This window comes from Micromys minutus (genome assembly GCF_963924665.1).
Source record: "Micromys minutus genome assembly, chromosome: 19".
NCBI lineage: Eukaryota > Metazoa > Chordata > Mammalia > Rodentia > Muridae > Micromys > Micromys minutus.
In genome coordinates this window covers 40457967-40529336 of record NC_137954.1, presented here as the reverse complement: position 1 = coordinate 40529336, position 71370 = coordinate 40457967, and the positions used below count along the sequence as shown (strand labels likewise).

General features: G+C 45.3%; 3 protein-coding genes across 3 annotated transcripts; all 3 read left to right on the top strand.

Annotated features, from left to right (window-relative positions):
* Nucleotides 1-3470: 3470 nt before the first annotated feature.
* On the top strand, nt 3471-4406 carry LOC308433255 (olfactory receptor 6B2-like; the record flags this gene model as incomplete). Its single annotated transcript, XM_080933261.1, has 1 exon — nt 3471-4406. The coding sequence occupies one exon, from the start codon at nt 3471-3473 to the stop codon at nt 4404-4406; it is 936 nt and encodes a 311-aa protein (XP_080789387.1).
* Nucleotides 4407-11256: 6850 nt separating this feature from the next.
* LOC308433389 (olfactory receptor 6B2-like) lies at nt 11257-12195 on the top strand (the record flags this gene model as incomplete). Its single annotated transcript, XM_080933424.1, has 1 exon — nt 11257-12195. One exon carries the CDS (start codon nt 11257-11259, stop codon nt 12193-12195), a length of 939 nt encoding a protein of 312 aa, XP_080789550.1.
* A 7088-nt stretch (nt 12196-19283) lies between these two features.
* Nucleotides 19284-55851, top strand: NDUFA10 (NADH:ubiquinone oxidoreductase subunit A10). The gene is made up of 10 exons (XM_080932752.1): nt 19284-19425; nt 21864-22032; nt 22759-22974; nt 25531-25617; nt 28426-28547; nt 30860-30939; nt 31972-32026; nt 33752-33837; nt 41311-41419; nt 55431-55851. Exons 1-10 carry the CDS (start codon nt 19351-19353, stop codon nt 55497-55499), a joined length of 1068 nt encoding a protein of 355 aa, XP_080788878.1. The 5' UTR covers nt 19284-19350; the 3' UTR covers nt 55500-55851.
* Nucleotides 55852-71370: the final 15519 nt, after the last annotated feature.

The window sequence follows — 71370 nt, the reverse complement described above, 5'->3', positions numbered from 1 at the left end:
CCTGCTTAGGTAATCTCAACTCTCAACTCCTGATGCCTTCGGAAAGCAGCCCAGAGATGTGTCTATTGGTTAAATATAGATCCCACCAGGTTCACAGTCATGGTTTACTGTAAGACTGGGATTTGAGGAATGAGCAATATAAACAGTATACCATTGCTGTAATTAGTTATAAATCACCCAACATACATCCTTGTCATATCTCTGAAATCTATAAATGGAAACTCATTTGGGAAAAAAGGCTGTTTTGTTTGTAATTAGTTAAAGAACCCATGTCACAAATTCATTGGTAATTATCAGGGCAGCTTCCAATGCATCAAGGGTCCTTGCAAGACAGATATGAGCAGTTTTGGCACACAAAGAGAAAGATGACAAGGCTACCATGATCCAAAGCTGGGAGAGGAAGGAAGAGACTAATAATCCAGAAGTATGTGGGGACTGAAGGAAGTGAGGGGACGAGGGATGAAAATGTGGAAAGAACAATCCATAGGGAAAAGCTTGACGAAAACCCTCCATAGAAGCCTCAAGATACAAGAGTGGAGACAAATGAGGGGTTGAGAGAGCTGAGGTATAGGCAATGAGAGTGGAAGACTTTGTGGGTCCATCAGATGGCCCCCAGCCAGTGACTTCCTGGGGATCTGGACATGAGTCAAGATCTGCCAAATTCTCCAGTGCCTCAATGCGTTATGGCTGCCGAGGGATCAGGAGAGCCATGTCTGTGTTTGCCTCCTCTCCTCTTCTCCCATCTTGCTACTGCACACAGGCCTGGGTTCCTGCTGCAGACTAGCCTGACTCTCAACACAGGCACTTGTATAACTGTTGAGCCCAGGGATCCGCCCTACACTGTTCTGCCAGTGGTGGGTGTAGCTGCCTGCCAACCAGGCAAGTGGAATGGAAGCCAAGACACTCCACAAGTTGACAGGCATTGTCAGTAGCAGGGCTAGCCTGCCCCAGAGGCCCAGCTCCAGCTCATTATCAGTATGGGCAGCTTCATCATCTACAAGGGGTAATTGGGCCCTAGAGACATAGGACTCTGGCTAAAAAAGCCATAGCTGTTCCTTCCTACATTCGAGGAGCCCACATCCCAAGAATCTGTCTGAGGCACATCTGTTCACTGTGGTCAGTCTGGGAGTCACCAGCCAGGAAGAGGCTCCCTCCTTCTTCTCAAATCAAGAAGTGAGGCTGCCAGAGACCCAGGTAGGACTAGTGTCACCTTCTCACATCAGACTCACAACTGATTCTAGTGTATGTTGTATAAAATGCATCATAGAAGAGCTATGTGTCCAGCATGGCTGAAACCCCATCCATCATACATGTTCACATTGAGGCTGGGGCAGGATCACCTCCAGAGCTGTGGTACCCAGCAATAAGGCTCATGGTGCTACAGCAAAGGGTCTTTCATTCATAAGTGCTATACAGAATGGTCTGCAGGCTCTGCAGTGAATGTTTATTGATGAATCCTGTGTGGTGTTAGCATCAATGGGTGCTGTGTTAAGAACTGTGTTGAGTGCATAGTTGGAGGTCCATGCTGAATGCATAGTTCGGGTTACTGTGCTATGTCCTACCATTTAGAAGCACAAAGCCTTAATCGGCAACCTATTACACTGAGCAGATCAGAATACATAGGCTTCCCACCAAGGCTAGATCCTTGTCGAACTGGTTCTACCAGATATGAAAGTAGCCTCTGAGCACATGACTATAGGCTGACAGCGATCAGGACCCAATCAGGACCCTCTCGGAGACTCCCAGCAAACCCCTATTCTGGAGACATCTTCCTTTCCACTCTTTGTTTCTTTCATTGACCTGGGCTTGAACTCTGGCCAAGCAACGGCATTCTGTCTGAGGCATATGGCAGACCTGGCTTGTTATGAGAGAGTTGCTGGCTCCTCCTCAGAACTCCTGTGGCCTCTCAGTCTCCACAACAACCATGAAATCCAGTATGAAAATACAATCGTCTGAGTCCCGACCACGCCTCTGCTAAACATCACTGAGGACCAAGTCTGGGGCTTCACACATGGGCATGTACTCCCTCACAATCAGAGGGACCTGGAGTCCAAAGTCTAGTGTGGATCTAGGGCAGGAAAGGACTAAACAAAAGTGGGTACAGCTGTGAGCGGGGTGCCTGGACTCAGCCCTCTCTCTGATAGTCATTAGCCTTGAGAAAGATGAACAAAGGACACACAGACTCTGGAAGTCCATAATGATTCTAAAAGAGAAAGTTTGTTTGAAAGTGCACACAACCATGACCAAGAACCTAGTGAAGTGAGAGTTCAACTCTGAAAGGCTCAACTTGCAGATTAGGATTTTATCCATGCCATCACTCCATTATCAATTATCACTCCCACAGTAATGGGCAGCAGCATCCTAACAGGAAGCAGTCTGTGTTTATGTGCAGTCCTGGATGGGGCATGAGACACAGCACCCCTAGGCAGTCCCAGTCTATAGGAGAGTCCTGATGGCCCTCCTTCTCTGAATATCTTATGTGTGTTTCAAAGCCCAATGTGGGCACTGAGCAGGGAAGAAACACAGCCATACCCTAGACTGTCCAGGATCAGAAGTTTCGATCCCAGTGGAGTGGCCATTACTGAGCTGACTTAGAGAAGGTCCTAGAAGGGATCATTCATCTAATGTGAGGCCAACCTTCTCCACCATGACTTCAGGTATTTCCCTAGACCCCTCTGGCCTCCATTTCTACATGTTCAAAAGTAAGCTAGCTTTCCAGCTACCACATTAATCTGAGGCTAAGGAAGGCAGTAATGCTATCATCAACAAATGGAATGTGTGGGTTCCTTCTTGTGTGTGTGTGTGTGTGTGTGTGTGTGTGTGTGTGTGTGTGTGTGTGTGTATGTGTGTGTTCAAGTTAATGAGGGTGTGGAATAAGGAAGGAAATGACACCAGTGAGATCTTTGGAGATCTCACTCAATCCCAATAACCCCTAGACCATTGCTCTCATGCATTCTGAAAGGGGGAAAGAATGATCCTAGCTATACTCACCCTTGAAGGCCATGGACTCAGCAACACTCCCACTTCCAGAGTGGAGTCATAGACTACCATTTTTAACCCCTTAAGGACTGAGGTAAAACTCCTTCTACACTCCCTTCTGGATCCAGGGTATGGGGTATGGAATCCAGGTATGGTCTATAGGGTAAGATAGAAGGCATAAAACCCTATACACCCAGCACCTCAGGATGGGACCACATGGGCAAAAACCCTACATCTTGAACACCTATATTCAGCAGTTCCTGTCCTCTATTTCCCCTCTTCAGTGGGCACACAAACACACGTGCACAGGTCTTCCCAGTTTAAGACCTGGCAGGATAAATTCCTGTTCTTGTTGCTTACAGGAAGCAGAAGTTCTGTCTGTCTGTCTGTCTGTCTGTCTGTCAGCTGAGGTTACTAGCTGGCGCCCTGTTCACCCATCAGCTGATGCTGACCCTTCCTACTGGCCTCTTGATCTTTGCAGGTGCAGAAGGATGAAGGGGGAGAACATCACCAAGGTCAGCACGTTCATCCTGCTGGGCTTCCCCACAGCCCCTGAGCTGCAGTACCTGCTCTTCCTCCTCTTCCTGCTCGCCTACCTCTTCGTGCTGGTGGAGAACCTGGCCATCATCCTCACAGTGTGGAGCAGCGCCTCCCTCCACAGACCCATGTACTACTTCCTGGGCTCCTTGTCTTTCCTAGAGATCTGGTATGTGTCAGACATCATTCCCAAAATGCTGGACGGCTTCCTTCTGCAGAGGAAACACATCTCTTTTGCTGGATGCATGACTCAGCTCTATTTTTTCATCTCTCTGGTGTGTACAGAGTGTGTACTCCTGGCTTCCATGGCCTATGACCGCTATGTGGCCATCTGCCACCCCCTGCGCTATCAAGTTATCATGACCACGGGGCTGTGTGTCCAGCTTGTGGCCTTCTCTTTTGCAAGTGCCTTCACAGTTTCGGTGATCAAGGTCTACTTTATCTCCAATGCCACCTTCTGTGGCTCCAATGTCTTGAACCACTTCTTCTGTGACATCTCCCCCATCCTCAAGCTGGCTTGCACGGACTTCTCTACTGCGGAGCTGGTTGACTTCATCCTGGCCTTCATCATCCTGGTGTTCCCACTCTTGGCCACCATTCTCTCCTATGGCCACATCACCCTGGCTGTGCTGCGGATCCCTTCAGCCACAGGCCGGTGGAGAGCCTTCTCCACCTGTGCCTCCCATCTCACTGTGGTCACCTTCTTCTATGTGGCCATGCTTTTTATTTATGTGCGACCTCAGGCCATTGATACCCGGAGCTCCAATAAGCTCATCTCTGCTGTGTACACTGTCCTCACACCAATCTTAAACCCCTTGATTTATTGCCTAAGGAACAAAGAGTTTAAAGATGCTGTGAGAAGGACCCTGGGATTGGGTCACACTGTATAGTATAATTCTATGTGTTCATAATCTAATTTGTGGTGGAAAAGGTCTCTTGTGTAGCACCTAATGATCTTTAAAAAAATTTTTTAATAAAATTTAGCACTATTAAGAGACAGGTACTATAATGAGTCTCCATAAAAATATGTTTTCTGAAATATTTGTACAAAATATGTTTTCTGACATATCATGGAAAACGTGTTTTCTGACATATTTAAAGAAAATATATGTAGGCTCAGATACCTATCTCCTAGGCAGTTCTTAGTCACACCCTTGGCTCCTAAGTACCACTATGTTGGTTTCTAGTGTGAGGGAGTAACCTGGGGGTTTTGAAGGCTTTTTGAATGTTATTTTGAAGTAGTTACACTTCCTTGTTCTTCTTTGGCTCAGCATTATGTGTTTGGGCCTCCCTGTCTTTACATGTAGCAAGGATTCATGTGTTGTTGCTCAGTAGAGTTCACATATGAATCAGCATGCAGTTCTGTGTTTTGTCATTGGCTGACAGTATCATGGATACTGTCTAGGAAGTATAATGCTCCTATATGAAATCCAGGTAGTATTTTTTTAATGACATCCATGGACCTGGAAACTACACAGAACTGTACCTGGGCTAAAATCAGAAGCCTGATGAAACATAAGGGATGTGTGTGTGACCAGGCTTAGCCGATACTTCAAAGCTATTTTCCAAACTGTAGGGACTAGTTTTACTCCTATTAGCAGTATAACAGAACATCAATGGCCTGTATTCTGTCCAAAAGCAAGTATTGTTCATGTGCTTCAATTCAGTCTTTCTTCTAGAGTCCAAATCTATGTTTTCCAAAAGTCCTGTTGTTCTCGTTCCTCTTTCTTTCTTTCTTTCTTTCTTTCTTTCTTTCTTTCTTTCTTTCTTACTTACTTACTTTTTTTGTTGCTGTGATAAAAATACTTTGAGGGAGAAAGGGTTTATTTAGCTCATAATCCCAGGTTCCTGTTCATCATTGCTAGAAAGTCAACATGGCTGGAATATGAAGCAGCTGGCCACACCCACTGTCAGAAGACTCCCTTCCAAGGTCATTCAACATGGTGTCAAGTTGACAATTGAACTACCCTGATGAGCTACATTCATGAAGGGTGTCAGTTCATAATATATATCCATTGACAGATGAACAAATGAGGCGTGTTGTCTTCCCAGAAGGACAGTTTCACACACCTAACACTGCTTAGGAGCTATGCTAATATGCTGGGAGTACTCACTTCACAGTTGTCTTGTACTGGGATGACTTCTCCATCCCCAAGCTTCACAAGCTGGACCTTTAACAAGAAAGCTTCAGAGCTCAGAGGTGATCAGCCATTAAGCCCTCTGTAAGGCCATGCTCACACATCCTTTCAGATGCCAACTTTGTTTCCATCAAAGCTGCAGCACAAGTGCTGCTGATTAAGTAGATGGCTCTTTCATAGGAGGTTTGGACCACAGTGTGGGGAGCACCAGGGTTACTACCTGCCTTGATGTTGACCAACACCTGGAGACAAAGGAGTGGAGTTTGCCACTTGGGATTGTTTTGAGGACAGTCCCACTGTAACTGAGAAGTTCTTCATTTCCCTTATGTGTGTACAGAGTGTGTACTCCACAACTGTGAGTGTGTATGTATGGACATTGGCTGTTTTTTCATTATCAATATGGTGAATGTAACACAGGAAGCTCCAGGGCTTAGGCTGGCTCAAATCCTAAAACACTTTCTTTTTCTATAAGCTTGCTTGGAACTAGAGCATCTGGTCTGCCCTGAGCCCCTTTCTGAGTCTTTAGCATAGGATGCACTAGGGATTGCATGGCTGAGGACTGTCTGATACAGTGTCTTACAAAGCAACACCATTCTTTAGAATGGTATTGAAGAAGAACTTCCACTTTGAACCCTACATTTGCTAAACTGATGGCTTCACCATTAGCATCAGTAAGAGGCAGGGTCCCCTTGGCAGCTGTGTCTCAGATGAAGTCTTCATAGAGACTTTCCACTCCTGAGTTTCTTTATGTATGAGAAATTTTGCACAACCTTTGAAACATAAGTACATAAAATAACTGTGTAAACCAAGTATTTATTAATATAAAACATGCACAAATGTCCCCCAATTGTTAAAGATAAAGGCAGAATTGCATATTTAACCACATGGATCTGCTTGCTTATTTTTACACAAAGAATGCAATCTTGGCTGAATACTTGACACTCAAGGGCACAGAGAATCTTCAACTGCTTCAGCTGATAAATATCTTGATTTTATAATTGTCAGTGCTGAGGATGCGGCTTCAAATAAACATGCAGCACACAATGGCAGAAGCATATTTAGGACCGTGCCAGAAATTGTTGGGGATTCCTGGTCTCAGGGAAAAATCCACTCAACACTTTTTTCATGACACTCAAGTCAGTGACTCAAACATTAGTTTTATAAATTAAACATTCTAAGGTACCAGTCAGATTACTTAATGATGAGGAATGACAATGGGCACACATGGAAAAGCTTTGATTTTCATAATTAAAACATTATACTTATATCAAGCAGAAGGGTGTGCCCTTAGGGTGAAAATGCTGCAGTTCATGACACGTGGGAGTCTGGACTCTGAGCCAGGATGCTTCAGGCAGACTTCTTAGGTGTTGTGTGGCATGAGGGCGTACACAGTACATGGTGTTTATGTTGTGTTCAGGAACACTACAGTGAGGTGGCATGATGCAACGCAGGTGAGGGCTGTCAGCCACCCTGCACTCATTAGGGATTTGTCAAATGTGTTCAGAAACCATTGAGTATTGCTCAGTCTTTCATGATCCCAATGCTCAGCTGCACAAGTTTGTCTCAGATAGAACTTACGAGTGGATGGGAGAATTCGGATGGAAGTAGGCTAGCTACTGAGAAACACTGGGTGTAGTTGTAGAGATTAGCAGCTGGATGTCCAGGATGGTGGAGAGACAAAGAAAGGCTGCATGGGTTCCTCTGGCTTGAGGGCTAAAGGGCAGGGGCAACATCAGAGGCAGCCTGCCCCAGAGGCTTTGATCCAGCTCATTACCAGTATGGGCCACTCCATCAGCTGCAAGGGGCTAATTGGGCCCTGGAGACACTGGGCTCAAGCTAAAAAGCCATAACTGTTCTTTCCCTCACTTGAGGAGCCCATGTCCTGATGATAGCCTGTCTAAGGCTCATCTGGTCACTGTGTATAATCTCAGAGTCGCTAGCCAGGAAGAGGCCCCTCCTCATTCCTAAAGTCTGTCCAAGTGAAGCTGCCAGAGACCCAGGTAGGATGAATACTTCTCAAGCCCGGATGAACTCACGGGGTAATTTTAGAGCATGTCATATAATGTGCATCATAGAAGAGCTATGTATGTAGCATGACTGAAGCCCCGTCATGCATGTCCACACTGAGGCTGGGCCCTGAGGATTCACTTCCACAGCTGCAACACCCAGCATGAAGGCTCATGATGTTACGGCAAAGGGTTGTTTGTAGCATCTGTTGGTGCAGTGCAGAGTGGTCATCTGTGGGCACTGCAACATTGATGGGCACTGCAAGAATATGCACCCCTGAGTACTGTGCTGAAGGTGTATGGGTGAGTCAGGTGCTTGGTCTGATAAGAACAAGGTCAGGACTTGTTTGCTAAGTGTGTATTGATGAGTCCTGTGTTGGGTAAGCATGGATAGGAACCCTGTTGCATACAGGTCTGTGAGAACTGTACTGAGTGTACAATGCCTAGGACCAAATGTTGAGATTGCAATGCCAAGGCCATTACTGTGTTAGCTTAAAGCGGTGTGGGCTGGATGACATCGTGGAGGTCGTTGTAAGTGCTGCTAAGGTCGATGCTCAGCCTTGATCCACACTAGTGTTTTATGGTAGGAACCTGCTACCTTGGGACAGTCCTCAGCTGTCAGAAGTTTGGGTTCTTATACTACACTCACCCTCGATGGCAGGAATACCTAGCCCAAGTGCAACTCTGTCCTGTGCCATGTCTTTGCTAGATGTTTCTTTCCTATCCCTTCCTGTGAATTTCAAGCTTGCTGAGCCAACCTTAGACAGCCATGGAGCTCTCCAATAAGGGCTCCCAGTACTCCTCCCCCAGCAGAGCTCCTAGGCAAGGGAAGCCACAGACCCTCTCTTATACTTCCATCACTGCAATGGGCTGGGTAGGCTCAGTAGCTGGGCTCATCTGTCTTTTCTTTTCCTTTCTTTTTGCTATCAGTGTCCAAGACTATTGCCACTGAAGACCAGAGCCCATGGTTAAAACAGCAGACATTTGCTCTTTGAAAGTTTTGGGGACCAGAAGTTTAAAATCAAATTGTTCTCCCATCTGACCTCTGGGGAGAATCCTGTCTGCCTTTTCTTATGTCTAGTGACTTGAGGGGTCCTCAGGCCCATGGCTGCATGGTTTCAACATCTGCCTGAGTTTTCATGAGGCCATCCTGTCCCTGTCTATTCTTTGCTGTCCTTCATAAAATCATTGTCACTGAAGGGAAGGTCCATAATCAAGGAGGTCAGAACTTTATAAAATCTGAATCTGCCTTGAGACCATCATGTGCATGCTATGACAGACGTGGGAAGGGAAGGAAGGACTCTTTCTAGAGTCAGCGCCCAAGACCCCCTCACTGGGGATCTAATGGCACAGTGTCCCTAGAAGACACTGCCCCTTCCCAGCAATCATGGAACCACTGATGTCAGTTGAACCCGTGCTTCTGAGACCTGGGCCTACTCTCTGTTCCATGAACAGAATACCTTCTGCAAGTAGCAATGCTAAGCTCTGGCTTTCTTGTGTTTCCCTTTTTGGAGTTGCAGTGGGCCAGCATTTGCTGCATGGGTCCCCAGCTGCACCTCAGATTACTATCCCCACACCTCCATCCTGACCTGTCCTCACTCCACCTAACATTTATGGTCACACCATGAGGCGTCCCTGCTGGAGTGTGCATAGGGTGCTGTACCCAGTCTCTGTCTTCAGCTCTCTGATCTGTGGGCTTCAGAACTGCAGCTGTAGCCCCGGATAGTATTGGCAGGTTTTAATATGCTGAGAAACTAACGCTCCCTCAAAGTTTTCCAGGAACTTTTCTGAATCTTCTTTGGCCCCAAATTTTCTATGTTTAAATTTATCTGGCCCCCAACCCCATGTTCAAATTAACCAGCTTCCTAGTCGGTGCTCCAGTCTGTATCCAGGAAATGCAGTGGTGTCATGAAGAATCTGTGGAGTAGTGGTTCTCTACCTTCCTAACACTACAGCCCTTTCATACAGCTCCTCAAGCTGTGGTGACCTCCCCCCATCTGCAGGGTATTCCATATGCAAACCCCGCTGGGGGTGGAGCATTCAAAACCCACACTGAGAACCACTGATGTGAAATGTCAGGATGTGTGAGCAGAGTTCCTCTTGGAGTGGTCTCGGGTGAGCCAGAGAGGAGGAAGTCACACAGTGGAGGAGCCTTGGAGACCTCACTGAGTCATAGCAACTGTCTCACAGCTCCAGAGAGGTAGAGGTACAATCCTCTTTACACTCTTTCTTCCAGACTGAGGAGCCAGGCCCTGTCTATATTCACCTGTACAGAATAGCATACCAAGCCCTGTCAATACCACCTTTTGTTCTTCATGGTAAATGTTTGGGATATAAGAGCACAGCAGACCACTCTGGAAATCAGTCTGGCGGTTCCTCAGAAAATTGGGAATAGTCCTACCCGAACACCCAGTAATTCCACTTCTGGGCATATATCCCAAAGAAGCTCCAACATACAATAAGGACATATGCTCTACCATGTTCATAGCAGCCTTATTTATAATAGCAAGAAGTTGGAAAGAACCCAGATGTCCTTCAGTAGATGAATAGATACAAAAAAAGTGGTACATTTACACAATGGAGTACTACTCAGCTATCAGAAACAATGACTTTATGGAATTCCTAGGAATATAGATGCATCTAGAGAATATCATCCTGAGTGAGGTAACCCAGTCACACAAGAACAGATATAATATGCAGTCACTGATAGTTGAATACTAGCCCCAGAAAGCTCTGAATACCCAAGAAACAACTCACAGACCCTATGAAGCTCAAAATAAAAAGAAGAAAAAGAAAAAGAAAAAAGAAAAGAAAAGCCAAAATGTGGAAGCCTCAGCACTTCTTAGGAAAAAAAAAAAAAAAAACAATAAGTGTATAGCACCCTCTCAGAGTGGGGTACACCTAGACCTTAAATCATTAATAAGAGCTAAGAAGATAGACTTGTGGCAATTTTTGGTATTTTAAAAATTATTATGTCTAATCTATACACACCAAGAAAACTTTGACTATTTCCATGTTATGTTTTGTTTTACATGTACTTTATGCTTATGATAACTAGTAAGATTTCAATGCATGCTATCAAACCTTTAAAAAATCAAGTACTGACAAAAATGTATTTATATAGTTTTATGCCAAAATGCCTTTAAAAATCTGTACATGAATGTCTGTTTTTTTTAAAATAAAGTTGTTTAAAAAAAAAGCACACAGAGCAAACACTAGGTGCTGATAGTCACGGGGGCTGGGGGGGGGGAGGAAAACCATTCCTAGAATGTAAAACCCAAACCCAGCAATACAGCAAAGAAACCAATTTCAGAAACCAGCTATTGTCCTGATCGCCACTGTAGGTTTCCTATGCCTTAAGTGTCTATCCTCAACAGTTCCCTTTGTCTGTCCCCTCTTCAGTGGGCACACAAACACAAGTGCACAGGTCTTCCCAGTTGAAGACCTGGCAGGATAAATTCCTGTTCTTGTTGCTCACAGGAAGCAGAAGTGCTGTCTGTCTGTCTGTCAGCTGAGGTTACTAGCTGGTGCCCTGTTCACCCATCAGCAGATGCTGACCCTTCCTACTGGCCTCTTGATCTTGCAGGTGCAGAAGGATGAAGGGGGAGAACATCACCAAGGTCAGCACGTTCATCCTGTTGGGCTTCCCCACAGCCCCTGAGCTGCAGTACCTGCTCTTCCTCCTCTTCCTGCTCGCCTACCTCTTTGTGCTGGTGGAGAACCTGGCCATCATCCTCACAGTGTGGAGCAGCGCCTCCCTCCACAGACCCATGTACTACTTCCTGGGCTCCTTGTCTTTCCTAGAGATCTGGTATGTGTCAGACATCATCCCCAAGATGCTGGACGGCTTCCTCCTGCAAAGGAAACGCATCTCTTTTGCTGGATGCATGACTCAGCTCTACTTCTTCAGCTCTCTGGTGTGTACAGAGTGTGTACTCCTGGCTTCCATGGCCTATGACCGCTATGTGGCCATATGCCACCCCCTGCGCTATCAAGTCATCATGACCACAGGGCTGTGTGTCCAGCTTGTAGCCTTCTCTTTTGCTAGTGGCTTCACTATTTCTATGATCAAGGTCTACTTTATCTCCAGCGCCACCTTCTGTGGCTCCAATGTCTTGAACCACTTCTTCTGTGACATCTCCCCCATCCTCAAGCTGGCTTGCACAGACTTCTCTACTGCGGAGCTGGTTGACTTCATCCTGGCCTTCATCATCCTGGTGTTCCCACTCTTGGCCACCATTCTCTCCTATGGCCACATCACCTTGGCTGTGCTGCGTATCCCTTCAGCCACAGGCCGGTGGAGAGCCTTCTCCACCTGTGCCTCCCACCTCACTGTGGTCACCTTCTTTTACATGGCCATGATCTTCATGTATGTGCGACCCCAGGCCATTGATACCCGGAGCTCTAACAAACTCATCTCTGCTGTGTACACTGTCCTCACACCCATGATGAACCCTTTGATCTACTGTCTGAGAAATACTGAATTTAAGGATGCTGTGAGAAGAACTTTGGGATTGGAAAATGCTCCTCAGTAGGGATCAAGTATTCTAAAGAGTAATTCAGATAAAACTTCTTTACCACCCAATTCTATTTAACATTTTAATGAAACTTAACAAACTTGTAAGACTACCTACAGTAATGAGCCTTCATCCATGCTTTCTGAGTGTGGACTCGGGGACCTAGCTCCCAGGTAGACCAAGCATTAGGCCTACCTCCAGTGATCTTCCCTGCCTCAAGCGAACCTCGATGCTAGTTTCTAATGCCACAGAGTAACTTGGGTGGTTTGAGCTTCATTAACCTAATCGTGAAGCACTTACATTTTCGTGTTCAGTTTTGACTCAGCTATGTCTGGGTATCTCTCTGTCTTTGCATATAGCAATTCATCCATTATTTCTTGGTGAATTCACATGTACATCAGCATGCAGTTCTGTGCTTTGCTATTGTCTGACAGTATCATGGATACTCTCTAGGATGTGTAGTGCTGCTATATGCAATCCAGGTAGTATTTCTTTTTTCTTACTGTATTTATGCAGTTTGTTGAGCTGCTCAGAACCATATCTAAGCTGGACCTGGTACATAAAAGGCTTATGTGCCTATAACTGCTAAAGCACAAAATGTGTGTATGGCCAGATTTGGTGGAAACTGCACAACTGTTTTCCAAACTTCATGTGCCTGTTTAGCTCCTGTTGGTAGCATAGGAGAATCCCAGTGGTCCCAAACCCTGGCCATCAACATAGTTACCCATGTTCATGTTTTAACTCTGCCTTTCTTCTGAGCTCCAAAGATATCTCACTCTGACTTAAATCTGTATTTTTCAAATGCAAATGGTTTTCTGCTAACATTGATAGAGTCTCTCCATATTTGTTTGCATATAAACTCTATGATGAGCATCTTCTGCCCATGTTCATGAAGTCTCTTCACACACAGGGCTTCTTACATTTTCTGAGCTTCCTGTCAGATCTGAGCCCTCTGATGCAAACACCTTCCAGTCAGTCATATACCATTTCCTCATGGGCCTTACAACAAAGAAAAGTTCTTTATTTTTAATGTCTAATGTGTACATTTCACCTTATGGAGATTTTTCACTTAGGAAATGTTTGCCTCTGCTAAGTTCATGGAAATGTTCTCCTGTGACATTCTAAAAGCTTTGCCTTTTAAATCTGTAATCTATCTGAATCCACTTTCTGTGTGAGAAATTGTTCAAGCACCCACCCATTGTTTGGAAGATCACACTCTGCTTTCGGAAGTGTCACCGTTTCATAAATCAGATCACTGAAAACACGATTCTTGTGCTTGGACCTATCACCCAGCGGCTCTTTTTGTCTACTTGTTGGGAACCAGACGGACCCAAGACTCTATCAGCGGCTCTGATAAAAGGCCAATGAAACATTAGTTCTGTGTCCATGTCCAGGAGTGGACGTAGCAAGGCTGGTCTGCCAGAAGTGGTCTTTAGCAAGCACTCAGCGAATGCCTTAAAGGGATCAGGTAGTGGTTTCTCTTCTCCTTGGGCTACTATTATCCATTCTAAAGTAGCTGTGTCTGAGGATCCCGTGTTCTCTTGCCAACATGGTCTGATTTAGCTCTCAGTTGACCTTGGCCATATGCACCCTGCAAATAGTATATAAGATGCTACACTTCTTAATATACTTGCTTGGCATACATCATCAGCTTATGTAATACCTCTTGGTTCAAGCTTTTTTATTTTCTCTATCTTCTCTATTCTCGTTCTCTCCTTCTCCTTCTTCCTCCCTCCAGCCCTCTGTCCCCCCTCCCTCTCTTCCTCCTTCCCTCTCTTCCTCTCTTCCTCCTTACCTTCTTCTCTCCCTCTTTCCCTCTCTCTGGTACCTCTCTCTCCAGACCCTGTTACTGAAGACAGACCTGGTTCACACCAACCTGTCTCTTTCTGCACCAGTACCATAGGGCTTTCTAAAGTGTGGCCTTTCACATACCATGAGGTCCATTCGCATGTCTTCCATTAACCAGCTTCTAGTCTAGGTCGCCATTTTTCTCCTAAGTCTTCCAGAAAGGAGGAGTTACACATCTTAGAATCTGCTTACCAATATCAACCAAAGAAGCTTGTGGGTTCGGATTTGTGGGACTGTGCTGAATCTACAGATTAATTTGGAAATGAATGCTATATTCACAATTTTGAGATTTGTTTTAACCAGAAAACAATTTATTTTCCAGTACCATTTCAGTTTCTTTTTATTTTAAGATTAGTTTCAGCTTCCAAATCTTTATTTTTAAGATTTATTTTTTATTTGTTTTATGTATATGAGTGCTCCATCTGCATGTACACCCATGTGCCAGAAGAGAGCATCAGACCCCATTATGGACGGTTGTGAGCCACCATGTGGTTGCTGAAATTTTGAACTCAGGACCTCTGGAAGAGCAGCCAGCTCTCTTAACCACTGAGCCATCTCTCCAGCTTGACGTTTCAGTTTCTTAAAACTACCTTGTAGCTTTGGTTAGGAGTCCTTCTTTCCAGTGCTTAAATTTCTAAAAATTATAACACAAAAAGTATCTCTTAAGTCCAAAATCTAAAATCCTGTTAGTTTATTATACCACACACAATATAACTTTAAGCTTTCTTTTATAGATTGTGGAAGTTTTGCAGAAAGTTGCAAAGACACATACCAGGTAGTAGTCCCATGTGTCCCTTACCTGGTCTTCCCACTAGCATCATCTTGCATGACTAAAGCACACCCTGCTGTGCTTGTTTAAGTTCCATCGGTTACGCAGCTTCCTGTGTCACAGAATGTGCACATTTGTGATGATTATGGACATGGTGTACTGGGGGGAGGGGCGGGGGCAGAACATTTCCATCACTGAAAGATGTATGGTGTTGCTGACTTGCAGTCACATCCTTATTCTGTAGCTTCTAGAAGCACCTCACTTGTTCTTCCTGTAAGTTTATTTCAATGAATAATTCAAATGGGAGCACACCACTTGACCTTTGGAGTGTGCCAGCCGCCATACCCAACCCTAGATTATTCAAATGTGAATTTAAGGAAGTTGTTTATATATTCCAGATGGTCTGTTGTCAAATGTGTGCTTTGTAATTATTTTCTCTATCTGTTTGTCTTTTCAACCTCTTGGGTTTGTTAAGTCTAGTAAACCTGTTTCTCTCTTTTTTCCACTTATGCTTCTGATATCAAGTTAAAAATATTTCCCTACTCCTAGGCCAAAAACGTTTCTATTTTTTTTCTAAATTTTTTGTAAATTTACATATTATATTAAAATACAGGATCTATTTTGAAATATTAGCTTGGTTTTGGTGATGTTTGGGGCTTTGATGTTGTTGTTTTCTTGTGGTAAGGTTATTATTGAAGGTTCATTTGCTTCCCAAAAGATACCAATCACTCTCACGCTGCCTGCCATGGAACTGTGTTTGCCCCGTTGTAGAAACAGCTGAAAATATTTTTGCTGATTTACTTGTGGAAGCTTCTTTGCATCATTGGCTCTTGATTTGTATCAACATGGAATAAAGCTCATTCACGAAAGAGTAATTCCTTTGACTTCATCCTTCCTTTTAGATTCATTGTGGCTATTCTAGCATCTTTTCATTTCTGCAACTTACTAAATCTTGTTGCTGCCCATTCAAGCATCCTTGTGGAGGTTTTAGTTGGAACTCCAGTAAACTAGGGAGACCTGACATTGCCTATTTCTTCTGATCTGTCATATCACACACACACACACACACACACACACACACACAAGTGCGAGCACCTTTTTCATTTCTTATATCAGTGTTTGGAATGTTGCAGCTTACAGATATGCTATATTTAAACTCAAGCATCACAAGTTTACTGAAACGAAATATAAATTGGATTCCACTTGCTATGCAGCTTTGGCTTACATGCTGTTAGCATACAGAACACTGTGAAGGTCTCTATATGTTATGTGTGCTTGTCTTTTTTATTTTTGTTTGTTTTTTGCCTTTTGTTTTTCGTAGCCTGGCTGAACTTGATATTTATTCTAGAAGCTATTTTTGGTCAACTCCTCTGGGTTATCTGAGTAAAAATAATATAATCTACAAATGGTTGTATTTCTTTCTTTCCTATTGTATTCTACTTACACCTTTTGTGCTTATTATGTGGGTTAGGGCTCTATTGTTGAGTAAATGTGGGGAAAGCAGAAACCCTTGCTTTTTATTCAAAAGGCAAATCCCATCCTTTCTCTATCCATATGATGTTAGTTTTGGGATTTTGCAGGCATGCTTTATGAAGATGAAGCAGTTGCCCTGTAGCCTTTGTTACAGCAGATGTGTTCTTTTATTTTAAATGACCATTGAGTTTTGTCAAATGATTTCCCTGAACCAGGAAATTCAATCCTACGTATTTCTTTTGCTTAGTTTGTTTTTTATTAGTTGATATTAAGGCATTGGGTACCTTTTCATCTTTGGATGCTATCCCATTTGCTTGTGCCATACCACTCCGCTCATTTTATGTGTTGTTGGATTCAAATTGCTGATGTTTTCTTGGGAGGTTTTCCGTGTAAGTTCTTCAGAGATGTTGGTCTATGGAGGTCTCATTTTTGTACAGTTAGGGCAACAACACGTGGTGGTAAGAACTATCTCTTCTGCCTTCTGTGCAGTCTGGAGGAGACTGTACATATTTAGTATTTTATATTTATGTATTAAGTGAAATTCTTCAGTAGAACACATGTGCTTAGGAAATTTCTCTTTTTGGGTCGAGTGATTTTTGAATTACAAATCCAATTTCTTCAACATAGAACTACTAAGGTTGTCATATAATTTGAAGGCCTAGGTATGACTTTTTCTTTTTAATGATTCAAAAAGGTTGTATGATTTTACACAGGCTACCTCATGCATGTATGTAATATACTCTGAACACCCCCCACACCTCACTACCCTCTTCTCACTTCTTACATCATTCCCTCTGTCCCCCAGTTTCTCTTCTACTTTTATATCCTCATTACATACATGATTTTATCTATATATACATTCTAGGACCAACCAATAGAAGAAAAATATTTGCCTTTCTGACTTAGTTTTCCTTCTATGACACTGTTAGGCTGCATCCCCCACAGGTGTGCACCAGCAAAGCGTTCTTCCCATTACATAGGCTATGGCTTCTTTTAGTTGTTTATTTTGCTGTGCAGGTTTTTAGTTTCATATAATCACTGTTTTCTGTTTCTTTCCTCTGATGGTCTTCCGCCTTCCAATGGATACCTTGTGCACATCTTTAAAAGAATATCATCATCAGTTGCTTATGTTTGAGGACCATGATTTTGCATTTTTAGTGGTGAATCTAGGTGTTACAATATGCAGATAAATTGACAACAACCTGTCATAGGGCTGAGTCACTATGCCTCATGCTGAACTAAGCATTACTTCTATTTAGGTTCTTCTCGCTGGCCCCCATTTTCTAAATATGATTATTCTGAGTATCTCCTATATACACATGGGACTCATGAAGCTACCATTTTTTGTTTCAGCCACCAAATGTGACTTGAAAACTCATTCACTGAGACCTGGATAGGAAACCTTCCTTCTCCATTGTTCTCTCTGAACAAGTCCCCAGACTTCTGCTGTCCTTCTGAAAGCTTCCCTGACCCAACTATGTTACAGAAAAGTCTTCATGGGGATGAGAGCCGCCACCCAAGTAGGCTTCTTTCTCCTCTGAATGCCTGGAGAATTCCTCCAACAGCTCCATCAGAGCCCCAGCCTCCATCAAGAAACCTGCTCACTGGTCACAAGCATCCAGGGAAATGCTCCCCAGGTCACTTTGTTGAAGCCTATAGTATCTTGATATTAAGGCGAGACAAAAAGAGTCCCTACCTAATAATCATAGACCATTATTCTATGTATGTCTATAGACCACGTAAAAAATTCTTTTTAAAAGGTCAAGTACAACTCATTACTATAAGAATGACATATAATCAAATGGGGAGAGGGTGGTACTAATCCAGGAATTCAAAACTCACTCAATAGTTGATTTAAAAAAAAAAAAAAGTCACAGTTAACTCACAACAAAAGCTTGCAATAGATTCCGGGCAGATGGACTGACTGCAGCTTAAGTAGCACCATGAAGACCTGCAAGCTAAAATCACATGCACCGTCCTTTCGTTATGCCACCAGGAGAAGTTGTCAAACACAGAGACCTCATCACGGAAGGAAGGTAAGGATAGTGTCTTTCCTTAAGGGTGAGCCTGAGACTGACACCTGGAGGGGAGTTGTGAAATGAGATGGTGATCTGGATGCAAGAGGAATGTGGAGTGGGTTCCCCCTCCCCTTCTCAGTGTACCAGAAAGGACAGAGGGATTTCTAGAAATCTAGAAACGCAGAAAAGATTTTGTGTCAGCTCCATGGAAGGTGGTTCACACACAGCCCAGAACTCCCCTTGTTTGAGGATCCTTCCCCTACCCTCACTTTCCTCGATTCTTCACACTCTTCCACCTTAGCCTCAGAGGTCTTGAAGCCGAAGAGCTTTCCAGGAGGTGACTATAAAGTCGGCAGCTGTGGAAGTGAAGTAGAGAGCCCTACACAGGAGATATGGTGGTACTAGGCTCGAGGCCACCTCTGCTCTTAGTACTACTACATGAGCGAGGTCGCACCCACAGGCTCAGGCTGGTAACAAGTCCTTCTGTCAGACATCTAGACAGGGAGAATGCGACACCATAGAACCCAGATGGGGAATAGGGCAGGGAGCAGATCCACCCTACAGAACTCAGACTGGGAGTGGGTGACGTCCATAGAACCTAGGATGTAGTAGGTCCTCCTGTCAGATCTCATAGAGCATGGGGCAGCAGGTTCTCATCACAGATTCTGGGGAGCTAGCAGATTCGCCCCACAGAATACCCGGAGGGGGAAGTCACACTTTCATCGCACAACTCAAGCATCTGCGAGACTCAAGCATAGTCTCCGTGCAATCCACAAAGGTCGGGGGTTGGGGGATATCTTCTTACCCTTCACCATAAACTTTAACTGTCTGGGATTTGACCGCGTTCCTCATCCAAACACAATCTAAGCCACGCCCCGTAGCGTCAATCTAGACCTAAGCTCCGCCTCTTCTCTCTGGCTCCGCCTCATCCCAGCTGGGAAAAACATTTTTCGACAGGCGCCGCGAACACTAGGTTGTGACGTCATAGAAGGGCGCCATGGACAGAATAGGACCCCGTCGCGCTTATGTCCCTCTGGTCCTTGAGCCGGCGCAGGCGGCGAAGCAATGGCCTTGAGATTGCTGAAACTTGTCCCGGCCTCGGCGTCCGCGCGCGGCCTCGCGGCTGGAGCCCAGCGCGTGGTGAGCAGCGGGTGCCTCTCCTCACTTGGATCTCGACCTGTCGGCTTCGTGCCCTGACACTCCGGCATTGTTGGTCAGACCCAAAAGCCGCGAGCTCCTGAGGCCTCCACCTACAGCTCCGGGTGTAGTGGGACTCATTTTCCCGGCTGCACTTGGGGAACTGAGATGCCGGAGCCGTGGAGCCTGGCCCCGCGTGCTCATCCGTTCAGTGATTGGCGACATTGCTTTGTCGAACGCCTTGTCGACTCTGGGGTGACGTGATGTGAAGCAACAGAGATTTGGGGTAGATTGGGGAGGATTAGGACTTCCTAAGGTGCATGCAGAATAGTGGGTGATAGTAGATGCCTAGGGGACCGTGGCTGGAAACAGGACACGTTTTATGACGGCATCATAACTGCTTTCTAGTAGTTAGAACTACATAGGTGTTAAGTTATAATGGGGTTGACAATCATGCTAAGGGTCTTTATTTTGAACAGGAGTGATCTGTGTGTAAGAGAGGTATGAATGTGAGCCAGAGAGAGATGAATTATGTGTGAATGTGAGCCTGGATCAGCACTGTTAGCTTAAGCCCCATATGAATTAGCACTGTCAGCGTAAGCCCCATTAGGATCACAACTAGAGCACTGAGTATAGTCACAATGCACTTTTGACCTTGACCCTTAGAGACTACACTCATCTCCTTGTATCTTCATCACATTACCCCTTCAGTGAGGATATCTCAGATATTTATATGTCGGAAGTGCAGTCACATTCTGTATTCCATCCTAAGTAAGTTTTGCTTGCATGCATTGAGTCCTTTCTTATGCTGTGAAGTTGTATAGATTTGCACAATGACCAGTGTTATATCTCGGACTTTATAGTATCACACGGAGTAATTCACGGCTCTGAAATATGTATTGTCCTCAATATTAATTTATTTTCCACCCTCTGAACTCATGACAGCCACTGCACTTTTGACGATGTTTTCATTTTGCTTTCTCTAGACACATGTAATCAGTCATGCATATTACCTGTCACTATGCTTTCTTTGTTTACATACACTTTAAAGTTACACTTAGAATTCACTTGTGGGTCTGCACAGATGTTAAAAGTACTTTGATTCTCTTTAACACACACACATTAAATCTAAGTGATATTAAATCTTAAGGCAGATATTGTGGTGCACATCCTTAATCCCAGCATGAAACAGGCAGATCTGTGAATTCTAGGACAAGCTGGTATACAGGGAGTTCCAGGCCAGCCAGGGCTACACAGTGAGACTCTTGTCTTAAAACCAACCCCCCAAAACAGCAAGGAAGAAAAAACGATTCACTCATGTCTTTATGGCTTGTTTAGTCATTCCTTTAATTCCATAGCTGTATTATCATTTATTCATTTACCTATTGAAAACCATCTTGCTAGTTTCCCCTTCGAGGAAATTATGAAAAAAAAAGCTGATTTAAGCATGCATGCAAATTTCTTATGGGAATGTTTCTTAGCATTAGGTGATGTGTTTACTGGGTCACTAGTGAGGCTGTAGTTTTATAACCATCTGTCTTCCGATCATCCCATTTACACTCCTTAGCAGTGCAGAGCATCCTACTGTATGCTGTCTTGCTGACATTGGTGATAGAAGTCATTTGCATTTGGGAACATCCAGTGAGCAGGCATAGTGCATCTCCTGGTTCTCAAGGGCGTATCTTAGGCACTTACATGCTGCTTTCGTTATCTCTGTGAGAGCTGTTTGCTTGTTTTAAAAATTCACTGCCCTTTCAGTTGTTCACCTTTTAATTATGTATTCTCCACTGTCCCCAGATTGGTGATTTTTATTTGGGGAGAGTGGATTATTTTAGCTTCAGTTTGATGAGTAGACTCGGAGACTGCTGATGAGGATGTCACTTGCCTCTTGGATGAGAGGTGTGAGGAGAACCTTTTCAAGAGAGAGAGATGATGCTTTTTCACAGAACCTGGGCATTCAGCTTCTTTGGGTGATTATGGAATTGAAGAAAGGCAAAAATAATGCTTATATTTCTCTGTGGCTCGTGGACAGTTCCCACTGTTCAGGGCATCGTACTTAGGGTTAGAGCTTGGAAACTACATAAGGTCGTTTTCTATCTTTCTCATGCTTACAGTGTTTACTCAGTGGAAGGGTAATTAGGTAACAGGATGGAGACAAAAGCCTAGATCAGAGAGGTACTTTTATTCTGTCAGGTCCCCCTCCCTGCTGCCATTGTGCCTACCCATCCATCTGTCCATCTGTTCGTCCATCTATCCGGTTTTCATTATCATAGAAAGCATCCGACCCTGTTCTGTTACCTAAGGTCAACAGCCAACTCTCAGAGAGCTTGCACTGAGGAAGAAGGGAGTCGGGTCATTAAACAAGAGGGTCCTCTTAGTGTTTTACATAATAGCTGCTAATGCCTGCAGTAACCAGAGTGGTGATGTGATGTGTTTTTCAGGGACGAATTCATACCAGTGTGCACTGTAAGCTGAGGTATGGGCTTTTGGCTTCCATTCTTGGTGATAAGACAACCAAAAAGCTGCATGAGTACAGCCGAGTAATCACAGTAGATGGCAACATATGCTCTGGGAAAAACAAGCTCGCAAAGGATATCGCAAGCCAACTAGGTATGCACCATGCAGGATGACCCTGGCTTGTCAGGCATGTGACTGCTTATCCCACTTTGATTTGCTTGACTATTGACTGGGTAAATTTAGGCTTAAGGTAGGTCTTTTACATTTTTTAATTGCTTGTTGAGTATATGCTTATAATATTAGTGCTTGAGAGGCTACAACAAGAGGATTGCATGACATTGAGGCACGCTTGGGCCGTGTAGTGAGTACTAGGCCAACCATAGACAGAGGAGACCAAACCGGGGGAGGGGTATTAATCTTTCAAAGGTAACAAACATCCATGGCAATTACCAGTTGGAATTGGACTTTACCTGGGAGTGCAGCAGAGCCCTTGGCTGAGCTGCCCTGCCAGGGGCGCTCACTGCACTCACTGTCACATGGGTGATGAGAGACAGGCTGACCTCTTCAGTTCCTCGTGCAGCTATCTGCCTGCTTGCCTTTGGGGCTGTTGGACTGCAGCAGTAGGGTGAGGTTGGAAGGGGTTGTGCTGGGATGCTTGGTTGTAGAGAATGGAGAAGCATGCTCTTTAGCTGTTGCCCATAGCACAGAATGTGCTTCCTGAGCACGCAATGAAGCGTGGCCACAAAGGGCACTCTTCCTTGGGTTCTGATGCTCAGCTCTGACAATAATGTTCACATTTCCTTTAGGTTTCTGTCCAACCACACACTTGGAGTAGGTGCGAGTAGTCGGCCATGCTTCATCCAGCTCTTCTCTCCTTAGGCATGAAGCATTTTCCAGAAGCAGGGATACAGTACTCAAGCAGCACCACTGGTGACGGAAGGCCGCTCGACATAGAGTTTAGTGGCAGCTGTAGTTTAGAGAAATTTTATGATGATCCCAAAAGCAACGATGGCAACAGCTACCGCCTGCAGTCCTGGCTATATGCCAGCCGCCTCCTGCAGTACGCAGACGCCCTGGAGCACCTGCTGAGCACAGGTACTGCTATGTCCTTGGTCAGGGGTGGAGGGCATTCTCCTTGATTCTTTTCTGAAGAGATCTGCAGCTTGTAGACACTATGACACTGCGTTTGGAAGGCAGCATGTAAGTGACTGGGAGAATGTGAACTCTCACTCATGAGGATGGACTGCATGTCCTCTAGAGACATGGATGACAGCCAGCGAGTTTTCTGGAGGGACAGTGGTCAGGTTGAAAGTTGCCACAGAGTAAAAGTTAAACCTTGAAGTGGTGGCAGTGGTGGTCCTAGGGTCCATTCACTTAAAAGAAAGTGTGTCCTTAGATATTCTCCAAATAAATGTTTGGGCAAGCAAAGTGTAGAGTGGGAGACTGGCAGCAGGGTCCAGGAAGCAGTGAGGACGAGAGGAGAGCAGATGACAGAACTGGACTGTGTGTAGAAAGGGTCAGAATACAGCCCTTCCCTCTCCTGAGCCCAGAGTGACCTGAAAACTAACAGGAGACATCCTGCTGATCCTGTAGCCAAAGCTGCGTACCAGGAACTGTATTCACAGTGGTATATTGTGTGTGGGAAAAAGGATGTGGTCAGTATTTAAGTCTGTGTTTACCCCTTATAACAGTGGCTGCCCTGTGGTTGATGAGTGGGTTTTGTGGGAAAAGAGGTAGCTGGTGTGTAAGGCTTTGTCTACTTTGTATGGCTGCCCATGATTGATGGACAGATTGTGTGAGAAAGGCTAAATGGTTTATATTTAAGGCTATGTCTACTTCCTGTAGCAGTGGTTTCCTTGTTGATATTGGGTTTATAAACAAGTTGAGCTGCCCCTGGGAAGTTGTAATTCAGAGCTGTGAGAACAAGGATGTGTTTTCAGCAATGCCTTGGGATAGCTGATAAAGCTGCTTCACAAACTTGAATTTGGGACCCATTGCCTGGGACTCTGGGTTTCTGAGTGTCTACAGACTCCAAATTATGCTGAAGATATCACAGAAGTTTCTGGTTTTTATTTTCCAATTGTATTAGTGATTCTTTTCCTTCCATGGAGGGAAGCTCTGGTCTGAGAGTTACTGCTAGAAACTTGTTGTCTAGAGTCTTCCTCTTGGATTCTGTACTGGGACCTACCTCAGGGAAACCCAAGCAATAGTTTAAAAATGATACTCACTTTCGGGGCAGTCCATTTCTCTTAGCAACATATTCTGTCTCACTCTCTAACTACTTGTTTCTTAAACTAAAAAGAAATACTTTGCATGTTAAGTACAGAGATTTGTTTCATTTTATGTTGTGTTCAGTCACTAAATATTTTGTGACTACCTGTTGTGTGCTAGGCTTATTCCAAAGCCAGGAAGGAGGCTTATATTTTAATAGGAGGAAAAGGGCTGACTGGAAATCTGCATGACAAAAGTGAGTGTGGTGAGTGCTCTGGGAGCTGGTCCTAGGCGAAGTTACAGAACAAGCAGGTTTCTCTCTGCAGTGAGTAGTGCCCTGGGGCCCATTCTTCCTGAAGGGAAAGTTCTGCCTGGGCCTCACAGGATGGGTTGCAGGGACTTTTGAGCATCTTGAGTGATTCTATTGGAGTGGGTGGAGCTGGTGATGCTGGTAATAAAGGCAAGAAGTGTCAACTGAGAGTTTTAAACTTGGAAGTCTTTACTCTGAAGGAGAGAAGCCACTGGGAGGTTTGAGTACAACTTCATCAGGCTGAATTTGGAAGCTCCTGCTCCTGAGAAGAAAGGATCAAGATATAATTGCTTGATGGTGTTTTTATGAGCTTCTAGTTCACCTTCTCACTGAATGTGATGGGAGCACTCACCTTTGGTTTCTTCAGCATAACCACCTCAAAGACGGGAGTATCCCTGGGGAGCTGTACATCTCTCATATCATGCTAAAAGATGTAGAAGACACTGGACCTAGAGAAGAAGTGATCTGGGATTGTTACCTAACTGCTGGTCTAGATAGCATATTTGATTGGAGTGTTAAGCAGCTCTCTGTCAACAAAACAGAATGCTGTGAACCAGGGTGTTCTTTGGGATACGATTGCTCTGAGGCAGTAATCTGATGCTGTTGCTGAAAGAGAACAAAACGTTTTCTTTAATGATGGAGATGGTCTCAAGAGAGCAAGGAATATTGCTCTGACCCTGTGGTACAGCATTATACCAAATTCTGGGATTCCTCCTCTTGTAACAAGCTCATGAATGTGTTCCATTTCCAGACACATGAGATAACCAAGAGTTATTAAATTATCCTAAAATTTTTATATTTAATTCTTTATGTTCAGAGGACTTGATGGCTGGGAAGAGTAGGATATGGAGTGGAGGAAGTGGCCCAGGGTCAGAGAGATCCCAGTGGTCCTCAAGGATCTGATGGAGACCTACATACCTGTCTGTCACAGGTGATGGAGAAGACATTATTTCCCAGACCAAAAGAGCACTTGCAGATAGTGTGGTCTTTGAATGTATTTGATAAGAGCTGGGATTGTAAGTGACTGGATATTTTTACTGTTCTTGGCTTTCCATTTCTAAAATAGAATTTCTAGTTAAAAGTACTTTTTATCTATTTGGTTCAAATTTTTTGTTTACCTGCTTTGACAGGACAAGGTGTGGTCTTGGAGCGCTCCATCTACAGTGACTTTGTCTTCCTGGAGGCAATGTACAACCAGGGTTTCATCCGAAAGCAGTGTAAGTTGTTTAATATACCCCCTGGCATGCTGATGGGTATGCCACCACAGAGAGTGAGGGGATGGTATTTTGAATTAAAAAGTGCTATGGTATATTGTATTCCCCAGGGGAGAAGGGAGGTCATCAAGTTTCCATTGTCCTCTTCATCCTAAACAGCTATCTTTTATCCCTTCACTTACCCTATGAGAAAAATGGCATCCTTGATGCTCAGGAATATTCAGGCATCCCACAGTTCTCACAGTCATTGCCTAGGAGACCCTTGACCCTCAGTTCAGTCCTATAGCCTCACTAGTTTTCCTTGGCCTGTGTAACTAATTGTGCCGAACTCTTCGGTTTCTAGCATATCTCAGGCTGTTGTACTTTCCCCTCTGTCCCTGCATAGTTGCCAGTGCCATTGCTACCCTCCAGATTGATGAGTATTTTAGGAACATTGGCATTGGTTGCATCATTGGTAGATAGCAAAGGAGAAAGAATAAAAGGCTGTTGGTTAAAGTAGGCTGGCCTGGGAAACCAAGGTAGGTTGGTGTATCTGTTAAGAGTTCAAGCAGTGCTGTGTATAGCCTAGGTCAGTTTCAGTGTCCTGTGTGCTTGGTGGCTACACCAGTGGGCACTGAATTTTGGAGGTCAGTGTGAGTGTACTTCATCAGGGAAACTGAGGCAAGCAAGGAATGATTGTATGCTGAGGCTCTGGCTCTGCTGTTTCCTGGTGGCTAGGGTCATGTACTTATATGAGTGGAGAACAGAAAGAGTGGGTAGAAATATTTTGCTTTTGCCCAAGAGGAAGCCTGCCCTGTACATGCCAAGCAGCAGTTGAGGTTGGTCAATAGGTATTTCTGAGGGCCACCGTGAGCACAGTTCTGGCTAGATGCGCAGAAACACCAAACAAGGCTTTTGCTATCCTAGGGAAAGGCATTAAGGCAGCAGAAGTGAGGAGTGGCAGAACAGCATCCCTGACACCCCTCAGCTGATCTAGAATGCTGTAGAGGAGCATCCTGCAATCTTGCTAATGTGTGGCAGGGGTAGGAGTCATTGCCAGCAACAGCTCCTGTGGTAAATGGCCTTCAGGGATTGTCCACTATGTGCAGGAAGGAGTGAGAACAGCTGAATCATCAGCATTAGGAGAGTGCTGTTGTAGGAGAACTGGAGCCTGGCCAGTAGTGGTGTTGGCAGTCAGGGCATGGACAAGTTAGGACTGGCACCTTTTTAGGGTGGGAAGCTCAAATATGTTCTGGAAGTACCGAGGGACCACTGAGCACTTAAGTGGGAGAAGGAAGATTTGCTAGTTAGGTGGTCACAGGAATGTCTGGAGAAAGCATGTGTGGTGAGGGAAGTTCGTGGGAAGGAGGCCAGTTGCGGGGAAGTGGGAAGGGAGCTGGGGGCCTAGGTCAGAGGACACTGGTAGCAGGAACTATCTACTCCTGAGGCTAAAGCTGACAAGAAGGGGACAGTAGCCATTCTTGTAGAAGCACAGCAGGGGGTGATAGAAGACCACTTTCTAAGATGAAGAGGAGTCAGGCTACATAGTGGGCTTCTATTTGCTAGTCTGTTTGCTAATGTGAGATACTCTGAGAAGGGCTCAGGATACACCTAACAGATTCATGCCGCTAAGGCCTGAGGAATAGATGTCAGCAGTAAGAGTGGGCCTGTTTCCACTTGATAATGTCCATGAATGATAACAGAGGCAGCCAGTCCTGGCTTAGCCAGCACAGTATGGCTACATGTGCACAAGGCTACCTGAAGGGAGGGATAGTTGGCCATGCCCCATGAGCTGTAACAGATGGCTGTCAAATTTCATCTGTGTAGGGATAGTGACTGTAGTTATGTTTGTCCCAAGATAGGGTAAAGCATATTAGCTAATATCAGGCATCCAGGGAGGGGAAAATGGCCTAAGGAAAGGGATGTTGACTAAAAATAACTAGTCAAATGGAGATGGGACAGGGGAAGCCTGCAGAGGGCAAGGGCTGGTACATTGCAAGTCTAGCAAGCAGGACAAAGCATAGCTTTCTCCTTGTGTAGGTATGGTCAGAGCAGTCGGGGCAGGTGCCCTAGGCCCATGGGCATGCCTTCTCCATCATATTGCTGCTCTCGCTTGGTTCTCCTTGGTCTTGGTCACAGACCAGTACAAAATAGCCTTCAACACAGTGACCACAAGGGTCACTAGAATGTTTGCAAGTGAAGTGTCTTTCCTTGGGCCTTAGTGTGAGCACCCACTTGTCACTTCTGGATGATTTACCATGGAAACACTGCATAGAGGTATCCAAGTGGGGATATCCCACTGTGAACCTAGTGTATTCTCACTTTTGGGGCTAGTGTGGATAGGGTGTGTGTGATGACCCTGGGTGGTGGTTCTTTCTAATAACAAGAGTGATCATCAGGACTGTGGTGTCTGTGTTGGGTGCCAAGGTGAGATGACTGTGGCAGACACTGTGCTCTGCTTCATTTCTGTGTAAATCTGATTCAGCAGATGCTTACATGTAGTCCATCAAAGTCTCTGAGACATTTTGAACCCAGGTAAGTTTAGCCTATGTTTTTCAGCTGAATTCTTTGTGATACTTAGAACTCCCTATAGAGGGGATTCTTGTCTGTGTATTGTAAAGAAATAGATACACAGCGGGTGTATCCTACATCTCAGCTCAAGAAACATATGAGGAGAACCCTGGTGTATGTCCAGCTTGTCCAGGAAGTGAGGTAGACACACTCAGGGTCTGTCCTGTGGGCGGTGGTTAGCTTAAATCATGATTTAGACCCCCATGTGCCAGAAGAAGCCAGTAGCTGTGTGGAGTGTGCTGATGATGGGCTCTCTTGTAGGCGTGGACCACTATAATGAAATTAAGCGGTGCACTCTCCCAGAGTACCTGCCACCACATGCAGTCATCTATATCGATGTGCCTGTGTCCGAGATACAGAGCAGGATCCAGAAGAAAGGAGATGTAAGTCATTACCCGTAAGAGCCAGGAGTCTACATGTTCTTGTGATCAGCATGTGACAGGTGCCAGTTCCCAGTGGCCTTTATAGGTCAGCACACATGTGCAGGAGGTCCCAACCAAGAGCACACATCTGTCTCTGAGTCATTCTTGTGGGAAGACAGAGAGAGCACCTCATTTACCCTGCCTGGACCTTTCTCTTCTCTAAGTCTCGTGTCCTCTTGTCCTGGAAATGAAAGTAATTTGGATATTCTTCACATGTCCTGACTCTAAAGAGCCATGTACTCCGTATCCAGCTGCCCTTCTGGTTGACACCGAGAGATTAAGAGACGCTAGTCATGGAGAAGACATGGCCTTTGCATACTGTAGTGGAGATATAGACTGCTGCAGTGAACTTAAGTGGCCGTCCTCACTGCTGTGTCCTCACAGGTGCTCAGGGGCATCTTTCCTAATGCAGACTTCAAGTGTCTTTTAAAACGTTTACTGGTTACTGTTATTGTATGTGATACTATGTATTGTAAGTTGTCTAGAGGTGCATGTATCACAGCATACACATGGAAGTGTGAGGACCAATTTGTGACGTTCTCTCCTTCCTCTTTTACATGGGTTCCAGAGATTGATCCCAGGTGTCTGGGCTGTGTGGTGAGCACCTTAACCCACTGAGCCATCTGGCTTATCCTGGTGAACCAGCTCTTCCCTGCCCCTGACTAGGACAAGTAAACCATTTTGTTTGTGTCTGTCCCTCAGGCTGCATAAAGAGCTCACTCTAAATTGGATGAATAACTCAGGACTTGCCATGGAATTACAGAGGGAAGTGCAAATATTTAATTTCCTTAGTAAAATAACTTTCAGCAACATTGTTTACAGCACTCATTGAGAAAACCCAAGTCACATTCCATAGCTGTAGGAAGCAATTCTGTTATGCTAGATAACATATTTGAAATATTTCAAATAGTTGTGAGTCCAAATTTGAGCTCTCAGCTGTGTTTTTTCTAAGTTAAGTCTTAGTCTCACCAATACAAAAACAGTCACTTTATAAAGGCAGGGGCTTCTGTGGAGGAGGCGTGTTGTTTTGTCAGTGAAATCTGCACTTGCAGGCTGTGCATGACCTTTGGGACAACCATGGACATCTAAACCTCACTCAGCAGAGTTGCTGATAACTCCATGTGTTATTTAGTATATGTGGGTGGAGTGTGTGCTAAGTGGTTTTTGTGGTGGGTGTTTGTTTCTGGGAATCTTTTAGGATCCCTCTGTGTGTGATCTTGTTTCACTTTGGCTGTGGCTAGTAGTGGAGTCAATCCCTGTCACCCCAACAGTGCTTTTGTGGCCCCCTACTGTTCATACTAGATGCCTGCATCTGTCAGACAGAAGTGCCTGCAGTGCCGACCTGGTGCCCACTCTGCTGCAGTAAATTCTCCAGGGAAGTCAGTCCTCTTCACCTTCATAGACAGAGTGCAGTTCCATTTTCCCATCTGCTCTAGGTGCCAGGGCCGTAGGCACTCAGGAAGTAGATGGCTCTTTGATCTTCTGAGGAGCTTCAGTGAGTTATGATTTATGCTTGATCATATATGGCAGCTCCAGTCACTGTCCAGTCTTAGAATATTTTCACAGGTCAGTTTTAGAGTGTCTATTTTATGAGTCAAATCAGTAGGCTAATCATTTTCTTCTCCCTCTCCTCTTCCCTCCCACGGTGTTTCTTGAGCACCTCTATTCTAAGTTACAGGATGCTAGGACTTTATGCTCACTAGAAAAGGGTTCCCCAGCTCAGGTTCTAGGAGCGCATAGTGAGCAAGGAAACAGCCACAGAAGATCACCCAGGGTGAAAGAACAAATCTTAGCTTGGAGTAAACTGCCAAGTTTTAAATTCTGAAACTTGACATTCTTAATTGAATTTTAAAATGTGTCAGAGTTGTCTTCAGATGGCAGGGGAAGTGAGAGAGTTAGGATGAGTGAAAGGTTGGTAAGGAAGGAGTGCTATGGTGGAGAGAAGGTCCATAGGTCCACAGTGGGAGGCGGGGTGCCGGAGAGGGTGGGCCTCCCAATATCCAGTGGAAGCTGGAGCAGCTGGAGAGGGTGGGTCTTCCAATCTAGGGAGGATGGTGTCCCTCATTGCCTTCATTTGGTGAGCAGTAGCAGAAAGACTGGCTGGGTTCTTTACTGACCCTGATCTGTGTAGAGGAGGGCCGTGACACAGGTTTGTCTGTAGTCAGGAATCATTTTCACTGCCTGTTCCCTGAAGCCCTTTAGTAGAAAGAGTGCCTCCAATTGTAAGACAGTGAGTCTGAACGCTTCCTGGCATGTTTTCTCTGCTTGTTTAGCCACATGAAATGAAGGTCACCTCTGCCTATCTCCAGGACATCGAGAATGCCTACAAGAAAACCTTCCTCCCAAAAATGAGGTGAGCCCAGCACAGCACTCACATGTAAGACTCAGACTGCCTTGCAGAGAGAGGCTGGAGCTGCACACCCCACAGTGCTTTCTCTCCACTCAAGGCCTCAGGCTGCAGAGCCAGCAGGAGCCCTTTTCAATTCAGGTTTTATATATTTATTTGGATAGGGTTTTTTGTTTTTGTTTTTGCTTTTTAATTTTTCTCCTCCTATTATATCCTTAAAATTCTTGATACTAAAAATAAATCTGTGCTCAAGTCCTTGGCAAATCTTAGCACTGAAGGCCCTGCGTATCCTTATTCAGGTAGTGGGTAGATATCTAGAAAAAACAATCAGCATGCCCGAGGAGGAAGTCTATGAATACACAACCCCATAGTTGTTGTGAGTGTTGTCAGATCCTCTGAGTGGGCATCCTTTAGCAAAGTTAGGGTCAGCATCACTCTCCTTCTCTCCCTGTTATGTTGAAGCATGAGGGAAGTGTGCCTTCCTCACTTCACATGGCTCTCTGGTCCTCAGTGTGTAACAGTTTCTGTGTTAGAATTGCACTCACGTCCGGACAGACCACAACAATGAAGTTCCACATGAAAGAGGTTTATTGTGGGGAAAGGGGGTGACAGAGACAAAAAGGAGGGAAAAGAGAGGCAAAGGCCAGGAACTGTCTCCTTTTTATTTGTGCTGTGACGTAACCACTCACAGGTAAAGGTAGGAGGTAAACCAAATGGATGCTGGAAATGTATGACAGTTGCATGATATGTGGGTCCCTGTCACCTATGGGTGACATCATTGCTGGGTTCCTGATACCAACTACAGAGTGTTTGATACTGAAAATCTTCAGGGTGTTGTTTAAATCCTGAAAGTACTTTATCAATAGAAACAAAATGAAGTGAGTGATATTTGCCTCACACAGTCACACTGTGGTGGCATGAATTCCAGGACAAATGGTGGGGGACACTTGTGTCAGATCAAGGGGCTCTAGTGGTTGCTGGGCATTTGCACAGACCTACCTGGAAATGCTGACATGTGCCTCTCGTTCTGTCTTACAGTGAGATGTGCGAGGTGTTGGTGTATAGTTCCTGGGAAGCTGAAGACTCAACCAAGGTAGAGCAGTGCCAGCCAGAGGCAGATGCTCTTCATCTGGATGCACAGGGTTCCCCAGAGCACATGAGGAATTTGGTTCCTACTAGTTTACAAGCATTGGCATTTCATAATCAAATGGCAAAATCTACCTGAAGAGCTCTGCTCATCAACCTCTCTGAGCTATAAAGATTTTGACTTTTTAAAAAATAGCTTTGTTTATATGCAGCAAAGATGCAAACTACCTTGGGATTAGTAAAAAAAAAAAAAAAAAAAAGACAGAATCTTGCATTAGTTCAGAGGGAAAGTTTATCATTTAAAGAGAACCAGTTTCCTTAAGTCTGCATTTCGTGAAATTCCAGTTAGTCTTGATGGAGTTTTCAGGGAACTTAATGAGTAACAACCAAGAAAATTCTGAGAAGGACTAATTCAGGACATCCGCTCTCCCAAGCACAAAAGCGTATGCATAGTAAGGAAAGATGGTGTCAATAGTACAAGAACAACAGATCATCCAGTCAGTGTGAGTTTGCTTTGGTTCACCAGACTCCGGGAATAGTACAGAAAGACTGTCTTTATTTATAATAATTAAAAAGTGAAATAAGAAGAGAAAGGTCATTTCTTAAATGGCATTAAGGTAAATAAGTATCCGTTCGGTGAAAATACAGAAACAAGATTGAGGCCAACCTGAACTACACAGTAAAGTCAAAACCAGCCTGGGCTGCATAATGAGACTCCATTAACAACAACAAAAACTAATTACCTCTCCTCCCCACCCTGAGTTCTGCCTTACATTTATTCATGTATCTAAAATTTCAATTACCAGCAAACAGGTCTGGTCTAGTGAGACTTGTTTGTAGTGCCAGCACTTGGGAAGCAGAGCAAGATTATAGCAAGTGTGAGGCAGCCTGGTCTACATAGTGAGTTCTAGGCTAGCCAGGGCTACATAGGAAGACCTAATCTCAGACAGAAATGAAGGTGAGGAAAGGGTTAGTAAACAAGAAGCACACAAATTCAAGACTTAAGTGCCAGCTCAGGCCCCTTGCACCTGCAGAAGGATCTTGCAGAGCTGATGGCTGTGAGCCACCACTGTGATCAGTTCCTCTGTGCAGCGGGCAGGAGGAAGGGGACCTAGTGAGCTCTTCTGTGTTTCGCTGCTTCCTCCTGTTAGCATTCTTTTGAGTTCCTAGCTTGTCCTACTTGGACTGAAAGGCTAGTTTCACTGCCTTCCTGGACCAACACCAAGTTGTTCATATTCATTTTATTTTTGTACCTTTTGATTGGTGTTTAGACATACGTTTAGATGATATATCTTAGAACAATGAACCTCAAGCTTTTGAGCTGGGCGTGTTCTGGAAGAGCAGTGAGTGTGAGAAGATTGCCTCTGAAGGGCAGCACTGGAGGCCTCAGCTCTCCAGTAATATGCTGGTGTTCAGGTTCCTGTTTCTCTGTGTGGCTGTCTTCCCTCCCAGAAAGAACTTGTTAGGGAAGATGAGGGTATTCTGTCCTTGATGTTGGCTTTCCTCCTGTCCCACCTTTCTTCCCGTCTTCAGGGCAGCTTCTGTCCCCTTGCTATTTTAGAATGTTGATGAGGCAGGGTCAAGCTGAGCCCACTCAAGTCCCACCATTTTGTTCTTTTTTGTATGTCCTCTTGTTTGATTTGGTTTGTATGATTCTGCCAAGACTTTGTAAACTTGCAGTGTTGCCTCATTCACAATTCTAAGCTGGGGTTCTCTGTTTCTATTGCTTTAGGTGGTAGAAGACATTGAATACCTTAACTACAACAAAGGGCCTTGGCTTACACAGGATGATCGGACTTTTCACAACCTGCGGATGCTGTGAGTCAGTGGGGGAGCTTTTGGGGTGGGAACAAACTACTGGGTGTACAATGCAAGGGTCTGCTGCATGCTGTAGAAGTAAACAATTTTTTAATTATTAATGCTTCATTTTAGTTGTCAACTGCACCAGCCAAGACTGAGGTGTTTGCCCTTTATCCTTCTGAGCAATTCTTGAGTTCTCTGGAGGGCTCAGAACATAGTGGTTTATCCTTATTTTGCTTCTACTCTGTCAGGTTTGGCTTTAGTTTGAAAGACTTTAGGATCAAATAAAATTACTGCTCTCAGAGACACATTTTGTGGGAAATGCAAGCAAACTCGGGCATGGAACTATTGAGTTATAAAGGCCACTCCCAAGTCTGACTCCTGGGAAGCGTCAGACACAGAGGGCGAGTCCTGCTTCCTCAGGCCTTTGCATGCATTGCCCTGTCATTGCTGCTGCTTCCCGTTTATACTGCTGGAGCATCTTCCTGCCACGTTCACAGCAAAGAACAAACTACTGCAACAGAAGTAGCCTCACGGAGCTTCCCAGCTAACTTAACATCACAGAGAGCCTTGAGTTTCTGAGGTACCAGAGGCTCCCCGTTGTTTTTGCTTATCATTGTGTCTGTCAGCAAGCTTGCAGCCCTCTGTTGGGCCATGGTGTGCATCCTGAGCGGATACACCTACACAGGGCCCACAGGCAGACTTGGATGCCTTGTATTTTGATAGAGGATATGCTAGATCTTTAAAGAGACTTCCAGAGATGCAGTTGTACCAGCAGGTTACTTTCACTGAGAACAAGAAACTGGGTCAGACTGTACAAATAAACATTTCACAACTACTGATTTTTTTTTTTTTTTTTTTTTTGTAAGTTTTGTAAAAACTGTTGGTAGTGAATATTTTATCTGTAAAGAAGTACAGTTAGGGTTGAGAGATTACCTAGTTAACTAGTACGGGACCTGAGTTAAGATTCCAGGCCCTCCCGTTAAAATCTAGGTTTAGTTGTACATGCTTGTGTGGAGGCAGAGGGATCCCTGGGGCTGGCTGACCAGCCAGTCCAGCCAAATTCATTCAGTAAGAGACCCATCTCAAACAGTAAGATTGAGAGAGAATGAGGAAGACTGAGAATTATCCTCTGACCTCTGTACACATTAGAGACACAAACATGCACACATGCATTTTCACATAGACAGGAACATGAATGTATGCACATGGACACACAGTGATGCAGAATAATTAAATAAAAATCAAAGGAAGCCTGCCATTTTATTCCAGAGAAAAGAATTGCCTTGGCATGCAGTTTCTAAATTCCAATTGCGTTCCTCCTGGTTGCTTTGTGCTTGAGTCTCCTTTGCCTGCCGGTGACTTTCAAAGAACCAGGTGTTGGCTGTTGATTGATAGTTTTGTTTTCAGTGATGGCTTTCACTCTTCCTCCTGCTTCCTTAGATCTCAGCTGCTCTCTTCAGCATCCCAGGTAGACAACTGAGTTAGACCCTCTGTCCTAACAAAGCCCAGGTTCACCCAGTTGTCCTTAGTACTGCTTTTCCTGCAGCCTACACCTCAGATAAATAATCTTGGTTTCAGTAAGGTAAAATATTTTCAGAATTCTGTTGAAACTTTCTTTGTCTTACATATGACTTTGGAGTATGTTGCTTGGTGTTGTATCTGGGATTTTCCACCTACCATTCTCCACCCCCATTCCCAAACCCCGTTGTGATCTGCAAACATTCTGGCTATTTCTTCTTTCACCTTCATTCAGGCGTCTTTCTGGCTGGCATGCCTTTTGCCTTGGCACTTGCTCCACTGAGCAGACAGTGTGGGTTCTGCTGTGGGACAGGGAATGCTGAGCCTGCCTGTTGCTAGAGCCGAGGCATGTGGTGACTGGCTCATCTGTGCCCTCTGTAGGGTGTGTCAGTTCTGAAACAGGGTCAAAGCTCAAGCAATGCCCGTTCTCGCAGGACTCCACTGAGTCCTGTTTATCTTTGCCGGTGTTTCAAGTGTTAAGTACATCTTCTAACTAACAGTGCTCATCTGCATGTACCTGCTCTTTCTCTGTTGTCTGAAATGTTATCTTAGCGACACTGTTGCTCTCAGCAGAAGCATGATTTTGTTCATTCTTTTACTTTGATTATCTCAATTTTAAGTCATTTTTCTACACAGCAAGTAGTTAGGTCTTGTTTTTTCATATTGTCTAACAGTTGTATCTTCTATATTTGGATCTTTTACATTAAAATAAACAGTACTCTTGGAATCCATTTCTCCATAGTCTGTGCTTTCTACTTGGTACATTGCTTTCTTTCCCCATCTCTGAGTTTAACTTATCATTTAATATTTTTTACTTTGTATTTGTATTTGGATATCACGGGATACCTATAACTTCTTGACATAAAGTCATACATTAAATTCCATTGAATAGGTGTGTGTGTGTGTGTGTGTGTGTGTGTGCGCGCGCGTGCGCGTGTGTGCGCGCGTGCACGAGTGTGATTTATCATATTGGTTTGTAGGATGCTGTTGTGATAATCCACCAATAACTATTTTACACTGGCAGGGCTGAGACTCTGGCAGGTGTTCAGTCCATGCAGCTGGATTTCTCTCTAGTCCCTGTCTGATGCTGAAGGTCTGGAGGATTCCTAGAATTTTCAGTGTACATCGAATTCAAAGAAGTCAGTTCTAACATTGCAACAGCAGGACAGATGGACTTGCCAGCAAGAATGAGGACAAGCAGGCAGGAAGCAGTTGCCTCCTTCTGTAGTCCTGACCACCCAGCCAAAATATTGTCTACAGTCCATAAATCAGTATACAGACAGTCACACATATGGCTATTTCCCCTTCCAAGTATAATGTACAACCTTGTACACTGCCCATAGTGGTGCTCACTGTGAAGACCTCCCTGCCCTTCAGTGTTCTCCAGAAGGTAGTATGTGCTTTGAATCAGCATTCAGTATATAGTAATGCTTCCTCATAGCCAGTGTAGGTATCAGGCAGTGAAAAAAATAATGATTCTATTCACTGTCACCCCAGTATCCCAGAAAGAAAAGTTTTGCTTCCTGATTCTATGGCCTTGTACCTTGCTGTTCTAGAAGTTTGGGTACTAGAGAGTGGGCTGTTGCTGTGAAGAACTTGACCATGTTTTATTTCTTTGTTTTATTTTAAGGAATGTGGAAAGCTTTGGTGTTTTGGATTAATAAAGTAGTTGAATTTTGTAAGCAGAACTTAATGGGAACTTGGAAGTCAGGAGCACTGAGTGTCATACTCATCTATAGACTTTACCAAACATGGTGCTGTGATGTCTTGGCAAAGAATCTGGCTACTGTCTGCCCTTGTCCTGAGAACTTGCCTGAAGTTAATTCAGTTAAAAATAGACTAATCTCTTTGGCAGAGGGAATTTCAAGAGAGCATAGCATTGAGTCTGTGGTTTGGTTATTATTGATAACCCGCATATAGTTCTGTTCTGAAAAAGAGCAAATGCAACAAAAAGAAGTACAACATACATGATTTGGAGAAAAAAGCACCAGGGAGTTTTAATGTTTACAGCCAAGGCATCTCTGTCAAGAGAGGCTTTAATTATTTAAAGAGATTAGTTAAAGGAGAGTCCACCTGTTCCTCATTGAAGGAATAAGATACCCAGGAAACAAGACTTCACCCAGCTAAGCTCCCACCTTATGAGGAAGCTTGAGTGGTTTTTCTAGAAAGTATCAACATGCCAATGTGGTCAAAGGCAAAGAGGGGCCATCCCAAGCTGGCTGCTGAACTTGGCAGTGTTATCTAAATGGTATTGGCTATAGAGGCATGAAATACACAAGAACTAAGGAGTCAAGAATTCCTCCATGGTTTCAGAGAACTGTGAGTCCAGGTAGCGTGTGGCAGGGAGTCCCTGCATAAAGGCCAGCCCTAAAAGGACAGGAGGCCATATAAGATTGTTGCATGAAGCTGAGAAAGTAAAGACTGGTTTGCAGTGGAGACCTCAGATGGTGGAGATGCCATGAGCTCTTTGTCAGGAAGAACTCCAAGAAGTGGAGCTGCTGCAGCTCTTTGAGCCTGTCTGTCTTGACTTGCTCTGCCATGTGCTTGGGGTTGAGTCTGAGGCTATAGCACTAAGTTGGGCCCCTCATTTCATGCTAACCTTCACCTCTCCCCTAAGTCTACTCTGAAGGCTGATGTACTCTCTGCCGTGGTGGTTTGATGTCCTCATTTTGGATCTCTGCTCCTGAGCAGTTACTAACTGCCCTCACTTTCTCAAGTACATCTCCAGAGATTGGTCTGTTTTATTTACTTGTTTTTAAGTTAAGAGAGTTCCTGTTTCCCCTTTGTGAAGAATGCTCCGAAGCACTGACATTTCTGTTCCAGGATTAGCTCAGGAACTGTAACCTATGTCCAGTCGAGCTCCTGGTAATCATTCCCATTGTTGAACTTCATTTCTTTACAGCCTGCCTTGTTACCACCATGACACCTCCTCTTAATGCTGTGGGTCTGTCACACAAATGTCTTATAATCTTGCTTTTTAGGATCAGTTATTACTGGGCAGAGAGTATGCGCTAGCACGAGGGAAGAGGACTGTCTGAGATCCAGACAGACTCGCTGAGACTAGGGAATATTTCTGGCTTTTGACCTCCCACAGATAATACCATGTCATTTTCTAAATGTGATCTGAAACACGTGTTGATCTGACCCATGCTTAAAAATCATAATTTTGGTAATTACTTAGTTATATGGTTATGAGAGTATAGAGCTGTGTCCTGTAATTTTCCCAGAGTTTGTGAGTTACAACATCCAATTAATTGCTTTTATTTCATTTACTGTGGCTTTGTCCTTTCCCTATGTTGTGTCCTCTCCTCAGTTTCATAACAGTTTTCAATGGTAATTTTGTTGATCTTAATTTCTTGAGTGAAAATTATGATCTGTTTTCTGAGACAATTATTGTAAACATGCCACTTGCCAGTTATAGTTATTGGGTCCAGAACTTGACCAAATCATTGCTTTAGAAAGAACATTTCTGTTTAATTTCAGTTACATTTGTTGGTGTGCCCACCCCCATACCCAACCTCCCAGCCCCATGTGCTGGCCATGAGGTTCACTGCAGCTGCTGGAAGCTCATTTCCAAACAGATCTAGTACTGTGGTGACAAATGCAAGTTCTCCACATAGTTTGAGGCAGAACTACAGTTCAGGAAGAAGTAAAAAACAGTCTGGAAGGTGAGAGCAAAGCAGACTTTCCTATCTGACAAATATTCAATCATAAAACTTTAGTTGCTTTCTATTCTTTTCTGTTGTCTTGCCACAACACTTCTGTTTAAAGCTGTCTGTCCATGGTACTTCAACCTGCCCATGATACTTCATCATGTCATAGTTGGACACTGGTGTGGCAGGAACATTCTTCTCAGCAGCTGGGTTTTTCTATCTGCCGTGTTGTGCCAAGTATGAATTGTGTAAGCAAAACTCCTTATCGACTTTGTGTTGAGTCATAAAAGGCTTCCTAATGCCTTTAGTTTTTTATTATCTCTAATCAAGGATGTTATAGCTAGCCTATCCGACTGTGTGCTGTGTCTCTCCTCATTCCTTTGAGCTCTGCTAAGAGTTGTTTCTCCAGGTTTCAGTAAGGTAGAGAACGGATTGCTTTTAAAGCCTGTTCTTTTTCTGGGGCATGTGTAAATTGTAATTTTGGCAAATTAAACCTAGATGGTGCTGTTGTTCTATAATTCACATACTTCCAGGACACCTCCCTTTGATATTTGTTAACATTTACTGTGTACTTCATTTTTAGTTGAAATATTTTGTTATCACTTTCAACAAAACTAAGCACTGGCAGGTGCAGAGTAATCCTGTGTGTTAAGGTAGAGAACTGTGTGTGCCTGTGCTGCTGGTGTAGTCACGGAGTGTGAGAAGGCTGTCTGTTGGCTTGGTGCTGTGGAATTCCATCTATCAGCTAATGAGAGCGAGCTCCCAGCACAGCTACTGTGTCCTTTACCTATGTACTGCTTGCACGCTTGAACTGCTTTTAAATGCTTTCTTTTCTTTTGGCAGAAAGAAAAACCAACTAGATAGTGTATGAAAGCTAAGAAAAGCAATCTTAATTTTTGACTGTGTTTAGTATGGCCATTTACCTAATTTAGTGCAAACCCCATGGGAAGACAGGCAGGCAGTACTACCTGAGCAACTGTGCTTGGGGGATTTGAGTCACTGAATTATTGTGGGAATGGCACATTTGTGCTAGGACACTAGGCTCTCACAAAGTTCAGCCTTCCATAGTCCTCATTTCCCTGTGGTTTTTTGTGGAAGCATGCCCAGGGACCATGCACCATGCATTCCTCTTGGGTTGTTCTAGTTCTGTGGGGACCTGGCTGTCTGCAGTCTTACATAATGAACCTGGATACTTCCTAGCTCCAACCACCAGGAGCCAGATTCAGTTACAGAATGGACACTTGGAAATTGCAGGCAAGAAACAGTCTTTATAACTTAGGTGTGGCTAAGTATCTGTTGAAAATAATTACTTTGTTTCTTGTAAGACTGTAAGAATAAGAAAAACATTAGTGCCTTTTTCCCTCAGACAGTTGTCTTGTCAGGTAGCCCAGGCTGGATTCAAACTTGTGACAGTTCTTTTGCTTTAGCTTTCCAAGTATTAGGGTTTCTAACATTTGTGGATTTTAAGCCTGTATGACTATGACCAGATTTAATTTTAAAGAAGAAAAAGAAAAGAAGAAAAAAGAAAAAAAATTAAAGGTTTGTCTCTTTAAACATAGCGGTTAGGTTGAGCCCAACTCTAAAGAGAATGATCTGTAACAATTGTAAAAACATTACCACATCAGCAGAACGAGATGGTAAGGCAAAGGGAGAAGCCTACAGTTGGTATTATTAGTACCAGAAATGAAGCTGACTCTTGGTAAATATGGCCCCAGATGCTACCTAGCGAGTTCCATGTGGTACGGTCACATTGCTTTCTATAGGTAGTACCTGAGGAAAGTCACTACAGTGCCTCCCCCTGACAGTGATGTCACATCTTTCTAATGAGGGCATAGTATTCGTACCATGGGGACCTACCATCTGCTGGTAGATTTCTCCCTGCTGTTGTGTGTGAAGCCCACTGTCTGAAGGCATGAGTGCTTCACAGAACTCCCTCAGTTCTGGAGCTGTTTCGGCAGAGTGTCTACATGGCCCCAGAGATCTTCAAAAGAAGTAGTGCTTTGAAAATACCTGCTTGTGAAGAGCATTGATCTTAGTTTTGTTTTGTTTAGATTTGTTTCTTTTATGTGCATTGGTGTTTTGCCTACATGTATGTCTGTGTGAAGGTGACAGAGCCCCTGGAATGGGAGTTACAGACAGTTGTGAGCTGCTGTGCAGTTTCTGGGATTTGAACCCAGATCCTCTGGAAGTGCTCTTAACTGCTAAAGCCATCTCTCCAGTCCCTATGGATATGTGAAGAGTCTTTAGGATTAGGATATTTGCCTAATGGTACTTATTTTAATGGCTTGTTGTAATCCATGTTTGTCTTATTTTTCAGGGTTCAGAATAAGACAGAAGTGCTGAATTATACGACCATCCCAGTTTACCTCCCAGAAATCACTATTGGGGCTCATCAAGGTAGCCGGATCTACAACAGCTTCAGAAAGGTGAGCCCTACCATGGGAGCAAAGTCAGGGATACATGTAACCACTAAGCCATCTCTGTGACGAATTAGTCTGCTGCTGTTCCCCTCATTTCCAGTGATAAAGCAGTGAATCTTCAGACATGCACTAGATCTGGTGTCCTTTCTGGGTGCATTATCCTGATGGACACACATCCTTCCTTTAACTGATAGCTCCAGTTCTGCACAGCTGTGTCTGATGTCACCTTACTCCTCACAGTGGGTCTCTTGAGGTTTACGTTTGTTAGACCTCCAACCAAGTACAGCCAGGGTGGCAAGGTCATGCAGACATGGAGATAGCGGTTATCTCTCCTCTTGCCTCTCTCCAATTTACACATCTTCATCACAGGTCTTTCGTTCCTCCATTGCTGTTATTTCCAGCTGTGTAGGTGGGGTCAAGGGCCTAACAAGAATGGTAGCTGCACCAAGCAGCATCTTAGAGTGGAGAGAGTATCCTATCCATGGTCTGCTGTAGTATGTTGGTTATTGGAAAGTTTGAAATCATCACCTGGAAGTGCACACGTGGGTCTGCATCTGGAGACAGCTGCCTATTCTCCTGTCAGTGAGCAGCAGAGGCTACAGACCACTGGAAGCTTTGATTAAGGGTTTGATGTGGCCTGTTGTTTCCCCCTCTCCCTTCCCTTACTTGGAAGACTCAATATTTTCTTTTAAACAAATTGAAATAATTGTATTCACCATATAAACTTGGGAACACAGCCATAAAGTATCTTCTTACCATGGTCTGTGTCTGGACTTCATCTTATCTGAATGGATACAGATGCTCCCTATGCCTTCAGGTCCAGCCTGCCCTCTGTCGGGTGCAGCAGGAGGGTCTACGGCATTGCTGGACCTGCCTCCCTCTGTCAGCCTTGGCCTCAATGGGACACGGTGTATGTACGGTTGGCTGAGTGGTTAGCCTAGCTTGTTGTGCTTTTGACATTGCCGTCTGTACCCTTATTAACTAGGTTTGCCTTCAGAGTGCTTCCTGTGACTGTTACTCCATCACCTTAGTCTTTCTTCAGCTAGTATTTGCCCAGGATTCATTTTCTGTTCTCTTTCACATCAGCCTCTCTCGTTACCTGAAGGTATTCAAACAAACAAACCAACAAAACTCTAGTTATTCTGAGTATTTGTAATATATATCCAGTTACATTGGAAGAAGTACTTAACATGGTTTGTCTCATAGTGTTTTCTGACCTGTCCTAAGTTTTTTGCTTTCTCTTTTATTTTACCTTTTGGGGATTACTTTTTTTTTTTTTTTTTTTTTTTTTTTTTCTGGCTTTCATGTATGTCCCTCTGTTTACCAACTGGTCATTATTGTGTTACTAGTTGATCACTGTAGGGACTAACCTGGTAATTAAAAGGTTGTCTTTGATGTATTTGAGTCTAATATTGGTAGTTTTCCTGTTGCTGGCAGTGTAAAGTCAGACTGTGCTGAGCCCTGTTTGCTCAGCTCCTCCTGTGAGCTGTTGTGGTAATGTGTCTTAATTCTCTATACATTTCAAGTTCCTCAAGTCCTTCTGGGGTCAGCTAGGGAAAGCGCCCTAACACCTACCCTGCTGTGGTCCACTCTGTGTGTGTCTCCACCTCTGCTTAGGATCATTCCCAGGAAGAACACTTTACTGCAACAAATTAATGTAATCTTTATTTGATCTTCATTTATTTTTACTCTATTTTTAAACTTGTTTGTGAGAAATACTTCAAACTTTTTTAAATAAGAGGGCCTGGAGATATGGTTCAGCAATTAAGAGCATGTCCCGCTGTTGTGGAAGACCTGGGTTCAGTTCTTAGCCTCCACAGGTGGCTCACAACTACTTATAACTCTAGTTTTAGGGAATTCTATGGCTTCCTTGTGTCTCCACTGGCACCAAGCATACACATGGTACACAAACATACATGCAGGCAAAATACTCATAGACATAAAATAAAAATTAGTAAATCTTTAAAATGGCAAGAATAAGCCAGGCCTGATTGTCTCTAGTCTCAGTGTTTGGGAGATAGACACAGGAGGATCAGCAATGTAAAGTAATCCTTAGTTATACAGTGAGTTCGAGGCTAACCTGAAAAACAAAAATAATAGAAAAAGTAACTCCTCTTGCTGCAGCTGACATCACTGCCATGCCCTTCTATCCGCCTATATGGTCAGCTCCTTGAGCACCCTTGTTCTTCCTCATTGTGTGTCTGCCCCTTACCTCCAGGCCTCAGGCTCATGCATAGGAATACAGCTCCTAGGAACACCAGGCCTGCTGGATCACACCCCAGCATGGACTGTGGAATTATGTCCTCTTGAGCCTTCCAGCCCACTGTAGTGACCATTAAGATTTGGGACACTCTTTTTGAAAATGGGATTCTTATAGACAAGATGCCACAAGCCTCTCCTGGTAGTTTCTGTAAGAGGGAACTTACACGCTGCTGCTGACCACATACCAATTGAGAACATCAGTGAGAACATCCCAGGATGGATGGGAGACTACATCTGACAGCTTTGTCTCCAGTCCTTGCCTTTAGATTTCCTCAATATTTAAGAACTTGATACTTAAAAACTTTTGGAGACTACAGGGCACTTAGTTGTTGACTGTCCCTCAGTCTGGTATGTTGGATGAGATTCAGGCTATAGATATTTGTGGAGGAAATGTGGAAGAACTCATTTCAACTTCCTAGGCAGTATAGATTCTCATTGGCCCTATAACTGTGTACTTTGCCCTTTGCTCGTGTGACTAAATATGGTGTAACTCTTTCCTTCACTCTTCAAACTCAGGAAGCTCTGGGGGACACTGAGACTGCAAACACGTGCTCTTCTGACAGATTTTTACACCAAAGTTCTGACATCTATTGATTTTCTTAACTTTGTAGTCAGCACCTACAGGACCAAGCCTGTGAGAAGCCCTGTCTGTCGTACCCCACCCCACCCCCCGCAACCATTACCATGGTGTGCTTCAAACCCTACCAGAGTCTGTCACACCATTTTTAGGGAGTCAAGAGCCCTATTTGGCCTTACAGGAAGATTTAGGTCAAACTTGGAAGGAAGGGAGACTGTCTTTGATTTTTTTTTTTTTTTTTTTTTTTTTTTTTTTTTTTTTTTTTTTTTTTGAGTAATAAATTGCGCAGGGCAGAGAATTCTTATTTTTCTTTTAACCAATCCAAATTTCAGCATCTTGGGCTTCTGGTTCTGTTCTAAAGAGCAGCTTGCTGTTTCTCATGACTGTTTCTCATCTATCTTGCGGGTCTGGCTTTTGTCTGCTTTCTCATGTGCTCTTGAGCTTTCCCAAGGCTGTGTGCACTTGGGGGGCCAGGTTATGTCCTTTTGTCATCACTTGGCGTGGGGTCCATGAAGTCCTTTGTCCCTTTAGCTGGTCTCCACACTCAGTGCCAGTTCGTGGTTCTCCTCAGACTCCCAAGGGTGGTAGTCGCTCACTGACTGCTGGGCCTGTGCTTACCTCTTATGGCCGTTTGTCAGTGTGTCAGCTGCACGTGTTCTGCTGTCTTCCAAGGCCCTGATGGATTGGTGTCCAGCTCTTCTACCTGCTTGCCCAGTGAGCTTTTAATTTTAATCGTGGTCTTTGTTGTTGTTGTCGTTATTTCTAAGTTTACACTCTAATTTCAACTTTGCAGAATAATTTTGCCATACATTTTTTAACCTTAATCTGTGATAGAGCAATCTGAAAACTGCAGTGTGTCTCTTGGGTCTGCTTTGACTGCCTGGATCCCGTCTGCGGTTTAGTTATCTCTGCCCCCTGGCAGGTGCTCCCTATGTTTTGTCTCCTGTATTCTCTCACTATGGCTGTCATTTGTCGCTTTTGATAGCATTTTATTAAGAATGTAAAGGTAGGGGATCTTTTGGTCAGCAATAAAGTAAAGGCAGACCACCAGAATTCATTCTGATATCAAGCTGATGAGCTGGGCTGGCTGTGTTTGGGTTCCATGAGACCTGATGTATTTCCAGCCTGTCCTGCCTGAGAGAGCATGTTTAACAGGGGTTTCCTGCAGATTTCATTCCTACTATGTGTACTGCTGCCAGAAGCTCTTTTTGGTCCCTCACTGCTGTTAACTGTAAGCCCACCTGCTCTACACTAACACCATCAAACACAGCCCCTGCCTGCCTTGATTCCTGTGAGTAGTAGGCTTTCTGTGCCATCTGTCTCTGTTTTTATGGGAGGGCATAGTTGGTCTGAGCCAGCTAGTCCCCCGAAAGCTAGACATGGGTAGGTGGTTTTACTGTGAGCTTGACACCGTCACCATCTTTTTTTCTTTAAGGCTGTCTATGTTCTCATATTCTTCTGGGTGGTATCTGTCACCTTGACACAAGCTGTGGGAAGAAGGAACCTCAACTGAAAAATGACCTTACCAGATTGTTCTTTGGGCAAGCCTGTGGGGCATTTTCTTGATTACTATTAATGTGGAAGGGCCCAGCCCACTGTGGGTAGTACTGCCTATGGGCAGGTAGTCCTAGAAGTGTAAGAGAGCAGGCTGAGCAAGCCATGGGGAGCAAGCCAGTGAGCAAGATTCCTGCATTTCCTATGCTTCTGTTCCTGCCCTGACTTCCCCCAGTGGTGAACTACAAACTGTAAGATGAAATAAATTCCTGGCTCCTCGGGTTGCTTTTGATCATAGTGTTTTATCACAGCAGTGGGGATCTAATACTGAATATCAAAGAGAGTCCATAGTGTTGAACTTGTGGATTTAATTGTTAGAAATGTTAAAGATTTGAAACAAATAATTGGAGGAATCTTTTTATCTTTTTAAATTTCTGAGTGTAGTTTAAAATACAAGTTTAGTTTTTCAAGGACAGTGTTATGTACCGAATGGCTGTGAGGCTGGTGGAGGTCTACGGTACCCACATTGGGTTTCCATATCACCAGCTTCAGTTCATACTAGCCATGGACTCTGGGTGCTAACTGAAGCTGTCACCTAGATCTCCTCAGCGTGTCACTTCTGTGCCAGGACCCCATCCAGACCTCATGGCAGACTGTCTCTGCAGGCTCCTCTGAGCAGTGCTGTGCCTGCCGCTTATTCTTAGTCACAGTTAAGGACTCACAGTGCAGTCTCAGGTGGGCATCGGTGAGGTCGTAAGGGTGGGGGTGAACGCTCAGCATTGCCATTGAGGACCTTAACCTTGATTGCCTGGAGTCTTTACTCTGCAGAGTTGCTCTGTCTCTTTCTTTTAGAAATCCTCTTTGTTCACTAGGAACTGTGTGGCCATTTAGAGGAATGCTAGTTTTGTTTGTTTGTCTTTTAAGGAAATTAAGTTTTTATTTTTAAAAGATGGCAATAAGTAAAATTACTTTCTTCTTAGGGATAGAATTCTCTTGGCTATTAAAGAGAGCAGTAATTATCACAGAACTTCACACTGGAAATTGCTTCGTGGATGATTCAGAGATAAATGCATGAGGCCCCTCAATGCGTTTCCTACCAGCTATTGATAGCCCGGAAATCTGTGGCTTTCGCGCAGGAACTTCCTGGGAAGCAGAACTGTTTTCCAGCCGCTGTGCTCAAAACCTCAAACAACTCTGACTTGGTGATCTGCTTGCACTGCACTGGCAGGCACTACTGTTATTGCTGTTTGGGAGCCACGCCTCACGCCACTCCTGGGAAGTGCAGGAGTACCAGCAGCCGTTAGTGGGTCCACCTGAGTGGATGACAAGACGCTTCATGTCATGAGGAACAAGGAGGCTTGTGAGAAGCAGCAAACTGGCTGGGAGTAAGGTGGTGCAGGAGTTGTATACCGTGGGTACTCTGGGAAGGTCAAGGGTAGACTGTCACTGTCATTTCAGACTTTCTAGTAGTTGCTTCTTTTTTTCTTTCTTTCTTTCTTTTTTTTTTTTTTTTTTTGTATTTGACAAAAATAGTATCAGAAGAATAACTTATTTTCTGGGATTTTCAGGGGATTGCAGTCTGTCTATCCTGGCAAGGGAGATGAGGTGTAGGTAATTAAGCTGAGGAAGGAGTGAGAACAGACCTCGCCCCCAAGACTTGCCCCCAGTGATCACTGCTTCCTGCTTCCCCAGCTCCTACTTTTCACACCCCCCAAGCATCTTATATCCTACCTGTCCATCCAGGGATCCGTCCACTCACAGGTCTCTGAAAACATAGGCACCCCAGAGGTCATTCCTAATCCAGATTCATTATTACGTGTCCTCCCTTTGGCCTGGCTCCTAAATACTCTAAACGTGCGTTATGCTCAGGCCTCCTATTCATACACGTGCGTACCGGTGCTACTTTGATCGCTTAGTTCTGCATGCGACCACAGGTCTGTGATAGAGAGCTGGAGGCAATCTCTGCACTCATGGCCTCTGCATTTGTCCCTAGCAAATTCTTGGACCTCTGTTAGCAGCTGCTTTCAGAGGGACCTTGTCAGGTAGTGTGGGTCTCACTATGGGAACATGGGTTCGGAACTATCACCATTGGGTATGCACCTGAAGTCGGTAACCCGGAATCTGTCATTAGCCAATAGTTCAGCATGGCTGGGTAGCGTCCCATGAGTCCCTCGGCTATCCATGGTTGACTACTGACAGGCCTACTCTTATAGGCACAGTGCAGGCAACCACAGCTGCCGTGAGAGCTTGTTGTCAGTCATGCCCTGAAGATAGCATTTTGCAACCCTTTTCCTTTCTTCCCACTTTTACATTCTTTGAGTTCCCTCTTCCACAATGCTGTCTATTAAGCCTTAGAGGAGGTGTATAAATATCCCTTGAGGGATGAGCACTTGGCTTTCACTTATTCTTAGTACCTTAAGCAGACATGAGTCTCTGCATTCAGTTAGTCACTCACAGAGAAGCTTTTCTGAGTCAATAGTGGCATTTATCTATGAGTATAAGCCTTAAGTATTTAGAAGGTACTTTGGTATCATGTCAAACAGTTTCTTCTAAGACCTGTAGTGTCCCAGCCATGAGTTTGGGAGCAAAGTGTGTGTGTGTGTGTGTGTGTGTGTGTGTGTGTACTCGCACTCAGAGGTAATACCTGTGGAACAGGTCTCAAATCTATTCCAAGGTTGGGGGTGACCTTTAATAGTACTGCCACTATTGTACTTGGAAGCACATCTTGTCTCCATGTTGTGTTTATAGTTACAGTCTTCCCAGCTGATAAGAGCCGATGCTTTTTCTCACCCTTTAGATGGTATAGCACCTTCTAGCTGTGAAAGCTCTCCAGCAGGGAAGAAGCAACTGGCCAAGTTCCAGCCCAATTTCTTCCTATCTTGCAAACAAGGTGCATGGTATCTTATCATTTAGTTCTGGAGGGTAACCAAGAAGAATGCTGGAAATCTGTACTGGGGCCTCCATGACCAGTAGCTTAAAAGGAGAGATTTTTACGTTTGGCACTGGTATTTTTGTTTAGGCAGCCTATGGAATGGAAGAAAATATCTGGCAACTTACATGTGACAGGACTAACATGTAGATTGTTCAAAAAAACTTAAAAAGAAGAAAAGGAGAGAAACTTCAAGAAAACAGTTCAATTTAAAAATGGGTTTTAGAACTGAATAGAGAATTTTCAAAATAAGAAATATTAATGGCTAATAAATACTTTAGAAAGTGTTCAACATAATTAAGCCATCCGGGAAATGTACACTGAAACCACTTTGAAATTCTGTCTCACCCCAACCAGAATGGCTGTTATCCAGTAATCAAATGGGAGCAGATGCTATCGAGGTTATGGGGAAAGAACTCTTATTCACTGATGGTGGGAGTGTGGACTGGTACATCACTATGGAAATCAGTGTGGAGGCTCCACAAAAAGCAACACATAGACTAACCATATGACCCAGCGCTACCACCCTGGGTATGGACCCAAAGTACATTGTACCCTTCTACAAAGACACTGGCCTGTCAGTGTTCTCTGCTGCTCTTTTCACAGTACCAGGAAATGGAGTCAGCCTTCGGAATGTCTTGTCAACAGTTGAATGACTTAAAAAAAAAAAAAGTGAAGTAAACAAAGTTGAATTATAGTCAGATGTTGGGAAAAATGAAATTTGCAGGTAAATGGACAGAACTTAGAAAGCAGAGATGATTCAGGGCCAGATTCAGCTTAGACTTTTTAGAACTGTATGCTTAACTCGGAGTATATGTAGAAACCAGGAGCTAGAAAGGAGCCATCGGGGGACCCCGTCAGGGACGGTGTGTGGTAGAGCATGGACAGTATGAACACAGAAGGGTGATGCTGGGTGCCGACTGGTTCCAGCCAGAATAAGGAAGACAAGGGTATGAGATGGAAGAGTTAACAAAAACAATGGGTTTGTGGGGGAAAAAAATCAAAACCTCCTATTTTGTAAGCCAATTAGAAAACACGTTTTAAAGGGGGAGAGAAGAGGGGTCTCCTATGTGGCTATAATGTTTCTAGAAGCCATTCTAGAAGAAGTGTTGAAGGAATGGGTTGGAAGGAAGGATTTAGTAAACTGTTTACCCTTTAAGGTTCTATTTCTGTCTTCTTTCTGAGCTGTCATGTTGGGTATACTCCATTCTTTTGTTTGAACCCAGGTTTTGCCTGACTAACTTAACAGTTTTTACATTTGGGTCTGATGGTGACAAATTTCAGTGGCTGACTTTCTAAAAACAGACATATATATATATATATATATATATATATATATATATATATTCAACTCAATTTGAGAGGTGTTTTCAATTGATATAGGATTCTAGCTTGATCATTCTTACAACACATGAAAGGTTCTCTGTACCTTGTACCTGTGTTGTTTCTAGTGAGAAGTCTAGTCATTCTTTGGTCTTGGTGCCCTTGGAACCTTCTATCTTTGGCTACTTTCAGGATTTCTGCAGCCCCTTTACTGCTTGCTTTCTGGGGTTTCACTGTGATGTGCCTCTGTGGTTGACTCTGCATCCTGCAGAGGTTTACTTAGTTTCTCAGTGTGTTAGCTGGATTTTTCAAAGCATTTGGAAAAGGTTTAGCCATTTACTTATGAGGACTTGGGGGACTCTATTTATACATGCAATAAATGGAGGTTTTCATGGGTCCCTGGAACTGTTTTATCCTTTCTCTTTCTGCTTTATTTGGAGTCAGTTCTCTTATGTCTTCATGATCTTTTCTATGCTAATAAGAAATGGGCTGGTGTTCTGTTGTGTTTATTTGGCTCTTCAAGGAAACAGAAAACACAAAAGTGTTGAAGCAACAAAGAAGTTCTGGGAGAAAGTAGAGAAGGGCAGACGGGAAGGGGATAGAGGTGGAGGCATGCCTGACAGGCAGAAGGGAGGAAAGATCCAGGACAGGTGAGAAGCTAAAGACAGTGCCTCTGGGAAGAGCCTGTGGCCACAAAGCTGACTGGCACTACTCCAGTGTACCCAGCAATGACAGGGAGGGTGTGGCCTGCCGTGGGCAGCACAGTGAATCCCAAGGACTAGTACTTCATAGCCCCACTTGGGACATGGGCATGACCCCTACACCCATCCAATAGAATTGTACCACAGGAATCCTTCCTGGTCCTTTCTGTTTTCCAGTTCTCCCTTATTTCTGTCATCTATCATTGTGTCCCCAGAACATAACAAGCACTTACCTAAGGGTTGCTTTAATATTTTCCACTTGCACGTGTCTGGAAATGTCTCACTGGCTGCAATACATTGTGTGTTTCATGGTTTGGAATGCTAGATTTTGTTCTATTCTGAGACAAGTGTTGGAAGTTTTCTGGCTGCTGTGCAGTTACATGCACATCAGCATTAAGCCTGCTGGCACTGAGTTCCAGCTTTCCAGTGCCTCTAGCATAATCTGTTTGGGGTACAGTATTGCCTGAGATCTCTCTTGTGCTTATGTGTGAGGAGGAGCTGGTGGGAACCCATCTGCAAGGAGCCATGGATTCATTCTGCTCACAGCTTTTGGAGGCTTTGTCCAACCTTGCATGGGCATTGTGTTTAGACCAGTGGCCCTGTAACAAATTTTGGAGCTCTTTCTCTGCCTAGACCCGAAGTCCCTACCTTCTACACTTTGGCTTGTTCAGAGTCAGATAGGGCATGGGTCTGAGCTTTCTAGTTGGGAAGGTACTGTTACTTATGACAGTTAGTCTATCCGGTCTCAGGTTCTCAGGCCCCAATACTAGAGTCCAGGGCCTAGAGGCTGCTGTGCTACAAGTTGACTCGAGTCCAGTATATATGATGGGGATAGGAGTGGGGAGTCACGCTAAAGACTGAGGTATGCATTCAAGCTAGCTGTGGCAGGGCAAGGGGGGCACCGTTTACAACTCTCAGAACCCCATTCCTTCATGTTGATTGAATCCAGACTCAGTAGCTTCACTTGGTATACACAAGGTGACAGTTGCCACTGCATCTCAAGTTCCCAATGGGACCTTGGTGAAGCCACCAAAGCCAGCTGCACAGAGTGGGTAGGGGGTACCTTGTTTACAGTGACAGCCAGTGGGCCAGGGCTGAGGTGATGCTAGCTTGCTGATCCCAGTGGAAGGTCCTAGAAGACCAAGATCATGGTTAGATGTTTAGAAGCGACAGTACTGAGTCTCCACCCTTGCCTAAGCCTCAGCACAGTGATCCAGACCAGCTCTTCCACACTGTCAAGTTAAACCCACGGAGGGGTGCTCTCCACACCTGCTGCTCAGGCTGTTCTGCTTCAGCAAGCAGTTCTGTTTCTGGGAGTTTATCCTAAGCACATAGCAAGAGGAAGCATTATAAGGTGGAATGGGGGCTGGAAACAGCAGGGCTCAGCAGCAGCCCACCCTCAGCCTGGGGTGAGTAGATGAGTTAGTTGTCTAGGGACTTGGGTGCAGGACCCACTCCCGAGTTGGGAGATTGAGACCTCTCTTGTGCTTGTGTGTGAGGAGGGGATGGATAGAATAGCTGTGTGCACCAGGCAAGTGACTTACTCTGTATGAAAAAAAGAAGTAAATGTGCAGATCCTGCAGCATCGAAGAGGTATGCAGAGTGTTCTGACCTTCTGTCTCCAGCTGCCCAGGGCACTCCCCAGAGGCAGCTGGATCTTGGACTTCCTTTGCAACCTCCTGTCTTAGTTAGGGTTTTATTGCTGTGAACAGGCACCATGGCCAAGGCAAATCTTATAAATAACAACATTTAATTGAGGCTGGCTTACAGGTTCCTAGGTTCAGTCCATTATCATCAAGACAAGAGCATGGCAGCATCCAGGCAGGCATGGTGCACGAAGAGCTGAGAGTTCTACATCTTCATCCAAAGGAAGCCAGGAAAGACTAAGCATCCTTGGGCAGCTAGGAGGAGTGTCTCCAAGCCCAGCCTCAGAGTGACACACTTTCTCCAACAAGACCACACCTTCTAATAGTGCCACTCCCTGGGCCAAGCATATGCAAACCATCACACCTCCTAAAGAACTAATTGTTGGTTTAGATTCAGCATGGCCTCCAGCCCACCAACAACACACAGATAGTGGGATATTAGGGGTACTTTTATGTATGTTCAAGTGCTGTGCTTTCTCCCCAGAACCTGAGAACAGAGCACCTTCACTGGATTTTATAGGCCAGTTAAATTCCCCGAAGCATTCCAGAGTGGCTTTTGTGAAGCAATTAATAGACATAGTGAGGCTCAGCAGGTTGGTAGTCTTCAGCTAGTTTTCATTTGCTCTGGTATAAAATGCAGAACCGTGGTTGTTGAAAGTCCCAGGACATGCTGACCAACTGGGATAATACAAACCTCAGTAGCTTCACTTGGTATATGCAAGGTGACAGTTGCCACTGCCTCTCAAGCTTCCAAATGGACCTTGGTGAAGCCACCATAGCCAAGTTGCACACAGTGGGTAGGGGTGCCTTGTTTGCAAGGACAATCAGTGTAGATACAATCCTCTAAAGGGTGGATGTGTTGTGTTCATCAGACATGATTGTGTAGACTGGTTCAAAAGTGAGAAGTGGTTGGCAGGTGGAGAAGCTCTGTGTTTGGTGTCTGTTCTGCCTGGGCTTCTCCCCAACCCTATGCCTGTGCATCTTGCCTGAGGCCATTCCAGACTTGTCACCTTCTCTCTGCAGGAAAGCTGCTTGCTGCTAGCTGCCTGCCCTCATGCAGTGTACTGACAGGCTGCTCTTGTGGCTGTGTGGTGCACCCTCCTGTTATGCTAGATGGGTCCCTGTCATTCACTTTGTGTGTCTGTAGTTTTTTCTGAGCTCTATGCCTGTTATACTGGGCTCTTGTGTGTGCCATGCAGCTAGGGAAGGACAAATCTGACAGAGGGAAGCTGAGCTCTCCATCCTTTCAGCCCAATGACAGCTCCAGGCACCGCTACCATGGCTTCCTTGCTTCCAAAGTAGTTTATTGCCAGTATTCCTTCAGGACTGGGCATGTCAGGGGCTTCCTAATGCCTAACCTTGTCTACGTCCTCTGTGCCTCCAGCCCTGTGCTGTCTCCCTTACCTGCTTGTACTTCCAGATTCATTAAATTCACACTCTTTTCATGTACTCCATGGCCCTGGGGACCATGGCCTCTTTCTTTTTCCCCTTAAAAAGGGAAAAAATAAACTCAGAACAGAACAGGAAACCACGGTATACACCTCTGAATACATGGTTACCCACACAACAAACTACTAAAACTCAGGAAGATTATCTAAAGTATTTACAATAATAAATTCTGAAAAAAATTCTACTCCAAGAAGGTTCAAATCAATATATTTCAAAATAAGACATCACCTGGAAAACTTCTCAAGATTTTTCTTAGGATCCTAAATTCATGTTACCTAAGATACCAAAAGAAGAAGTTAGTTCCTCAAATATTTGGAGTATCAATGATCTAGTGAGCCATCAGTTAATAAATATAGGAAATTCATGGGTAAGTCAATAACCTTTTTCTTTTTTAAACTTTCTATTGATTCTTCATGAGTTTCGCATTGTGCACCCCAGACCCACTCATCTCGTCCCCTTATTCCCACCCTTCATTCTTGCCGCCTCCCCCGAAATACAATACACAAACAAGCAACAAGAAGCATAGAAGACATCTTCTGGTGAAAGCTGCAGTGTGTCACAGTTCGTCCCACAGACTTCACTTGTAAATGCCCAAACAATGCCTCAGTGGTCTCAGGAGTGCTGGTCCTGCCACTCATCTGCTCTGAGGTGATGTGGGGGTGATGCCTGCTCTCTTCTGCCCCTCACCATTTGCAGCAGTGGGGCGAGCTGACCCTGGGAGCATGAAAGTGGGTGAGCCAGCCCTGATCCTCACTGGCTGGATCACTGTGGGGAGGGGGAGTTCAACTGTAACTCCCTTGGGCTCTACAGTGGAGCTGCCCTGATGGTGAAGGCACTGGCGAGCCCCTCACAGCTGCAGCACTGGGAGAGTCAAGCCTTGACTGGGCAGTGCTGTAGAGCTGGCTGTGCTAGTGAGCTAGCCCCGAGGGCATGAGAGCAGAAAAGCTGACCCTGCCTTCTGCCAGTGGTAGCATTGGATGGCCTAGGGAGAGCAGTGCTGGAGAGTTTGCCCAGGAGCTGCAGATAAAGGGGAGTTGATGGGCTGACCAGCTCAGCTGCCCAAGCCCAGATTCATGCTCTAAATTGGCCCACCCCTAAATCTATATTATCTGTGTCAGTTGGGGTGCATGAAAAGGCTAGTCCTGGTGTTCCAAAGCTGCAGGATCTCCATGATGCAGGGTGACAACAGGAGAACCAGAAGTCCTGATGAGTCACTGTGAGTCATCACTTCTGTGATAGTGTCACAGAAGCCAGAGATCTCAGACTATGGCCCCAGTAATGAGTTCATCACTGGTCCCCAGTGCTGACCTACTATCGCCATTCGCACTAGCCAAGCAAGCAGTTGTGACTTGAAAACAAACATTTTCTAGGCCCAGCCCCCTCTGCCAGTTATCACCAAATGCCACTGGTTTCTTGTCTCCCCTGCTCATCATACACAATAGAAAAGTCAGCTAGGGGTCTGTCTTCATCTGGATCTCTGTTCTAGACAGGACTTCTGTGGGCAAGGCTGCTTTACTATACAATGGAGCCCTGTCCTCGGGTATTCCTGGTACTGGATGGGCAGTAGCTCACCAACTCTGAGGGTTGGGAAAGTGGTCTTTACTCTAAACAGTATTTTATTGCCTTCCCCCTACAGCTGCCAGGCCGCAAGTATGCCCCTGGGTACAATGCTGAAGTGGGTGACAAGTGGATCTGGCTGAAGTGAATGGTCCCCTCTGCCTAGCTGTGTCACAGCCATGAAGATGTCTGTTCTACCCAACTCTATGAACTCCAGAGCTTTACAAGACAACAGGAAAAAAACAAATGATCAAGAAATTGCCAGGAAAAAAAAAAAAATGATCTAACAAAAAGTCTGCCCTGTGCCTAGTCAGAGTTGAAAGAATGAACTTCCATTGAAAAGGTTCTTGAACCTTCTAGTGTTGTTTTGGAATCATCTAGGGGAAAAAACAACAAAGCTGGTCTGCTGAAAGCCCAGCTCCCTCTGGGAGCCTGGTGCCCCAGTGCTGTTTCCTTGAGTCCTCCCAACTGAAGAAATAAAGCTGGCTCTATGGCCCCTCCTCCTGTGTCTCCGTGGTACCCAAGTGCTGGTGTCAGGATGCTCAGCCCTCCCCCTCCAGGCCTCCCGTGCAGTTTGGGTCACTCACACAGTGCTGAAGCTTTTTTTTTTTTTTTTTTCTGAAGCATTTGTTCTTTTAACAGTACATTAGAGCGAAAAAGGAAAAAGCATCAGCACAGACTAGCTGATCTGTTTTCTTAGAGCAGGCTCACTTCTTGGCTGCCCTCAGGGCTCCATGACCTCTCTGAAGAGCAAGCTGGGTACAGATGCTGTTATCAAAAGTGAGGGTGTCAGTCCCAAGTGAAAAGAACAGTGGCATCTTACTGTTCACCTGTATTGGAACCTGGGGAGGAGTCCGTATGAGCTGGTGTCATCTGCATTGCTGTTCAGAAGTTAAAGTTGTCTGCCCTAAGCTGTGGGTTTGTGCTGAGACCCCTGCTGTGGCTGCTCTGAGCACATGTAACTTACTTTTAACTTAATTAAAACTTAATGAAATTTAGCATTCAGTTCCCTAGTAACACTGGGCTCCATTCAGGCATGCACAACACATTTGGGGAGCAGGTCAATATCAGACAGTACAGAAAAGAACACCTTGATCTTCCAGAAAAGCTGGCCTTACTGCTGTCGCCACCAAGCTGCCTGCTGCTCCTCCCCTTCTTCTGAAATGAGCCAGCCCTGGAATTTTGTGAGCCCCTTGAGAGGGTTGAAGAGAAAGAAAGCATCTTTATCTTGGCTCTACCTACTGTCCCTGGCTGGGTGGCACTGCTGCCCCCTAAAAACCCGCATCGCAGACATGCAGCATTGCAGCAGTAGGTGTTGGGCCACTGTCCAGAGACCTCAGCCGTAGTAGCTGGCATGCCAGCACAGACTGAGTCCTTTAGAGTCCCTGTGCTTATTTCTTCCCTGGTGGCTCTACTCCCTGGGTATAGTGTGACACTTGTGATTTGTGTTGCTCCAGGAGTCCATCTGCCCATTCCGTGTTCACTCTATTAGGCGGAGGAAGATGAGTATTCTTTTCTGAGAGGATACTGGTAGATACTCTGGTCTGGTTTCAATGCAGTACCTCATCAATTTCACCAAATCACCTACCACCCTTTAAAACGTGGACCAGGGCTGAAATATAACCATGCACTTTGAATAGCTCACATTGGCAGCCTCAGCACCTTGAGGATCAGGAACGGCACTGTCAACACTGGTTCTGTGTTTTCTGTTGACAGAGGAAGTCATCACAAACTTAAGGCTCTCGTGGTTTCCTCCATCTTTAGCAGAGCAAGGCTCAGCCTACAGCCTGGTGGCAGCTGGCATGCTCCCCAGACATCAGACTGCTGCCAACTGCAACCCACCACACAGCCATGGTGCTACAGTAAGTAGCTGCTCACCAGGCAGAGCAGTTCAGTGAGGGGTGAACTGAGGAGGAGGGAAGGGTACCCAGGGGGTCCAAGGACCTTCAGTCAGGCTACACCTTGATGGAAGTGTGTGGCTGTGCAATGCAACAGGAATGAACAATGTTCTCTTGCTTTACATGGCCCCTCTTCTAAAGCCTGCTGTCTCCTAATTGCTTGGAAACATCTTGTGTTCTGTTTTCCGAACCCTACTTCTGGATTGGCTGTGAGCAGTATGAGCTGGCACCAAGGAGACAGACCTGCCCTGGGGCTGATCAGCAAGGTTAGGTGACAGCACACCAGGCAACACTTGGGCTTGAAAGGCGACAGCTCAGAGCTGCTCTGGGTCACCCGGGGCTTTACATCTAATATAAAGCCAGCCCCTGAGGGCAATACTTCTACCAGGACCTCAGCCTCAGGTCCTTTCTTTCTGTCGTGTTGGTTGGTTTTGTGGGGGGCTTGGGGTTTATTTTGTTTTAGAGGAAGGCTCATCTGAAAGAAGACAAAGACGGGATTAAGAACTTGAGGGAAGGTGCACTTTTCAGCTGCATGGCTCTGGCCTCCTTGTCGGGAGGCCCACGCTGTGAGTTTTAGCATGTCCTGTTCTCTCTGGAGTTCTCAGCAGACACCCTAGGACCAGAGATTTCCTTATAGGCTTACCCTAAAGGATCAGTAGCAAGGGGCTCTTCAAAGCAGGGTAGTGTCCGCACCATAAACGGTTGGCTTTTACTATAGTTTTTGGTGTTCTGGCAAGATGTCAATCCTTTTACACCTGCATTTTCCTAGAAGAGGGGGTGCCAACAGCAGTTGGATTTTTTCGTGCTACATGGATTGAAAGCAGAGGCCCCTGTGTTCCTACCAAACTCAGTAGCCTCATGGCAGATCCAGAACATTCCAGGGGTGGGAGCATAATCCAGTGGGATGTGAATGGGGCCTCAGCCAGCAGGTCAATGACAAGAAATAAAACGTGCCACCCTAGAGCCAACCTGGGAGCCAGTTTGAGATAAAGACATACACACTGGCTTCCCTCCTCACAGTCCCAGTGGCCACAGCCCAGCAGGTAAGATCAAAATGTGGGGATCCTCCATCTCAGACATCTAGCACTCCCTGTACCCTGCCTTCAATCCTCCGCACAGCCTGCGGCAGGGAAATGTAAGATCAGCTTTGAATTGAAGCTGTCTGTGCCTATGGGCCACCCCTTCCTTGTAGGACACACAGGGAATGTTCTACAGTCTCCAGTGGTTGGCATCCCCTACATACAGCCTCACGTTTGCCTGGCCCCAGCCTTCTGTCTGACCTTTAGAGGCTTAGGTTGCTCAAAGCACAACGGAGCAGTGGAGAGGGTGAAGCAGAGCTCGAGAAAGCTTCCTTGTGGGTAAGAGCTGGCCAATGGGATAAACCGCACTGCCTTGAAGGACTCTCTTGGTTGGGAATTGATAATGGGTGGTCACAGCTGTTATTGATGAAACCCAGTTAATGAAAGAAAAATCCTTCTTTATGAGAGAGAAGGGTCTCAGGTCCACACTGGGGTGGGAGGGAAGCCTTACTGATCAGCATCACAGCCAAGCTTCAGGCCCTAAGCTCACCTTGTCACAAGACAGGAGTAATTCATTGAGGAGCTGTAGCCACAAAGAGAAGGAAGTTCCAGCATTCTCAAATACCCCTTGACACACAGCTACTCAGAGGTCCTGTGTGATTTTTGTAGATAACTGAACGTGAATATGCTGCCTGCTCTGTACACTGTGCCTTAGGAGGGACCAGGAGTCACTGCTGATCTCCCTGCCTCCTTAGCGCTCACACATCTTATATCAGAGCTCTTAAGAGTGTCCATGGGAGATAAAAAGGTACCCATCAGCCAGTACCTATCAACCATGGTACCTGAGCACAGGGCTCCCACCTAGGACCATCATCCAGAGTCTGTTTTTGTTGGTAGTGGTGGGTTTTGTTAATTGTTTGTTTTTGAGACAAGGTTTCCCCCATGTGGCCTTGGCTATCCTGGAACTCACTCTGTAGACCAGGCTAGACTCAAGCCCAGACATCCACCTACCTCTACGTGCTTGGGATCAAAGGTGTGAACCACCACCACCCGGCTCAGATTCATGTTTTTGAAGGCCATATAGGTCATATTACCACTCTGGGAGGTGAACACAGCCAGGGCTAAGGATGAACAAAAATTCCCTCTGCCCAGCGGGAAGTGTCTCTGCATGTGTTCAGCCCTTGAACCCATCTCTTCAGGGACTCTTGCTGCCATCGGTGGGCTCTTGCTTTCACACAGCACGTTTGGAGTCCCGAGACCTGTTGGTTGTGCAGTCTTGAGGACAGACCCTGAGGAGGTCTGGATGTCTTGGCTACTCACCCTGGAGATGGGCTCTGGGCAAAGAGAATCTCAAGGTCCATACAATGAATTGGCCCCTGATGCCCAGTGTGAGCTACATCTTGCTGTGCTTTTCCACAGCCCCAGATCTCATGTGGCCGACACCTCTGCTCTCAGGATTCCCCATGCAGCTACCCGCTGCCTGCTGTCAAGTCTTTGCAGCCTTGGAGTGCCTTGTGGCCAGCAAGGTGACCCTGATCACCCCTGATGTCAATGCTCAGTGCTCCCTAAGACTTGGAGCCACCCCTATTCACTATTCTCCTTGGCCTAAAGTGAGTCTTTTGGCAGGGCTGGTTGGGAACCAGCAGCTGTTGAGGAGAAGGGACCATCTGGGAGAAGGGCGAGCTGGCTCAGTGCGCCCTGGACAATAGTAGGGAAAATTACAGGAAATAGGAAGAAATGGCAGATCCGGGCCCTATTTCCAAGCTGCCAAGCTTTTTGAATATACATATAACAGGTATAATTACTTCTCTTCCTTTAAACACTTTCAGATCATCTTTTCCCTTTTTAAGCTGGCCAGCATCCCACCCTCTTGTCAGCAGTACTCAGGCCTCCTCTCTAGCCCAAGAAGCATCCAGACAGGGCCGGTGGGAAGCCAAGAGAACAGAGCCTTTCAGTTGCTGCAACTACAAATGCCTCTGGCGTGTGCCAAGGTGGCAGAGCCACTGTCCTTCCCAGCTACCTCCAGGTACATCCTGGTACTTGTCTCCAGGCCACCATGTAGTTGCTATGATTATGTGCCTACAGGTGTTTCAGGTTCAAGACATCTGAAAAGTGTGGGTTTCTAAGTATCTTAGTGAGCGAGACCAGAGTGCCGACCATCCCCTCTGAGTCCAGCTTGGTCCCAGGAAGCCTTACACACTTACCAGTCTGGCGATCAGGTGACCTGGGCTAGACAAGGGCTTCTTGAATCCCACCTGCCCGTCCCACCCCCTTCCATCCATTCAGACTCCCCATCGTAGTCTCCGCATTATTGAGCATGTCCATGACCAGACAGAAAGGCATGGAATAAAATGACCTACCTGAGGTTCTAATGGCACTGGCCGCAGGCTTTTCTGCTTCCTGACTGCAGATGCAATGTGAACGGTGGCCCCAAACTGTTGCCACCAAACCGTCCCAGCCATGGTGCACTGTACAGAAGCTGGAGCCAGAGAAACCCCTTCCTTTTTGGCTTACCCTTTTTTTTTTTTTTTTTTTAATTACTAGAACAAAAAAAGCAACTCATACAGCAAGTCTAGGCATTTCCTGTTTTACTCTGCTGTGATGGACCCCCTTCCAAGCTGCATGGGGGTCTGGGCTGTGGTGTTTGGCCTCCCTTCTCCCACTGCAGCTCTGACTTGTGATGCCTTGGTGCTGGAGGTAGCTTGAAGCCATTGGAGACCTGAAGTCTTAGGATCCCTCCCAACATCAGAGCTGCTCACTTGAGGCTGGAGGATGGGCTATGCACAGGGGAGGAGAGGGAGAGGAAGTGGCCTAATATCTCAGATGCCTTGGACAGTCTCCCTCTCTCCTACTCTGGAACCACTTGTGTGTAACTTCCTGCTGTTACCAAGATTAACAGGGCCCAGGAAAGCTTCAGCAATCCAGCCAGCAGGTGTCTTAGGTCCACAGGTAGGTTCCAGACTCCTAGCCTGTCTGTCTGTTGCTTCGAGTTTGGCTCCCAAATGTAAGATCTCATTATGGGTTCCTATCAGTTCAAGAGCCTTGTTAATTAGACAAAAGGGGGAAATGTAGTGAGTTGGTCTAATGCTGCTAATATTCTTGGTTCCTAAAAACTGCCCGGAAGACAAGAAAGTCTGAACATAAGACAGGTAAATAAAGATGCCAGCAGCCAATAGCTAGGGAGAAGAGACATGGGCGGGCTTTAGGTTTCCAGGGCTTGAGACCACAAGAAAGAGGAAGGAGGAGAAAGCAGTCACCATAAAAGAGGGAGACCATGCTGGAGGGAGGAGAGCCACAGTGGGAACTGAGCCTTAAAAACATGGATATGTGGGCTGGCCAAATCAGAGCAGCCCAAACAAAACACAGAAATCAATAATCAGTAACTGTTATCAGTAGGAAAGTAGATTCTAACAGCGTGGAGGGAAAGCAGTTGCCCAGCTATTGTGCTGCCTAAGACATATTTAAAAATATAAAGGCTATATATGTCTTTCATCTGGGAACATACATGGTCAAGAATGAAAAAAAAGACTGTGCTGGGATTTTTAAGAATATTACTACACTAAACCTTGTTAGAGCCGAGCCACATGCCTTCTTTCCCTCCTGTCTTGTACAGAGCCTGGGAGGACAGATGACAGCTCTCTGAGACCTAATAGGACCTAAGAGCCCAGGGTATTTTGCAAAGATGACATTAGGGCTCAAGGTCACAGCTGACATGCTTTTGATTGAGGCCATTGGAGTGCCGTCTTTGAATCCAGCTCTGGATTCTTAGCAGCCACCACCCCTTATCCTCAAGAGCTGATGACAGGAGCCTCTACTCTTAAGGAAGTATCCAGTGAGTCTGGGCAAGCTGCTTGGGCTCAGCTGGGGGATGGTTTTGTGCACTGGGTATTCAGACACTAATTTCTATGCCCAGACATCTGGTCCCAGTCAAGCGTCTCCAGTCTTACTGTTATGTAAAAGTTGTTTTCCATCACCTCTGATTGGTTAATAAAGAGCTGATTCAGCTGATAACTGGGCAGAGGAAAGAGGGAAGGCAGAATAGTCAATGCCAGTGGTGGGGGTCCCAGGTAAGGGAAGAGGGGAAAAGAAGATGTGGAGAGACCAGGGGGAGACACCCAGGATACACAAAGAATAGAACAAGACTGATCAAGACTCAGATTACAGGTCAAGGACCTTGTGGCTAAGAAGTAGCCAGGCTAGCCCTATAGGGTTAGAATAAATGAGTATCTGCCCGGTTAGGGCTGCCAGCTTGTTAATAAGTCTCTTAGGTCTGTGTTGTTCATTCAGGAGCTAAATTAGGCTAGGGTGGGCATAGAAACACTTAGCAATTATTTAGGAGCAAGGAAGAAGACCCCCCCCAATTACTTTTACAGAGTTCTCTAGAAGGTGTTTTCCTCCTGTGCACTCAGATCCAAGGCCAGGGCTGTAACAACTGTCCCAGGGAACAGGACACAGGGCTCACTTGCCTCCCCAGCCCGTTTGTCCTTCCTAGGCTCTGCCTTCTAGCTTACTGTGAGTTCTGAGTCTCCATTCACAGCCTTGCTCCTAGGGCTAAGATCCTCCTTGTTTGTCTGCTGAGCTGCCCTCTGGAACCTGGAAGCTGCTCAAGTGATGCTGAAAACGAGCTCTCTCCTTGCTCAATAACCCCTCCCCCATCCCTGCTTGGGTTTGGATGTTCAGCCTATGTGCCCCTGATTCAGCACTGTAAAGCATCTTCAAAGGTCACCACTGATACACTATTTCTCCTCCAGTGAAATGAGCCAATTCAAGCCAGATTAGAATATATTAAAGGTGGGTTTATTGGGAAACTACTCTTGGGTGAGTTCACTGGCCCTGCGGATGGAAGCCAAAGAAGTCAGCACGGGGAGAGGAGTGGAAGAGGGAGTAGAGAGAGAAAGGCCAAAATGTCCAGTTCTATAAGGAGGAGCCTCTGGGAAGGGCAGCCCAGCCCCTAGGCTGGAAAATTCAGGCTCATGACAAGGTATACCAAGTAGGGACTGAAGGAAATGGAGAACCTGTTGGCCAGGTCTGCTTTGATATGTCCTGGGGTCCAAAACCAAAGAACCAGGATAAGGCTTTTGAAACTATGTCTGCTATAAGTACTTTTTCTAATGTCTGCATCAAATACAGATGGTTTTCCAAATCACACAGTAGGTATTTAACAGAACCCACAGTCAGTTTTACTCTTTAGTTTTGTGAACTTGGGGCCATGGTTGGCTGATCCAATCTACTCTCATATTGGAAGTTGTCTCTCGTTTGTTTAGTGTCTGAGCCTGTTTATTTTTTTCTTCCATATTAAGAAAAATATGACATAAAACACTTTGGTTTTGATTTTGTATGTGCCATAGAAGGTAATCAACTTATTGCCAGACCTGTTAGGGACAGGAGTTTATGTTTATACATACATACATACATACATACATACATACATACATACATACATACATATATATATATATGTATATATATATATATATACATATACATATATATATATATATATATATATATATATATATATATCCCCTAAGCAATATTGTCAAACAGAACACAGAACTTTGTTGATTACCCAGTAATTTGTTGTTTAAAAAACAATCAACATTGAAAGCAAAGTTCCTGGGATCTTAGCAACATAGGAAGTCCACAGAGCAGAACTGTCTGAGGAGGAGGCTGGAGATGGAGGACGCTCTGAGCAGAGGCCAGAGCAATGGCAGAAAGGCCCGAGTACCTAAGTCTGCCCAATGCCCATCATTACCAGAATCATCAAGGAGGCGTTTCTGGATGGCATTAATATCCTCAAAGAGGCCACCGTGCCATCTCCGGTGCCACATCCTGTGTGGATAGCTTCACGATGAAAGGGAACCGGAGGTTCGATGCCTATGATGCACTGTCAGCCATGGAAGAGACAGGGCTGTCATTAGTTCATTACACCATTGAAAGACCAGCAGCGAACAGAAGGGAGTGGAGAGGCAAGAAGGAAGCTCTGAGCAAGGACAGAGTGAAGAGGAGGAAGCAACTGGGCAGAGAGAGTGGGCAGATTGTGGCTCAGTGGAAGGGACCCCCTGAGATCCTGAGACACGTTTCTGTGAAGCCTCTCCCTGCAAGACACAGCTGTTGGAGATAAAAATAAAACCTGGACAGAAAGCTCTGAACCAGCTCTTCCCAGACTCAGCATCTGAGTTACAGAAACCTGCTTTGCTTCATCAGCCTGGAGGTTATGACTTTTAGTATGAGGGATTCAGAATGACGGCATAGTTTGGTATTGCTTACTTAAGTATATGGCTAGCTAGTTTTTGATCCCATTTCCCTGCCCCTCCAAAAAAGTAATAACTTCCATGTTGCCTGCTGGGTTCCAAGTCACAGAGGCAGTAAAGGCTCAGGGGGAAAATGGGGCTTTGATCATGGTCATCTTGTTTGACTGCAGAGTGATTGACATATTGTTTGACTGTACCGTAATTGACAGTAAGTATTAATAGTCAGAATGGTTGCTCTTTAGGAGACGACTATAAAGCTCTAAGTGGAGAAATCTCTTCACTTGGTGGTAGCATTACTTACTTACTTTCTTGCTTTCTCCACTTAATTAGCTTGTAGACCTTTATTGAGTGTGGCCAGTCTTATGGAATGGCTGCACCCTATGACATTCACTCTTACATTTCTCAGTGTCTGTTCGAATCTGTCAAAGAATGGTGCCCATTCTTAAAAGCAGAGGGCTTAATCTTAGAGGAACGTAAGTGCCTGGCACAGTCAGATTTAGTGCCACCCCCTGAGAGGTATAAGATCCCAGGTTTTCTCTCCTCTAGTCCATCCCCCAGACTTGGGGCTGATGCTTTTTATGCCCTGACCTTGTGACAAGTTCCAGAGATTTCATCTCCTCCAGGCACAGCTTCCTTTAAAAAGAATTGCAAGGGGGCTGGAGAGATGGCTCAGTGGCTAAGAGCAATGGTTTGCTCTTCCAGAGGTCCTGAGTTCAATCCTCAGCAACCACATGGTGGCTCACAACCATCAGTAATGGGATCTGAGGCCCTCTTCTGGTGTGTCTGAAGACAGCTACAACATACTCATATAAATAAAATAAATCTACTTAAAAATAAAAAGAATTTCAGGACCTTTGAACCTTAAGGGAAGTGTAAGGATGCTCAGATCTAGTGCAGCTGGTTTCTGTCTTAGGTGAGCACTTGAGGCTGACAGCTGATGTAGTATAGTCAGGTAACATTAAGTACTTGAGGGAATACAGGGAAGACCTTGTCAAAAGTGACTAGAGACTATTGAAAAATGTAATGCTTTATACAAATAAAAACATTCTTGTTTTTTTATTTTTTTAAGAAAAAAGCAGTATTCCTTATCATTTAAAAGAAAAATAAACTATTTAAAGAATAGTTCTCACTTGACATTAACCAAGGGATTGAGACATAATTTCAGTCTTCCTGCTTATTTGCTAGACTTTCTCTCTCTCTCTCTCTCTCTCTCTCTCTCTCTCTCTCTCTCTCTCTCTCTCTCTCTCTCTTTCTCTCTCTCTCTCTCTCTCTCTCTCTCTGTGTGTGTGTGTGTGTGTGTGTGTGTGTGTGTGTATTCGCGCGCATGCATGTTGATGGGTGGGTACACAGGTTTGTGAGGGGTGGGGAGGGGTGCACCTATATACATACTTGTGGGGGTCAGAGGACAATCTCAGATGTTTCTCAGGCACCATCTATCAATTTAGAGACAGGGTCTCTCACCGGCCTTGAACGTCAGCACATAAACCAGGCTGGCTAGCATGATCTCTGGGGAGCGAACCATTTTGACCTCCTCCCTTACCATTGTTGGATTACAAACGTGGGCTGCTGTGTCCAGTTTTACACACAGGTTGGTAAGATCAAGCTTAGTTCTTCACACTTGCACCCAAATGCTTTACTCCCTCCACATTAATATTTTAATCTGTCTTTTTATTGATGCTATCTACTTGAAGAGACACCATCTTCACATCTACATTTTCTAATTTAATCAAGTTTTTTTGTTATTTGAACATCTTCATAACTCATAATGACTATTTTGAAGTCTCTGAGTTAAATGACATTTGTTCACCCTCACAGGCAGTTTCTATTGTTTGCATTTAAAAAAAATATTTATTTTTAATTATGAAAGCTGGAGGGGTAGCTCAGTGGTTAAGAACACATGCTATTCTTGTTCGAGCTCAGTATTCACATTGGACAGATGACAACTCCGTGGAACTCCAGTTTCAGGGGATCTTCTGGCCCCATCAGGCACCTGCACACACTTGTGCACACATGTACACTCACACACACACACACACACACACACTTACAGGCACACATATGCATAAAATAAGTAAATACATATCTAGTTTTGATTGTATGAGTATGTGTGCTCCTGAATGTAGGTGTCTTTGGAGGCCAGAGCATCAGATCCCTGGCGCTGGGTGTGAAGCTGCTCACAGCCACCTGATGTAGGTTAATGTAGTAGTCACAAGTGCTGAAACTGCTGAGCCATTTCATAGTCCCCATTGCTTGTGTTTTAAAAATCTGTTTCTTTGTGTTCTCTTTGTCTCTCTGGGTGTCTCTGTGTGTGTCTCTGTCTCTCTCTGTGTTAGTGTGTCTTTGTGTGTGTCTTTGTCTCTCTGTATGTGTATGTGTGTGTTAAAAACAGTACTTTAAGATAATATATTGTATAATATACCAGGGTCACTTGCTCTTCTCCTGCTGACCTACTTGGAACCATACTGTGAACTGTCAGCATACCTCAGGGGCCGTGTGTCAGAATCTTCAGGGAAAGAACAGTCGCCCCAGCTTATGGCCAGCAAGAAATGGTGTCCTTGGTCACACAGACACAAGGAGACAAACAAGGCCATGACCTGATGACCCAGACACGTGATCTTCCCGAGAACATCTACTGGGACTGGAGTGGACCACATCCTGATTCCTTCCTATGACCGGAAGCAGGCCCAGCCTGGCTGTTCTGAGCTTCTGGCCCTCAAATGCCAAGCTAATGTTTGATAGCTGTCAACTTGACAAACTAATGTCACCAGGAAATGAGGCTCTGGGCAGGCCTGTGAGGGATTTCCCTGATTGGGTTAAACAGGAAGGGAAGACCCACCCACTGTGGGTGGCACCGTCACATGCGTTGGGGGTCCTGGACTGAAAAAGAGGGAGAATGAGAACTGAGCTCCAGCATTCTCCTCAGACTGTGAGCCAAACTGAACCTTTCTTCTTAAAGTTTATTTTTGTCAGCACATACTAAACTTTAAACATGTGGGGAAAGTTGGCAAGTTGAGCAGAGGTGAAAGAGACCAACAGGCTCCAGGGACAGAGGAGTGAGTGGGCTTGGAGAGGAGGGCTCAGACTCAGTGTGACTACCACAGCAGGTGGTACAGATGACAGCCACCACAGCTCTCAGCGGGACACTGCACACTGCAGCAATCTCTATCCACCTAACAGAGAGGACATCCAGTGACCACTGTCTGAAGGTGCACCAAGAAACTGTTACCACGCCAAGACACACAACCCAAAGAGGACAGTCCAAGGTACTCTGCTGTCCTCGCCAGTCCAGAAGCGCAGAAGAGGACACAGCCCACTCAAGACTGTGTTTGGGAGCACCACCCTCAGAATTCTGATTCCGACTTGCATCAGGGTGCACATGCGCAATCATCCACATCCCTGCAGCAGGGTGTGCATTGTGGCTTTATAAGAGAAGCAGAGATAGGACTCCTTGGTCAGTGGGGACTCTACAGGAACAACACTCAGAGCCCTATCCTGCATGCTGGGTTCTCACTGTCTCCTTTCTAGGCACCATGCATTGCTTTTATAACAGCAATAACAGTGAAAGAAAAAAAATCAAATTTGTTTTAGAAGGCAGAATTCTGGTTGTGAACTCTGTGGGATTTTGGTGAATTTCTTAGCAATAAAGATACTGTAGTCACGTTGCTTGTAAGCAGGGGAAAACTCGGGTGCCAAGTGCCAAGTTATTTAAATTAAACACGTTGCTCATACATATTATCCTGAGTTAGTGCTAGCTGTTTCTGCATGAGTCAGAGAAGAATCACTTAATGGCAATAAAACTAACAGCCATAGATCTAGAGTTCAGAAGGGGGTTCACTGTGTGTGCACTAGGTGGAGGTGACTCCTGCCTGGGGGGGTCAGGCAGCATGGGTAACATTAAGTGAGGTTCAGTGTCTCTGTTTCTCCATGGAGATTTGAGACTTAGGGTACCCTAAATAAGGAGACACATAAGGCATGCCTGTTTCCCTTTCTAGAACAGGGAAACAGACAGAATCTTCTACCTGGAGTCTGTTCCACAGCTCATGGGACCCTCTGATGCCTGACAGAGAGATGAGAGGGTGACCCATAGTGCCTGTATGGGAGACCTGGGTCATTGTCACCACGGGCATCAGGAAGACAGAGGTTGTGGCCCGGTTATGGTACTCCATTGCTTCTGGGGACCAATGGGGACTCTGGGTTCTTGGCTTTCAGCTGGAAGTGGCTGTCCATCTATCCTAGACTCCAACCCCCTGTCTTCCTGGGTGCCCCTGGTGTTTGAAGTCTGTCTGTCCTGATGGTTCTCTAATACATTTCCAAATGCAGCATGAGGACCACAAACCCTTCTCCGGGCATCCCAACCCAAGCAGGTCTCAGAGCAAACTTCTCCCATCCTGCTGTGATGGGGCTGCTCTCCTACCACAGCCAGGGCAGAAGGGACCTCGGCCCATGTCCTGCAGGTATTCAGCTCTGCGCCTGTGTCCTGCAGGCACTTCTGTTCGGTGAACACTTAAACTCTGCGGGGCACAGGATCTGCATCAAGGGTTGGGGTTGGGAAGGTATTCTTTCTTGTTGGTGCAGACTGGAGACATGACATGTGACATTTCCCCCTTCTGGCTGTAGCAAGGTGTTCATGGTTTGGGGTTCCTCCTGTGAGCATTAAGGTCCCCTGCATCCATTTTCAATAGCTGATTCTCCCCGACCCCCACTCCCATCCCAGTGTACATGTAGGTACCTCACTTGCCCATACCCACCCACTTTTCTCAGAGTCCTGCTCTGTGTTTTTCTGATGAATTTGTCTTGTAAAATTAGGAACTTCCCCACCAGCACCCCTGCACCCTGCACCCCTGCCCTCCCCGGGATTCCAGGCATGGAAAAGCTCTCCTCTCCACAGGCATCTGATACTCTCTCTGCTTTTCAGAGCACACACTCTGCTCCGCTCCTTGGTTCCCCTGAGGACAGGAATTTTCCCTCAGAGCCTTGGCAGTGCGCTTGGGGCTGTTCCTGTCCCTCAGATGAGCCTCGGGGGAGCGTGTGCCAGCTGCTTGATTTGCCCTCTGCGTAGCAGCAGCCTGGATCTTTCAGGAAATATCAGCCACCAGCACAATTCATCTTAAATGCTGAGAACTGTCTCCTTTAGTCCCTTTGCAGAAAGTGTTCACATTATGCCCAGAGGTGGATCTTTCTAGGCCCTCGCTTGGCCTCTTGCTATTTCATTTCTGAAGCTGATTTTCCCACAAGGAAACTAGTGTCATGAAAATTTGTTTTCAATTAAGCTGAGCTTCTAAAAACTGCAGGTACTTCAGGGCCGCTTTGCCTCCTCAGCATGAACCAAGAGGACCTCATCTTGGGGACACAAAAGCCCACAGTAGGTGTCTACAATCCTGTTCCACACAGTAATCAATCCTGAGGCCGCCAGAGATCTCTGGTCCCTGAAAACACCCCAGGACCGGTCTGACTCAGAACATTACATAGTGTCATTGACTTTACCAAGGTACTGAAGCCTATGCAGAATCTCCCATGACCCTGCTGGCCACCATGGAGACACTTCGCCCGGAGCCAAACAGGTGTGTCAGGCACCAGACAGCCCTCTGAGCATGGAAGGGGAGTGGGGCTAGGATGAAACTGAAATCTTGGGGTGTCTGCAAGGTCCCTGGAATAAACAGTCTCACTGTGAGCTGCAGGCTTAGCATGTGGTACAGTAGCCTCTGGAAGTCCAGGAGAACCTTCTTGTTCATCTTCCCAACTGGAGACTCTGACCCTCCTGCTTCTGGGATGCCCACAGATCTTCTGTGGTGAAGCCCAGAGAGAGTTTGGAGGAAGCTGTGCAGCCATTTACCTTCTGGTTTAGCTGGAACTTTCTCACTGGCCTGGATGTGTTCATTGGCATCCATCTTTGGAAAAGTTGACTGCTTGCCAGTTTCCACCACCGTGGTACGTAGAGAGACGATGTTAAAAGGAGGAGAAGTTTGCCTTGGCTCACATTGTCAGAGTTTTCAGGCCATGGTGGTTGAGAGGGCATGACTGATTGAACCGTTTACACCATGTGCCCAGGCAGCAGAAAGGAAAGACCTGTACTCCAGGACTTCCTCCTCTCCCCTCCTTTAACCCATCTGGACCTCCATTCACACTCAGAGCAGGTCTCCCGAGGCCTCTCTGGAAACCCCAGGGGTGTGCATTCCTACAGTAGCAAACGCGGCCAGTCTTTGCTGCTGACATCCAAGGCCCATGTACTGGAGTCCAGCTGCTCCCTGACCTCAGCGTGGGACCCCCTTGCCCTTTTCACCACGGCAGCACAGTGTGTTACCTGTGTCAGCTGCTCTAGGGCCTGAGCAAATCGCCTGAAGTGTATAGCACGGTCTACCTCTTTGACTGGGCACAAGGGGATTCTTAAGCTGCATCACCGGTTTCTACTTCTGTTACATTTTTGTTGAGTTTTGGTTTTATATTTATCTAATTCCAGATTCTTAGTTGAGGATGTGTGCTGTTATTCTAAAGATTCTGGAGGTCACCTACTTTAGTGACAGACCATGCCTCAGATCCCCCTTTCCACAGTTGGAGCTACACTGGGAACACTGGTTTCCTGTGTTGTATTTTCTTTCTTTTTAAAAATTTATTATTTTTTAAAAGATTTATTTATTTCATGTATATGAATATACTGAGCTGTCTTCAGACACACCAAAAGAGGGCATCAGATCACAGATGGTTGTGAGCCACCATGTGGTTGCTGGGATTTGAACTCAGGACCTCTGGAAGAGCAGTCAGTGCTTCTAACTGCTGAGTCATCTCTCCAGTCTATGTTGTATTTTCATTCAGATCAAAATGCTAAGTTTCCTCGTTACATTTTTTTTTTT

Excerpts from the sequence above, each read along its gene's own strand:
- NDUFA10 (XM_080932752.1), top strand. The coding sequence starts at position 19,351 with ATGGCCTTGAGATTGCTGAAACTTGTCCCGGCCTCGGCGTCCGCGCGC. Across the intron at positions 30,940-31,971 it reads ACCTTCCTCCCAAAAATGAG|TGAGATGTGCGAGGTGTTGG; the intron begins GTGAGCCCAGCA and ends TCTGTCTTACAG. Across the intron at positions 41,420-55,430 it reads TCTACAACAGCTTCAGAAAG|CTGCCAGGCCGCAAGTATGC; the intron begins GTGAGCCCTACC and ends TTCCCCCTACAG.